The sequence below is a fragment of the Camellia sinensis genome, chromosome 9, assembly GCF_055761805.1.
Source record: "Camellia sinensis isolate YWXY chromosome 9, ASM5576180v1, whole genome shotgun sequence".
NCBI classification, from domain to species: domain Eukaryota; kingdom Viridiplantae; phylum Streptophyta; class Magnoliopsida; order Ericales; family Theaceae; genus Camellia; species Camellia sinensis.
Window position 1 is genome coordinate 72,798,856 of NC_138969.1, and position 72,089 is coordinate 72,870,944.

General features: G+C 33.0%; 2 protein-coding genes across 2 annotated transcripts; both read right to left on the reverse strand.

Annotated features, from left to right (window-relative positions):
* Nucleotides 1-14,361: 14,361 nt before the first annotated feature.
* LOC114320346 (uncharacterized) lies at nucleotides 14,362-18,684 on the reverse strand. Its single transcript, XM_082889124.1, has 3 exons — nucleotides 15,420-18,684; nucleotides 14,728-14,847; nucleotides 14,362-14,498 (listed from the first exon to the last, which is right to left on the reverse strand). Exons 1-3 carry the CDS (start codon nucleotides 18,682-18,684, stop codon nucleotides 14,362-14,364), a joined length of 3,522 nt encoding a protein of 1,173 aa, XP_082745250.1.
* A 3,512-nt stretch (nucleotides 18,685-22,196) lies between these two features.
* LOC145799535 (auxin-responsive protein SAUR50-like) lies at nucleotides 22,197-52,507 on the reverse strand. The gene is made up of 2 exons (XM_082889125.1): nucleotides 52,340-52,507; nucleotides 22,197-22,415 (listed from the first exon to the last, which is right to left on the reverse strand). Exons 1-2 carry the CDS (start codon nucleotides 52,505-52,507, stop codon nucleotides 22,197-22,199), a joined length of 387 nt encoding a protein of 128 aa, XP_082745251.1.
* Nucleotides 52,508-72,089: the final 19,582 nt, after the last annotated feature.

Consider the following 72,089-nt stretch of genomic DNA (forward strand, 5'->3'; position numbering starts at 1 on the left):
GGAGATCTTCTCCCTAATGGTTTCTACCTCAGGATCACCCATCTGCATTTCTAACACTCAGTTCACAGGTGTAGATTGTGCAACTATAGAAAACATGGCCGCAGATTCAACGAACTTGCCAAGATGCAAATCAAACTCCCTAAGAGTACCCAACATCTCCTATTCTCGGATGGCGATACAAGCTACATTATTGATTGATTTCCTACTCAAGGCGTCGGCCACAACATTGGCCTTTCTCGGATGATAATGTAATTCAAAATCGTAATCCTTTATGAATTCCATCCACTTTCTCTGCCTCAAATTCAAGTCCTTCTAAGTAAACAGATACTTCAGATTCTTATGATCAGAAAACACCTCAAATTTCTCACCATACAGATAATGCCTCCAAATTTTCAAGGAAAATATCACCATTGCTAATTCTAGATCATGAGTAAAGTAGTTCCTCTCGTATATTTTCAACTGCCGTGAGCCACACGCTGCCACATTTCCCTCTTGCATCAAAACACAACCCAAACCTTCTCATGAGGCATCACAATACACTGAATAACCCAAACCCCCCTCCGGAATAATCAAGACTGGAGCAGTGGTGAGTCTAACCATAAGTTCTTCGAACGATTTCTCACTTATCCTACACAAATTTGACTTCCTTCCTCGTCAGCCTAGTTAAGGGTGAAGCTAGTTTGGAGAAATCTTTTACAAATCTCCGATAATACATGGCCAACTCCAGAAAACTACGGATCTCGAAGGCATTTTTAAGTTGTGCCTAATCTTGCACTACCTCTATCTTGGATAAATCTACAGTCACCCATTCCCCGGATACCACATGGCCTAAGAATTTAACTTCCCTCAACCAGAATTCACATTTTCCAAATTTAACATACAACTTATAGGCTTTAAGCAATTCAAGCACCACTCGTAAGTGTTCCTCGTGTTTTTCCTCAGAATGTGAGTAAATCAAATGTCGTCCACAAAGACAACCACGAAACGATCTACGAACTCACGGAAGATCCGGTTCATCAAATCCATAAATACTTTCGATGCATTGGTTAGCCCAAAAGACATCACTAGGAATTCGTAATGGCCATACCGCGTACAAAATGCTGTCTTTGGGATATCCTCCTCTTTTTTCCTCAACTAATGGTAACCCGACATCAGGTCTATCTTAGAGAAACAACAAGACCCCTTCAACTGATCAAACAGATCATTTATTCAAGGCATTGGGTACTTGTTCTTAATAGTTACTCGGTTCAACTTCTAGTAATCTATACAAAGTCGTCACGCTCCATTTTTCTTCTTAGCAAAGAGAGTCGGCGCTTCCCAAGGTGAAGTACTAGGGTGAATAAAACTCTTATCTAACAATTTTTGGAGTTGAATCTTCAATTCTCTCAACTCAACAAGTGCAAACCGGTACGGTGCCATAGAAATCGGTGCCGTGCCAGACACTAAGTCAATAGAGAACTCAATCTCTCGGTGAGGTGGTAAACTAGTAAGGTCCTCGGGAAAGACATCGGGGTATTCACAAACCACCCTTGGCAACTCAACCTGGACTTCATCACATTCACTACTCTGAAAGCTAGCAAGAAGACAACTAAGTTCACTCCGCCCATGCAGATCATATACCGGTGATAAGACTCTATTGACCTGGTCCCCCAAGAAATAAACGTAGTCGCCGCTCGAGGTACATGCAGTAACCCTCTGCCAGTAGCAATCTATAATAGCCCGGTATAACGATAACCAGTCCATACCTAAAATGACATCAAAACTAAACATGTCAAGCAATACAAATGCAAAAGATAGTTGACGACTGGCAGCCTCGATGTCACAACCACGACACCCCTGTTTCAGATTATTTCACCGCCAATAGGTGACTCTACACAAATGGGAGATGTTAACTGTGCCAACTCTAACCCTAAAATTGATGCAAATGTAGACAAGATAAAAGAATGGGATGCACACGTATCAAACAACACATTAGCAACTGAATTGCAAAACAAAAAGGTACCTCTCACAATAGATGGAGTCGGTACAAAATCTAGCGCGATAACAACATACATACGCCCTGTTGGCCTCTGATTAACCTTCTCACCTCTCGAAGCATAAAGACTACTGCACGGATTGAGTCGAAGAGGCTCCCTAATTGGCTCTCGAGGCCTGTGCTGACTCGTGACTCTGTGTCTGTTTCGAACTAGACAAACCAGACGTGCCACCCAATTGTGGGCAAAACCTCTTCAGGTGCCCCGCCTAGTCACATTGATAACAAATGGGCGGTCCACACTGATAACAAGTGGGCGGTTGTCCTCTACCTTGACTCTGGCCTTGAGAACAAGCTGAAGACGAAGCTGCTCGTTGCCCTTCTCCTCTCTGCGGGCAAGTTGGAGACTTGTGGCCTAACTGACCACATTTAAAACAAGTCATATCCTCCTAACCACCTTTCCACCTTTCTTAGAACCCGAACTCGACACTGGAAAAGTGGACCTCGACTGAGCTCCCTGGGACGACTGGAGGTGAAAACGCCTTTGCCTCTTACTGCCCCCTTGACTATCCTGACTTTTCCTAGAGCCCCTCATCCTCTCCTCCTCGGCCTGCATGATAGTCTCAAGATAGGCTACAGCCTCCGCAAGGTGCTCATAGTTTCTAATCATGGACCCGTAACTCTAAACATGAGCTCGATCCTTAGCCTCTTCTTCAATTCCAAACAACGACGCTCCACAGTCGCCACCAACTCAGGTGCAAACCTAAAGAGGCTAGTGAATGTGGCTTCAAACTCAGCAACTGGCGTGTTCAACTGCTTAAGCTGAGAAAACTGATCTCTCAATCTCTCTCTAACCGTGGGAGGTAGAAACTTGTCCTGGAAGGCGTTGACAAAAGCCTCCTAAGTCCCTTCAATGCGTCCCTGCACATATTTCCACTACTGACCCGTATCGCCCTTCAGCTAGAAAGACACCAAGGTCATCCTCAACTGGTTGTCCTCGATGCCAAGCATCTTGAACGTTTTCACTATTTGTTCAAGCCACTCGTCTGCCTTCAGTGGCTCCTTTGGGTCACCCAAAAACTCATCCAGATTCGATCGAAAGAACTCTCTCTTCAAAAAGGATGGCCCTACTTCAGCTACTTGGGCTTGGACTTGATTCTCAGCCCTGAGAATGTCCACGGATTCCCACAAAGCTCCGGCCATTTCGCGGGCTAAGGCGTCCATAGCCTGTTGACCTACTAACTCGGCCTTGTTGGCCTTACCGACTCCCTTCTCTTGTGCTGGAATTTCATCCGATGTAGGCATCTCTTGCCTCCTAGGCCTACCACGCCTAGCACCATGACAACGTCCTAACATCCTAATGAAGGTAATGAAGGAGATTAGCACATTTACAAATATGCCGAAGATAACTCACTTGCGTCCTAATATAATGGACAATAGTAACTCACTCCACATAAGTACACAATCATGTAAACACATACGAATTTTGTTCCTAGATAATGAGCGTCCCACGGCGTTGCTAGAGTTCCAATTAGAAACAGTAGTGATCAAGTGCTCTTCTAATAGGACTTCCAGAAACCCGTAGACCCAATCAACATCTTAGGAACCAAATCCCATACGAAAGTAATCACATAAGCATGTTATCATACCAGCACATATCATTCGCACTTAAGTCTCTAGTAAGCAAGACAAACCCATTGTGGTACTAACCACTTCCCCCGTACCCAAAGTATTCAAACCCGGTACGCTCTGATACCAAGTTGTGACACCCCTAAAATTAATACAATAAATACAACCCAAACATTTGATAATAACTATATAAATCAGAGTAAATAGTCTTTTCATTATATGAAGTTAATGATACAAAAGTGTTTAACGTAAATAAATGCCCTCTTGGCTTGCACATTTCCAATCCTTGACTTGGTTACAACAAAATGAGCTTCACTCAATACATTTTAAGCCCTTGGCTTTACAAAAAAAAAAAAAAACAAAACAAAACAAAACAAAACAAAAATAGAGAAGCTCTTGCTTCCAAAGTCCCTCCAAGCTATTGCCTTGGCGGAGGCATGTCACCGATACCTGAAAAGTTATTTCCAAATAGGGTGAGCCACAGCCTAGTAGGAATCATCTAACATGGTATATGAAAATTAGCAAAGGTATAAGTACAAAGAGTGTATACAATGTCAATGATAAAACATCCACGATTTATATTCTCACAAGACATTAAATCTCAAATCATAATCCGGTTTTCCTCTAATTCATTCCAATTCATTTATTTGTCTCAATTCATGAGTCAATTTCATTATTTTTCATCAACCAAACTGAGACTACAACTCAATGGTTTTCCAATCATACAAATCATACATAAACACTTCAAATTGTCCTTTCATGGATATTTCGTCCGTAGGAAACCGTCAAACGGGACCCATATAAACGTAGATTATACAAGCACTACAATTGCCATTTTACGAAAATTTCATCCGCGGGATCGACACCAATGTATAATTTTGGGACTCTCACCCAAGACACTCCGGCTAACTTAATTATAATGGAGTTCATCCATTTTCTCCTCCCAAACAATCATTCATACATATGCAATGTATTTAAGCACATAGTCATACGTGGAGCACATCCCCTTTCCACTCCCAAATAATCATACATATACAATGTATATAAACGTAGTCATATTTAATAACAACCAACCATGGACTAGTTTTAGTTCACCTAATCCATATGCAATTTCTACAACAAGCAAAGTTATCTTCTACCGATAGCCCAATACAGATATTTCTAAACAGATATACTATCTCATGACAAATAATTTATTCAAAATTTCCAAATAATGAGATAATATATAACCAATCTCACTATTCATACCAATACCTTTCCAATCTCATATTTTCAATGTCAACTTCAACTTCAACTATTTATTTAAAATAATAGTTTGATCCAATTAGGGCAAACTTCTCCATTTTTCCAAATATTAACCAAGTGCCAAAATCATCAAATTAGACACAACACAACATCATTTTTAACCCCACAATCATTTATTTTACCTTCACCCAAAACCCCTCTTTCTATTTTATACCCAAACCTTAGGTTTTGCCTAAAACATCCCCAAATCACACCATTGTTACACAAATGACAAATAACTAAGCTAAAGGCCATATGAAAGTATAGAAGGATCCCTATATCAAGTTAGAAGACCAAGCAAAGCAAAGGTGAAACTCCAACAATGCCGAAACCAACTTCCAATCGGATGAAAATGAAGATCTTGAGGAGTTCAATCTTTTTATCAAATGAAGAAGGGTAGATAGATCACTAGATCTAGGTGGAAAAGTAGAGAGAATGTGAGTTTTAGAGAGAAAGGCTCTCAACTTTAGGGTTTATGATGAAAAGATATAAAAAAGTGATGTAAAAAGTTCTTTTCGCGATCTGATATACGCGTAGTCCGCTCGAGCGGAGAATTTTACGCTCGAGCATCAGATACAACAATTTGTTCCGCTCGAGCGCAAGAAGTGACTCGCTCGAGCGTTAAATACATAACTCTAGTATTTTTTTTGCAGACGACAAACCAATCGCTCGAGGTCAAGAAAGGACGCTCGAGCGCCTACGCGCTCGAGCGTAGGAAATGCCATTCGAGCGTGAAAGACACCCCTCTAGCACTTTTGCAGATGTGCAAAGTATTGAGAGTTTGCAAATCCCGCTCGAGCGTAAGGAAAAGCCACTCGAGCGGAGGACCAAAGTGTACATATCTCGCTCGAGTGGAAGAAAGGCCGCTCGAGCGGAGACGCAAAAATTTGGGCAACAAGGTTTGGGAAAAACAAGTAACCAACCTGTTCCAAACACAACCACAACAACCCAAAGGCCAAATTTCAAGAGATACAAGGGAGGAAAGAGGTAAACAACAATATGAAAGCATCAAACTCGAGTCCGGAATACCACAAGAGTCGGGTCAAAACCGAGATCGCTATAGTTTTTTACTTTTTTTATTTTTAAAGTAGTGTTTTACATTCTAGATAAATTAAAAAAAAAATTACTGTATTTCACATCATTCTAGAATCTTCTTTTAATTTTCCAAACCATTGAATCAATATCAATATGAGCATCCAATGGTTGAACTTTCCATATTCCAAAACTTTCATCTCTCTCTCTCTCTCTCTCTCATCTTGACAGTCTGACGATAAATCATAGCTTAACGATAAAGCATAGCTCCTTTTCATTTCAAAATCGATCTCAAATCAATCCTCTTTGAAACCCTCAAAACGATCCTCTTCCCCAACCCTCTATCATATCTGTCTATAACCCTAACCCTTCAATCGAAACCCTATGTTCTATCTTCAATCACTTTAAATCAATTGAAGATGAAGAATATGGAAACGAAGAAGATGGAAATTGGCTTTTTAATGAAGATGAAAACGAAGAAAATGAAGTTGCAATTGGGAGAATCCATCAACCATATTGAAATCTAGGTATTCATTGTTTAAATTTCAATTGAAATTGCTTAAGATTGCTATATAAATTTGTTTAAAATTGCTTGAGTGTTTGAAAATTCTCTATAAATTTATTTGCGATTTCTTAAAATTTTTTTTGAAATTCCTTGCTTGTTGTTTTTGTTGTTTGATTCATTTGTAAAATCTAATTTTTTAAAAAATAAAAAATAAAAAATTCAAGGGTTTGGCTATTTGGTGAATTCTTTTTTTTTTTTTAAATAATAATAAAATTGGTGAATTTTGTTTTTTTTAAAAAATTTGATATGTTTTTAGGAGTTTTTTTTGCAAAAAGATAAGAAAATGAGGGAAGGAGGGAAAACAATTGGCTTTGGGTAAGAGCATCTCCAATAGTTTCCTAAAAGAGCTGTCAAAGCCATAATATGGTAGGTTTGGCAAAAATGGGTCCTCCAATGGTATGCTATAGTAGTTGCCAAATTTGGCATTTGCCAAACCTTATGCCAAATTTGACACAAGTTTTAGCAGTTGCCAAATCTGTCAGCACACCCAAAACCACAAACTTTTTTTCCTTCCCTCCCTTCATTTCTCATTATTTCCTAGAAAAACCTCCCCAAAAATAGATCTATTGTTTTTTAAAACAAAATTCACCATTTTTTTAATATAAAAATTAGAAATCACCAAAAATTTTAAACGATTTGGTAATTGCCAATTTTTTTTCTAAACAGAATCAGTCAACAGCAACAACAATCAAGCAATTTCAATCAAATTTGAAACAATCTCAAACAAATTTCAAGCAATCTTAACAAATCTCAATAAATCTAAAGCAAATTTTAAACAATAATTACCTGGATTTCAAGATGCTTGATGGATTTCAGACGATTTTATCTTTGTGCGGAGTTTAACTTGGGGTTCTGGGTTCTTCTTCATCTTAAATTTAAGGTTTCAACCTCTCTCAATTTAGGGTTTATTTGGGGTTTCTATTTGGGAGGGTTTCAATTAGGGTTTTGAAGGGTTTCAGAGAGTGGATTGAGATGGAGATAGAGTTGGATCTTGGTTGTTACTCTATTTTCTTGTGCTTTTTGTGGAGAGAGATGGTGAGAATCGAGAGGGAAGTCATGAAGAGGACTGCCTCTTGCATAGAAAGACAAAGAGAAAGAAGAGATGGGTGGGTGAGTGAGAGATAGAGGGAAATAAGGTGTTGAGAATAAGAGATTAGACTCAGAGAGAGAGAGAGAGAGAAAGAGAGAGGGGGGTCAAAAAAAATAAGAACACCACTCATCTTCCAAGATAATAAGAAAAAATTTATATTTTCTATAAGAAAAAGAAAAGAAGGTAAAATTATATATATTGAAATATTGTAGTGATATATGAATGATGGAGTGAGTTATATATATGTATAATTATATATATATATGTGTGTGTGTGTGTGTTTGTGTGTAAAATTATATATAGGTAAAGTTTTGTTTTTTAATTTTGTAGTGGTATGTGAATGATGGAGTGAATTATATATATGTACAATTATATATATAGGTAAATTTTTGTTTTTGTAATTTTGTAGTGGTAAGTGAATGGTGGGGTGAATTATGTTTATATATATACATTTTAATTTTTTTTTTAAATTCGGGTAGAATGTAAATATTTAATTTTTTTTAGACATTTTTTTAAAAAGTCATAAAAGATAAAATAAAAAAATTCAAAAAAACCTATATCTAAATATCACCTACAAAATTGGAGAGAAAGTCAATTGAGATTTGCCAAAATAGTTTTACATCATTTGAGCACCATTGCTATAATTTGGCAAATTGCTACTCTAGCATGCCAAATTATAACTTTGGCAATGCTATTTTGGGAAATAACATTAGAGATGCTCTAAAGCTACCATATTGAACCATTGGTAAACTACTTTTCACCCAAAGTTGCTATATTATAGCTTTGGCAGCTCTAATGACAAACCATTAGAGATGCTCTAATATGGCTAGCTAAAGTCATGTTTTGATAATCAATAGTGTCATATTTTAGCAATGTTAATGGTTTAGAGTAACTCCAATGGTAGTTGCCATTATAACATTGCCAAAACTATAATTTGGCATGCTACAGCATGCTACAGTAGGAAAATGCCAAATTATAGAAATAACGCTCCAATGGTGACATGTCATTTTGGCACACCTTTAACCAACTTTCCCTATTTTTTTTTCAAGTAGTGTTTTAAATTCTAGATAAATAAAAAAAATTAAATTTAAAAAAAATTATTGTAATTCACATCATTCCAGAACCCTCTTTTAATTTTCTAAACCATTGGATCAATATCAATATGAGCATCCAATGGTTGAACTTTCTATATTCCATTCACATTGGTGGGATTTGGAGGTAGTGTTTAATGTGCTCAAATGCCAGTTGACATCTCCTATCCCATATGTTTCCTTTCTTCAAAAGCTTGAACAATGGTTCACAAGTTGATGTTAGTTTTGCAACAAATCGACTTATGAATTGCACTTTGCCCAAAAAGCTTCTCACCTTCTTTTCAGTCCTTGGTGGAATCATTTCTATGATAGCTTTGATTTTGGATGGGTCCACTTCTATTCCCATTTGTGTAATTAGAAATCCCAACATCTTTCCGGCTATCACCCCGAAGGTGCATTTTTGTGGATTCAACCTTAGCCTATATTCTCAAATCCTCTCAAAAAACTTTTCAAGTGTACTGTAATGGCCTTCCCTTTCTTTGGATTTGACGATCATATCGTCCACATATACCTCAACTTTTTTGTGGATCATGTTATGCAACAATGTAGTTGCGGCTCTCTGGTAATTTGTCCCAGTATTTTTAACCCAAAAGGCATTATTTTATAACAGTACGTCCTCCATGGTGTGGTGAAAGTTTCTTTTCCCTGTCCTCAGGCGCCATCAGGTCTGATTGTACTCTGAAAACCCATCCATGAATGATAAGAGTGTGTGTCCTGCTATGAAATTAACTCACTCATCAATGCGTGGTAGTGGAAAGTTATCCTTCAAACTAGCCTTATTCGAGTTCTGAAAGTCAACGCAAACTCTGATTCTACCATCTTTCTTGGGGACCAGAATTGTGTTTGCTAGCCATATTAGGTGTTCTGACACTAATAAAAAAAAACCCGCATTGATTTGCTTAGTGATTTCTTCTTTGATTTTAAATGCCCAATCGGAGCGTTCTTTACTCAATTTCTGATTTACGTGCTTAGCTTCAAGGTCTAAGGGGATTCTACGTTGCATAATCTCATGATCGATTCTAAGCATGTCTTCATAGGACCACGCAAAAACATCTTTAAATTCTTTCAAACCAAGCGCTCGCATTCCACTGAAGATAGCGTAGATCCAATTTGGACCATGCAAGGATTTTCTTCATTACCTAGGTTTATTGACATAATCTCATCCATTACGGGTTTATTCTTCTTTTCTCTTCTTATTCAATTCAATCTTTTAAGTTTTGAGGAATTATTTCCTCGAAATCATGTTCTTTTTCAAATTCATTTTCAAAATTAGTGGGGATCCATGCAATTAATAATTGGCACCACAAAGTACTCAGGATCACAAGCTATTTCATTGATTGAAGAAGTACTTACATAGAACTCTAACTCAAAATAGAATACTTCGACTCAACTTCTACTCTCAGATTTATAAGTTCTATCGTCACTAGATTTAACAAACGATGAGTCAGAATCCAACAGGCCAAATCTAGACTCACTTAACTCGTTACTACTAGACTCATTATCAGATGCATAGACAAGACATCTTTCCACAGTCCAGTTTTGAAATTGGCATTCCATTGCCTTTATTATTTTCTTGGCGATATCCTCTTCCAGTGCTCTTGTAGCTGGTTTTTTGTGCTCCTTTGAGGGGTTTAGTCTCCTTGGATACAATAGCCTTACAGTTCGGACTCCTGTGGTTTTGAATTTGGTTTCACAAGTGCAATGTGAAACAGGAAAAATACAAATGAGAGTTCAAATTTGGCAAATCTTAGAAAATCCATTAATCATTAGAGGTGCTAAAAATGGACTGCATTGCCAGATTTCAGAGTCGCCATCTAAATATTTTTGAAAAATTTAAGAAATCCGTGACTCGTGCCAAAGGCTACTTGTCCGCCATAACCAAAGTTGTTTTGGCTCAGGAACTTAGGTATGAGAGGGGAAGGTTATGAATTGAGCACCCAACTCACCCAATCAAAGATCAGCCTCTACTAATCATGATGTGATTTTTATGTACATTATATGCTCTTGTTCCGATTATTAATATACTAAACATTACTATGTGAAGCAAACAAGTATAAACTAAGTCACTTACTTTGAAATGCTTCGATTTCATGTTTGTTTGAAAAGCGTTTTGAATATGTGCAACTCAAAGGAAAAGTTAGCTCATATGTACAATAATCAAAATCATTCTAACTTAAGTGAAATAGCCTTCATCCACAGGCATTCAAACAGTTATTTCAAATAAGTATGTATCCTCATGGTAGTATGCTTGATGTGGTAACACAAACACATATGCAATATGCTAAAGCAAGAATACTCACCTAGTACTCAATCAAAGCAAGCCAAAGAAAAGAAAATAATTAGAAAAAAATGTATGCTCCTAATATACAAAGTGACTAATGTAACATATACAAAATGCAACTGTTAAGTTTGGCTTATTTTTCATGTCATATGGATCGACTCAAAGCATGCGGTGACGCACATATTCAACTAAGTAGGAAAATAACAATGATATTAGAATGATGAACCGAACCCAAATGCATGCAAAAATGGATACAACGCATGGTAATGATATGAAACAAAAATATGATACGGAAAGCATGTAAATAAAATGGAGAAAGAAATGGAATTGAAAGACATACAAATATTACAAATTTGCCCTCGTACAAGAGAGTCTGAATGAATGTCCTAATTAACTAATTATTACAACACAATTGAATGAATTAGCTAACTATTACAAATTCGAATGAAACCAAAGCAACTAATTAATTACAACATACGAATCTAAAAGCTACTAATCAATGGAATGCTAACAATGTAACTTAACATAATGAATGTGACGTGAAAAACAAACTCCAAACACTAACAATGAGAAGATTCATACTAAAAAACAATTAGGACATTATTCGAATCAATAATGTGAATTTTGGAATCTCAACTATATGACTCAACATAATCAGTGTGATGTGAAAAACAAACTCCAAACATTCACAATGAGAAGGTTTATACCTTAAACACGAATGTCAACAATGGAATCATGACAATGTGAATCAACGTAATTAATGTAATATGGAAAACAAACTCTAAACATTCTCAATGAGAAGATTCATACTTCAAACATAAACGTCAACAATGAAATATTGATAATGTGACCATTCACTCAACATAATCGATGTGGTGTAAAAAACATACTCCAAATACTAATAATAAGAAGATTCCTACTAAAAAACAATTAGGAGGTTTTTCAAATGAACAATGTGTATTTTGGAATATCAACTATATGAGTCAACATTTTCAATGTAACATGAAAATTAGACTCCAAACATTCACAATGAGAAGGTTTATACTTCAAACACGAATGTCAATAATGGAATCTTGGCAGTGTGACTCAACATAATCAATGTAACATGAAAACAAACTCCAAACATTCACGATGAGAACATTCATACTTGAAACACGAACGTCAACAATGGAATCTCGACAATGTGACCATTCAATCAACATAATTAATATGACGTGAAAAACAGACTCCAAACACTATCAATAAGAAAATTTCTACTAAAAAATAATTAGGACATTATTTGAATTAAAAATGTGAATATTGGAATATCAACTATATGACTGAATATTTTCTACGTAATATGAAAATTAGATTTCAAACATTCACAATGACAAGATTTCTACTTCAAACATGAATGTTAAGAACAAAATCTTGATAATGTGACTCAACATAATCAATGTAACATAGAAAACAAACTCCAAACATTCACAATGAGAAGATTCATACTTCAAACATGAATGTCAGCAATGTAATCTCGACAATGTGACAATTCAGTCAACATAATCAATGAAATGTCAAAACAAATTCCAAACACGAACAATGGTGTTTTGAGTCTATTGAAATCTCAACAATATGGCTCAACATACCAATTATTTACAATATAAAGATTCATACTTGAAACAGGGATGTTAACAATGGAATATTGATAATGTGACTTAATATAATCAATGTAACATGGAAAACAATTTCCAAACATGCACAATGAGAAAATTCATAATCGAAACACGAATGTCAACAATGGAATATCAACAATGCGACTTAACATAATCAATATAATATGGAAAACATAATTCAAACATTCACAATGCAAAAATTAATGCTTGAAACACGAATCAGAACATTCATAAAACCAGATTTTTGTAATTCACAAATTACAAACCTTAAATGTTGAGTCCCCAAACACTAAAGCTGCAACAATTGGAATGTAAATATTTGCCTTTACTTATACCAATGTGACATGAAAAACTAATGTGAGCATTCATGAAGCAAAAATTTCTAATTTGTAAATTTCAAAGGCTAAATGTCGAATCAATAAACATTAAATCTCAAACATTGAAATGTAAATATTCAAATTTATTGATTTTAATGAAAGAATATGAACTAGTGGATTTAATTTTAGAAAATAGTATGAAATTAAAGAAAACAATTTACTTTTGTTCACCATTGTAGATATTGATTGGAATGACGATCTTTGCTGCCTGAATGGACAGTTCTTGGCGATCTCTGTTGCTAGAATGAACAGTTCTTGGCGATTTTTGTTGCCAGAATGAATAGTACTTGCAGATCGTAGAGTTTTGATCGAAGAAGAAGGAATTCAATGTTAGGGTTTTGATTTTGGGGAAAAACGAAATGGTACGGTCTTGATTTTGGTGAAAAGCAAAATTGTAGTGGAATATTAGAATAAATTTTGGACTAATTGGAACATAAGTAATTAAAGTAGGATTTATGAAAAAGTTTCCTAAAAAGTATGAATTTTTTGACTTTGTTTTATAAAAATTTACTAAATACAAAGAAAATACAACAATTCAAATTTTTTTTTTGTGTTTATTTAAATTATTTTTTGATTTTTTATAAATATTTTACTTTTTAAGTATATTTAAATTAAGTAAATTAAAAAAATTAATTAAAATATTAAAAAAAACTTAACCAAATATATATATATATATATATATATATTCAAAATTAAAAAACAAACCGAGTTAATGGCATTTGCACCTATGTTATGAGGGTCGAGGAATCTCACATTACTTTACCATCTATTTTTAAAAAAAAAATAAAAAAAAAAATAAAAAGATTGGAATCTCACTCTATATTTAACTTGTAGCATTTGTCTCTTCTCAATTTCAACTACTCCCACCTATTGATTCGCAAAACTGGAGAAGTTGTTTGATTGTTCTAGAGCATGCTCCTTGATATTTTAAAAAGCTTTATTTTTTTTTTTGATCAGCAAAAGAAAAGATTTATAGATGAAAGAAGCAAATTACAAGCAAAGATACATCAATAAATCAGGGAAGTGCACAAGCATCATAGCTAACCTTCACAATCCCAACAAGGTTGGCACCATAAAGGAAGCACAAACAAATGCAAGCACATGACCCAAGATTGGCGAGAAGCCAATAGAAAGCGAAAATAAAAATAGGAGGTTGGAGACCAAAGTTTCTGCCGTAATCAACTCACATACCAACGCAGACCTTCACCCACCCCAACCCAGACCTTCAAGCAGCCTTTATTGGCCATTCAGCCACCCATCCCATTCAGCCACCCACACATCAGCCTCCTGCTGCCCTATGCACTTTATCAGATTCCAGCCCAAATATCCAAATTTACACTTATTGACAGATCCCATTAATCAACTGAAATGAACACCCAATAGCAACATCAAACACTATCATCAGCCCAAATTTTCATCAGCTCATGCGGCTTCTGTGGAGATATGACCCACACAACCAAACAAAGCATTGAGGAAGAAGCAGTTTGGTGTTTAACCATCCAAAGCTTATCATATCTGAATCCCTCTGCAGAACATAAGTATAACAAATTCAGCCTCAGTTCATAATGCACAAACTTTGCATACCCTAACAACTATAAACTCCACCCAGCTGGTATCAGCCCAGCATTAGAATTGTGTATGTCAACAACAAGAGGGAAAGAACACCTCTGCAGAAACATAAGCATGACAGCTTCAGCCTTCCCCAACCAGCAACTTGGAAGCTCCCCCTCTGCATATCAGATCAACAGATCAACTTGGAAGCTCCCCCAATCCCCACACAGATTCAGAGCAAAATGCAGCAACTTGACAGCAACAATCTATACCAATCCCCACACTGTTCTGAGAAATCTGGACAGCAACTTGACAGCAGCAATCTATGCATAGCAATCAACTGCAGACCCAGGACTAGCATCACACTGACTCACAGAGCAGGCCACAAAGATACAGAGCCCAAGTTGAAGAACTTCCAACCTGCAACCTACTCTCCAACCCCTCAGACCTCCTGATAACCCAAGGGTGGTCCCAGCAACTACCATACCTCAAATAAAGTGCCTCACTTCTTTTATGTTTGACACAATCTCATGAATGGAGAGGCAACACCTCACATTAACAGATTTTAGCCACATGGCCACTCGAATTTTAATAAGCTCACACAACACATCTGCATCAGGCTGCGTGTTATTGAATAAACAGTCATTTCTATATGTCCATAGGGACCAAATAGTAGAAATAAAAACAGCCCTCCACACTTTCTTTTCCTTTTTCCTGAGCTTCCATCCCAACCACCATTGCATTAAGCCTTCAAAAGACCCTGGTAACACCCATTGAATTCCCCACCAGGCCATGATACTTGACCAGACATGCCATACAAATGAGCAGAATAGGAAAATGTGATTGGAGGTTTCCTCCTCAGATTTACACAGCACACAAGATGAAGGCCTATTACCTCTCAATACTCCAATTCTGCTGAGAAATGCTGATGTTTTCAACCTTCCTTTCCAAGCGAGCCAAGTAATGAATTTCGCCTTAGGAGGTGCGAAGTTGTTCCATACCAAATCTGGGTAACTTAGGGTAGGTTGAACACTTTGTTTACACCAGCTATACACGGACCCAACTGTGAATTTACCTGACTGTTCAGCCTTCCACCTAATTGAATCCCTTTGACTATCCAAGAAGCATGGACCTCCTCCCAGCAGAGATTGCAGCCTGATCACCTCTTCCTCCTCCCATCCAAATAGAGGCCTTCTAAAATTAAGATACCAATTGTTGCTACTGTCTCTGCAATCACTTTGCATCTTCAATGTTATCTCCTTGTTTAAACTTAGCTGGTACAATCTTGGAAACTGTAGTTGAAGGCTTGATGTTCCCAGCCAATTGTCCTGCCAGAATTTGATCCTATTCCCATCACCTAACCGAAGCTCCACATTATCCAGAAAAAAATTATGCAGCCGAGGATTTAAAAATGACACATCAAGGACCTGTCTCCATGTAGACGAAACAGAAGCCGAGGCATGCACTGAAGGAAACCATTGGCCCCCCGATACACCATACTTGGCAGCAATTACAGACTTCCACAAAGCGTCATCTTCCAAGGCATATCGCCACCACCACTTAAGAAGCAAACAATCATTTGTTAATCTGATGTCTCTGATACCCAGGCCTCCTTGCTCCTTATACAACTGCACCTCTTTCCATTTTACCAAATGAATTTTCCTTTTAAGCTCGTCCCCTCCCCATAAAAACCTTGCTTGAATCCTATCTAGTTCCTTAGCCACACACACAGGTATCTTAAACAGAGACATATAATAAACAGGTAAGGAAGATAGAACAGATTTGATGAGGGTGACCCTGCCAGCATAGGATAGCATCCTTCGCTTCCACCCTGATAATTTCTTTTTATACCTATCCACTACTGGCTGCCATGTTTGCTTACGACATGGGTTGGCTCCGAGAGGCAACCCTAGATACTTTAAAGGTAATTTATGACTCTGGCAATTGAGTAATTCTGCAAACTCCTCAACTAGCCCATGATCAACTCCCACCCCACAGATCATACTTTTATGAAAATTTATCTTCAACCCTGAGACCATTTCAAAGCATCTTAAAATTCGTTTGATAGCCACAATTTCAGCCCGCTCAGCCTCGCAAAATATGATAGTGTCATCCGCGAACTGAAGATGAGACACATTAACCTCACTAGAACCCACTTCCACCCCTTTTATGATTCTCAATTCCTTAGCTCTTTTCAACAAGAGATTCAGCCCTTCAGCAACAACATTGAACAAGAAAGGGGAAAGGGGATCTCCCTGTCTTAACCCTTTTTGCGGACGAAATTCAGTTGTAGGTGAGCCATTTACTAAGATGGAAATTCTAGCAGATTCTACACATTCCTTTATCCATCTAATCCAACGAGAACCAAAACCAAATTTATCTAACATCTGTAGCAAACATAGCCAGCTAACAGTGTCATATGCTTTTTGAAAGTCCAGTTTGAGAATAATACCCTTCTTCTTTGATGTTTTCCACCAATCCACCACCTCATTGGCTATAAGCACCCCATCTACAATATTTCTTCCCCCTACAAAAGCAAATTGAGCCTTATCAATCACAGCGGGCAGGACTTGTTTCATTCGATTAGCCAAGACTTTGGACAACACTTTATATGGGGAATTTATTAGACTGATAGGTCTATAATCGAGAAAAGAGGTTGGATTCTCCTTTTTAGGGATAAGAGCAACAAAAGAACAGTTTACCCCATACCCTAATTTACAATTACTGAAAAACTCCTCCATAAACTTCATAATGACACCTTTCAAGAATTTCCACCCTTTCTGAAAAAATAACATATTAAACCCATCTGGGCCTGGGGCTTTGTTTCCGTCACACTCTTTTATTGCAGACCATACTTCTTCCTCTGTAAATTCTTTCTCCAGAATATTGCCTATTTGGTTAGCATCAATCTTCTTAAAAACACCTCCAATACTTGGCCTACTCCTCCAATGTTCGGAAAACAAATTTTGGAAGTGAGAGCAAGCTGCTTGTTTGACCTCTGAAGGTTCATCCACTTCAACCCCATTGACCACAACAGAGGCAATCAGGTTTCTGTTGTGTTTCTTAGTGGCCATAATATGAAAGAATCGAGTATTTCTATCTCCTTTCAACGCCCAGTCCATCCTCGATTTTTGCACCCACATCCATTCCTTTCTCTTGCTAAGTTTCCAAATCAAACCCCTTATCTCCTTTCTTTGGCCCTCTTCTACCTCAGTCAGCACCCTCAATTCAGATTGTAAATCCATAGAATGTAACTCATTTTCAGCTTCTTTCAACTTTGCCTCTACATCACCAAACACTTCCGCATTCCACTTTTTCAAAGCTACTTTTAGAGCCCTCAGCTTCTCCATAATTATAAAACTGGCCCAACCTTGTGCGTAAGTTGAATCCCATACTTTATTTGCTTCAAGAAGGAACTTAGGGTGTAAAATCCAAGCATTGATAAACTTGAAAGGCTTTGGGCCCCAGTTCCTATCATCTTCCATCAGCAAAATGGGGCTATGATCAGAAAAGAGCCTTGGTAACCCCCATACCTTATATCTGTACCATTCTAGCCACTCGGGGTTAACTAAGAATCTGTCAATTCTGCTCCAACTTTGAGAATTACCCCAAGTATATTGCCTGCCTAACATTGGGATATCCACCAGTTCAAGATTGCTAATGAAAGTACCAAATTCCTCCATGCCTCTATCCCTCCTTATACACCCTTTTCTTTCACATATATTTTTAACTTGATTGAAATCTCCCCCTAAACACCAAGGATCAGAGAAGACAGTTTTCAAATTGGATAGGATGCCCCATAACCTCCTCCTATTCATATCTTCATTAGGAGCGTATATATTACCAATTACACAGTTAATACAAGAATGCATGATACCTGCCAAAAGGATGAAATTTCTTGAGCAGCAACACTTCTGTAATGAGAAAGTCATGGGATTCCAGATGCACAGAATTCCTCCTGCACTTCCTTCCGCATCCACTTCCATGTACTCCACCGAGTCACTAGGCCACAGAGATCTTATCACATTATCATCGATGTTTGATTTTTTTGTTTCTTGCAGTAGAACCATATCCACATTTTTCTGCCTCAGAAATTCCTTTACTCTTCGCCTTCTATCATCCCTTCCCAAACCTCTAACGTTCCAGGATAAAATCTTCATAGAAAAATAAATACACACTAAAGCCTCCTACCAAGTGCTTATTAAGCATCTGGCGCCACCCCTTTTGCTTTCCTTCTCTCCATATCTTCAATTTCCATCTGTATTACTCGGTCCACAATTTCTGCTTCTTGCCCATTCATTTCCAGACCCAAAGCCTTTCCCAACTGTACCGTAGCTTCTGCTTCCTTTCTGATTCTGTTTTGCTTTCGTAAGGCATTCGTGATGGATAAAGATGATGAAGATGCCATTGTAGCTGCTCGAACAAGGGCTCCTCGTTGAAACCCATTCCTAAATGGTATACCTTTCTGCCCCTTTTTTCTCCAGAATTTTCCAAACCCCCTGCTTTCATTAAGCTGGGCCTCTGCTTTCCTATCCCAACCAGAAGCACCAGGTTGATGTATTTCTTCTTCTTCATCACTTGGGCTGGATTCATCTTCGATGTTATCAGAAGCCTCCCCTTCTTCTATTGGGTTAGCCTCCTTAACAGAACTGATCTTTGCCTTATTAGGCCCCAGACAATTCCCATCAAATTGGGCTTTACTCAATACTACTTCCAGAGCTATAGCAGGCCTATTGACATCTTCTGAACTTAAACTTCTTATAAGCCCATGAGGCCCATTAGGTGTGTCTAGTATCCCACCTCCTCGTCTTTCACCCCTGTCAACCTCCCTTTCTAATGGTGCCTGCAGACTGACATTGAGTGCTGGGTGGACAGCATCATGGTTGCGAATTCCTATCTCCACGCCTGTCTCGTTAACCACCGAAACAGAGTCTGAAGGGCACGTGTGCTTGTGTCCTGCTCCCACCACCGCCTCCTTAGACTTCTTACTATGTGCCATGTGGAGGCTTCTCTCCACGTCAGCCCCAAAGTTTCCTGCGTCGTCACCTTCACTCCTGCTTGCATGGTGAGTTGCAGAGCAATGGTCACCCCTATCCAGGGATGTTGTTAACAAATCCCTTTCTTCAACTACTCGAACAGGGTAGGCTCTACCATCTTTTTCTAGAATAACCAATTTGTCAATATGTTCCAGATGAGATGTACATATTCTGATTTTCCCACACTTCAGAGACTTCATACTTGATACATTATCATCAAGCTCCACAACTACACCACACGCTTCACCAATTTTTCTGAAGTTATTGACATTCCATAGATTGGGAGGCATTCCAAAGCAGCTTAGCCAAACCAGTCTTTCATTGTCTACCTTCACACCTTTGTTCCACTCAAAGATTGATTCACACCACCCCGATAACCAGCCTCCATAACTGGTCAGTAATTGCTTCATTTCTTCTTTAGAGTTAAAAGTGATAAACGCATTTCGGCCTCCTCCTTCTCTAAGTTGTATGTCCTTCAATCCTCTGTTATGGCATTCGATCTTGAATCCATCAAAGTTGCAATGAGGTCTAAGCTTGATTACTGCACTCAATAGTAGCCAACCAATGGCATATTCCTCCGCTTGAATTCTGATGTGATTATCACTACCCGACCTCCCTCCTTTTAAGACATCCGCATAAGAGTGTCTCCCTCCAATCCCAGCGCCAGACACTGTTGAGACTCCATCTGGTTTGTATGCTCTTGGTCTCGGATTAATCAGAGTCTTTTCTTTTCCGAAATCTGCTTTTTTCACCTTCAAAGCTTTATCGCCGCACCATACTCCATTGGCTTTCTGAATTGCAATCTCCGCTGCAACAGGACAGTCGTATCGTACGAATCCAAATCTGGTTTTCGTTGCTTTTCTTCGTTTGTCGGGGATGTAGACATCCTTGACCACTCCAAAGTTGGAAAATATGGTGTACAAACCTTTAGGATTCATCAAATGTGGGATCTCATCAACAAAGATCGTGTGCAGTTGTGCTGCCGCCCCATTTCTACCTTGTCGTCGACGGAATACTGGATTCCACCCACCTTGTTGTCGTTCCATTGTTGGTCAGTGAGATTGGCAGCAAAAATGCCTTAATTGAATACTTTGCCAGAACTTTAATAATTTTAGAGGATATATTACCCAAACAATCCCTACGATCTCACAGTAAGGTTAGTAGTAGAGAAAGGCAAACCGTCTATATTCATGAGGATATAGGGGTTCTGACTATGGCATTATTGATAGAGCTAGTTATTTTAAAAAGCTTTATAATTGGTAGAGGGAATTAAACTCACTACTTTGTGTTTACAAATGAGACAACATAAAGAAAGAAAAAAAAAATGATAATTAGTTAAGCGTAGGAACCAGTGGTCTGCTTTGGACACTTTAACACCAAAGAATTGGAGCAATTACACAATAATGTATGTCTAAAAAAATAATTACATATCAATTGTAATTTTATCAATATTAATAATTATAATTATAATTTTTTTTAACAAATTTATATATTTTTTTTAAAAAGACACTGAATTGTAATTTTTTCATAATTTTCTGCATTACTGTGCCTGTGATATAACATCCATCCTAGACAAGTTGAAGTGCATGAAAAAAAAAAAGAAAAAAAAAAGGACAAGTTGACATGCAATTTTACTTGCATTTAACTGTTTGATTTTTGGCTCGTTTTCATGTTCCTTATTATTGGTATATCAGTGATGCTAGGTAGTCTGAGTTTTTAGTGGCCCAACTTTGCTCAAATGATATGGTTTGGTGATGTCGCGGTGACGTGAAAATTTTCAGGATATTAAACTTAATTATTGTTGATAATATATGATTTTTTAAGATATTTTATCAACAATTTTTTTAGTAAAATTTAACTCTTTAGCAATACTAATATCTTGTAAATTTTTTAAAAAATTATAACGTTGTTGACAATTTACAATTAATATTAGTAATTGATTACGATCTAATATATATATATATTTTTTTTTTGTTTCTTTTTTTATTATACGTTTTTCCTCTTTGAGGGCTCACATCTCCAAGAATGGGATGTTTGCCAGTAATACGATTGATAAGGTGCATGTCTTACCTGCGTTTTGAGCCAATTAGGGTGTTGCTTTTTCGGACGATCAGGAATTATTTTTTTGGGATTACAAAAATATTTAATTTTGACTTAATTAGTTTTTGGAAGAACTTTTTTTATTTATCATAAATATGTATAGACTTTTTTTTGAACTTTTCGATTCTTTTATAAATTTGTTTGATATTTTTTCTGGGCTTTCAGCCATTTGGGTGCCCCCTAGGGCCCATTTACTTTTAAAGATAGAATGAAGGGGATTCGTAGTGAGGAAATTCATATGAAAGAATTGTTAGTGAGGAATTGTTAAATTATTTTTATATAAAATAATAAAATAAATAAAAAATATAAAAAATTAAACATTAATATTTAAAAAAGGGAAAATTAGTCTAGGGTCCCTCCCCCACTTTTCGTAATGGAAGAGATCCACAAAATTATTTTTTGATGTCTAAAGTCCCTAAACATATATCAGAGAAATTTGACTCTTCTCACTCTCTACTCTCTCTCTCTCCCTCCCCTACATCAAACAGTGCTTTGTCAATCTCTCTCTCTCTCCTCTCCTCCATCCAACCAGTGCTTCATCTTCGCCGAATAGCACTCACCACCTCTTGAAACGCTGCCACGCTATAAGGAACCACCAACCCATCTCTCTGCTCGAACCCAAACTCATCATAAGCTTTCTTTAACAGCATCTTGAACAAAGGATGAGAGAGAAACCCTGTCGACACCACGAACCGCCGCCTCTCCTCCCTCACGTAGATTGCAAAATGCCCAGTTGGTGTCCCCGGCGACGCCGTCTGCGGCGGCCGAACAGCGAAAATATTAGATGTAAATCGAGAACTCCGTCGGTCGAACAACTAAACATATATCGAGAACTCCATCGGCGATGTCTCCTGGCTCCTCCAGATAAAAGAATTTCGCTCTTGCCTGCTCTTACCAGATTTTTTCTTTGAAAGCCCCTGTCGATTTCTATGAAGCAAATCCCAGTTGGGTGGTTCTTAATCGGCAACGGTTAGACCCGCGTTTAATGGGTGTTGAAGATATTATTACTGTAATGGTGTGCACTCAAGGCACAAAGGTTTATCAGAGGCACAAACAAATTTAGAAGAAAGGAATGAACAAAGTCTCAGCAACTCATTTGATTATCCTTCTGTCATAGGTCAGGTACTTGGTGATGTCAATTCTCCACCCATCTCTTAATTTTCGTCACGGGCATTTCTATTATATTTTGTTTCATTTACAAATATTCTATTATTTTTATGTACACATGCAGTTGATGCAAGGTATGGAAGAGATAAACACTTTTAAAATAGAACAAATTCATAAGATGGGTTATCTGGAGCAGATAAAATTTCATCTGCAGGAACTGGTCAGACCTCTGCTTTTGAACTGAAATTTCTCTGGGTTGGCCCAGAGAAATTCTCTGGTTTGAACTGAAATTTCTCTGGGTTGGTCCAGAGAAATTATCTGATTTGGATTGAAATTTTCTCTGGATTGGTCCTTGGTATTAAGATTTTTCAGCATCAAGTTTGTCATTTATCTTATTTCCATCATCAACCTCTATGTCATGTTGCATCTCCAAACCACCCCCTGATGTTGAATCGCAAGCTTTGCCCTTCATGATCATTTCCTTCCCAGAATTGTCATCAATCTATTCTCAACATTTTCAACTCAGAGAATTTCTCTGGGCTAGAATTTCTTTGGACAGAATTTATTCTTGGTACTTACTTCTTCAGGAATTTGATCCAATTGTAGCCTTATGGTGTGTACTAACTTTAGTTTAACAATTGCTTGTGGATTTCATGTATGGTGTACCTAAAATCACCAGAAAATACTCTGATTTGCACCATTTTGGGAATTGGATGAGACATTTTCAAAACATAGAAAATTAAAAAAATTGAACAAACCAGAGAAATTTGAAATTTCTCTGGTTTGAAATTTCTCTGGATGGAAATTTCTCTGGGTTGAAATTTCTCTGGACAAAATTTCTCTGGACCAGAATTTCTCTGGATCAAATTGAGGGACCTTAGACATTATGAAAATATTAGATGTCCTTTATACTATAAAGTCTTAATACCAGGGACCCTAAAAAAAAAAACCCCTTTAAAAAAATTTCCAATATATAAAAAATATATTTTTTTTTAATCCCCTCACTATTTTTTTGATACCATCTCTATCTTCTCCTTACCAATTCCACTTCCAAGGGGACTACTAATACTAAGGGATTAATAGTCCCCTCTCTATCTCTCAAAACAAATACCCCATTAGTAATACCAAGGGATTGTAATCCCAATTCCCTCCCTATAACCCCAAATAAACGGGGCCTAGGAGTTTATTTGTAAGCATTTGGTGATTCAACTATGTTTGATAAAATTAAAAACTTAGGCTAAGTTTGGCAACTTTAGAAAAATTCAAAAAGTTAAAAAGTTATCACTATTCACCAAAAGTAAAAAATTGCGGTTGCACAACTCTCAATCCTAATTTTCTCCTACACACTAATTTATAAAAAAATTTAATACACATTTTTTCATAAAAAGTCAAAAAGCTAACCCAAACATCCATATTTTTTTCCTCAATTTTTTAGTCTAAAAAGATAAAAAGTGCACTTATTTAGGATATCCTAAACAACCCCTTAAGTATGAAAAGTTAAATGTAAATTTTTTAAGTTGAAAATTTATTTAATAAAAATTTAAGTATTGAGTTAAATTATATTTTTCAATTTTGTATGTGATAGTGAGTTGGTGGTAACTCCAATAACAAGTGGTTGAAATAGGGAGATATTAGTTGTGGTGATGGTAGAAAGGTAATGTAGTAAAGATAAAATGAGAGTGGCGGCAATGGTCTAATAATAGTGGTTATTTGACAATGGTGACAATGGTTGTGGAGATGAACGGTTGTAAAGTCGTTGTAGCGGTGATAATGACAATAATGACCAGTGGCAGAGCCACATGGCGACCAGGGGGGTCACGTGCCTCTTCTTGTTTTTTCTTTTGACATATGTTTATAAATAAAATTTTAAACAAAAATAATATTTAGAATAAAATGTCAAGGACATTTTTAAATTTATTGTTTTATTGAAAATGAAGTGATTACAATAAATTATATTTTTATGCATGAAAATTTTGTAAAAAAAATTTAATATAAATGTAATATCCATCATTATTGATTTGCAAATGTAATTAATTTCACTATATATGTAAAAATTAATAGAGTGTTAGTTATATTTACATATGGAGTTTACCCTTCATATGTTGTTTTACTATTTGTTAGTGATATCATATGTCAATAATAACGTGATATCACTACTATAAGAAATTTTTATTCAAATTTTGTAAAAATTTGATTTATCTTACCATTATATAATTTATTTTAAGACTTAAATATATGAATTTTTTTACATTGTCCATTATACACTAGTTACATGCAATACTTTCTTTTCGACTTACTCGAAGTTAATTGTAAAATTTTATGTAAAATACTTTTGTAATAATTTATTTAAGTTTTTGTACTTAATATTAATTAAAAAATTATTATTTTCTTATTGTTGGTTATAGAAAAAAAAATTAAAGTTGTAATCAATAAGTGTTTCTTCTGATTTAGTTTCTTAGCTCCGCCACTGGTGATGACTATGGTTGTGGTAGTGAAATGATGATGGTGCTTATAGTAACAATGACAATAGTAATGAAGATGGTGGTTACGGGTCATTTTGTACACCAAAAATAAATCGTTATTAAGACATTAATTATTGGGGTACTTACGTGTAGGTCTTAATAAATGGACTTATTGTCTAATAGGCCCTATGGAAAAAATTCGTCATAAAAAAGTCACTAATTGTAAGTTTTAGCGACAATTTATAAAAATCATGATAAAAAAAGTCATTAATTGTCAATTTTTAGCGACATATATAAAAAATTCTCACAAAAAATTATTTTTAGCGACAAATTTACCAAGACTTATTTTTAATAGAACTTGTTGAAAATTAAGTCCAACTATTAGGACCTATTGGTAGTTTACCCTTAATTTTCAATAGAATAGTGGTTTAATTTGGTTACCAATACACATGGACTAAAATGTTAAGTTATTTAAATATTAAAAAACCAATTCTTAATTAATTCGAATTAGATGAATATTTTGATTTTAATATAAAATTAACTAAAAAGAATTATTAAACCAAAGAAAGATCGGGGTGGAATTCAAGTAGAAAATAGTTTAGCGTTTCGAATCCACCTTTAATCTTATAATAAATAATTAATATATTGCATTCTAATAAATCAATGATTCAAATAATAGTGATATATCATAGTTACAAGTTCCGATATCATTGTCAAGAGGATGAGTATTATCGAATCACATGCATGAATCATCTTTGTTTGGTATGAATTGTCTACACTAAACTAGGGTTGTAGAACGACTTATTTCTCCTAAGCATGACTCGTCATACGGTTTGTCTATACAAACAACTAAAATTAACAATATAATTTCAATTACAAAAATCAAGTACATTCATTAGATGAAAACTTTACGTGAATAAATAACTTTTGAAAGTTATACAATGATTATCCAAACCAAATCAAAACTAAAATCACAATACATTAATATAAGTTACTTGATTAGAGTTTCATTTCAATCCCAAATAAGAAGATTAGCTCGCTCATAGTTGAGGCGGAAAGCCTCCTCCTCTTGCCTCTCTCTACTTTTCTATAGAATCCAAAATAACCCTAATGATCAATACGTTTCTATATCATCAAAGAAACACAATTTTATTTAAATCTTCTCACAAATAATTGTCACATTAATAATCTCATTCATCTTACCTCTAAAATAAATGGGCCCTTCATGATGAACAAGTAGTCTGGTGTTGGTTAATCAGTTCTTAGTGGATAAATTACAAATACACTCCATGAGTTTTAATTAAAATATAAATTATTTCCCGTGGTTTGAAATATAATAAATATCCTTTTGTCAGAATTATTTATTTAACAGAATTAATTGAAAAAAAAAATTTCTAATTGTTCTCCAATACAATTAACTAAAAAAATAAATTTCTAATTGCTCTCTTATAAATTTTTGACATCATTAAAATTATTAACTAACTTGATAATTTGACAATAAAAAAGCTATTTTTTATGAAATTAAAAATTTCAAGGGACGAAATGTAATTTTTAAAATTATAGGAGTAAATCATATTTTAAGCAAATTTCAAGAATATATTTATAATTTACCCGTTTTGGAAAGAAAACTGTATTATAATGAAGATATTATATTAGGAGATTTACGTGTAGGTCCTATTAAGTTGACTTATTATCTAATAGGTCATGTGATAATTAACAATATTTTTTCATCATACACAATTAAAAAAGGACAAATTACACAAATAGTCCCTATAGTTTGGGGCTTGTATCATTTTGGTTCATGACTTTTCAATTGTAACACATTTGACCATGAATTTTGATTTTTGTTCCAAATAAGGACAATTGAAGATATCATTAGATTTTTCAAGGGTAAAATCGTCAATTTGATAAAATATAAACTAATTTGACAAAAATAAATGTCAAACAAATATTTTTGAATTTTTAAAAATTATTTCTACCCACTAAAAATAAAATTATGTAAAATTGATAAATCTTTTAGACATTTATTTATTTTTTTAGCAAATTAATTTTTATTATGTGTTTGGATGATGATCATGTAAAATTAATTTTAAAAAATAAATCATGTAATTTTTATTAATTTTACATAATTTTATCATTGGTGGAAAAAAATAATTTTTAAAAAATTAAAATATTTTTTTGACATTTATTTTTGTCAAATTAGTTTATATTTTATCAAATTGACGATTTTACCCTTGAAAATTCTAATGATATCTTCAATTGTCCTTATTTGGAACAAAATTCAAAATTCAGGGTCAAATGTGTCACAATTGAAAAGTCAGGGACTAAAGTGGCACAAGTCCCAAACTATAGGGACTATTAGTGTAATTCACCTATTAAAAAACGTTACTAATTGTTAATTTTCAGTGACAGTGTGAAAATTGTCACAAAAAAGTCACTAATTATAAGTTTTAGTAACAGTTTAAAAAAAATCATCACAAAAAGTCACAAATTTTCAACTTTCAACGATAGTTTAAAAAATTTGTCAAAAAAAAAATGTCACTAATTATAAGTTTTTGCGACAATTTATAAAAACCGTAATAAAAAAAATCACTAATTGGTAATTTTTAGCGACATGTATAAAAAATCGTCACAAAAAATTATTTTTAGTAACAATTGTATTAGAATTTATTTTTAATAAGATTTGATAAGAATTAAATCTAACTATTAAAATTTATTAATAATTTATCTTATTATTATATTGGGCAAATTACCAACACCCCCCTCGAGGTTTGACTAAAACACGAATTCCCCCTAAGGTTTGAAAAATTACAAATTGTCTCTTGAAGTTTATATTTGCATAACAAATGAGGGGGCAATTTGTTATGCAAATATAAATTTCAGGAATAATTTGTTATTCAAATATAAATCTCAGGAGCGGAATGTAATTTCTCAAATCTCAAGAGAAATTTATATTTTAATCAAACTTCGAGGAGGTGTTGATAATTTACCCTATTATATTTTGATATTACTATCTAAGTATTATGTATCCTTTTTTACTCTTCACATACATGTGGCCAGGGACAGATTTAGGATTATGACTTTGGGGGGGTTAAAGTACGTTTAACCTCGAATCAACAAAATTTAAAGTTCAATACCAATTTCTACTAACATGAAATAAATCAATAATGTTACGATAAAATATTGAACTATATATTCCTTGTCAACATAGTTGAGTACAAAAAGATGATCATACAATTGAAAATATTTTTTTGCCTATATTCACTTACAAAAAGTAGTAACTATTTCTACATGCATTTATTTACTAAAATTAGGCATCTTCAATTAAGCTCGACACTCTTTTATAATATCAAAAACATGAATGATAGAGTCTACATCAAACCCTCTGAGTAATGTTTTTTTCAATGTAAGTAATCAAGTAATTAGCCAGAAAATCATCTCCTATCCTATTGCACAATTTAGACTTAACAAGTTTCATAACTAAAAATGTACGTTTCGATGTAGCAATTGAAACAGGTAAAGTCAACACAAGACGGATCAATCTATTAATAACAGAATAACTTGTTGACTTTTTTTATTTTTGCCAACATTTGACACAACTCAAAAATGGTTGACATCTTCTGATACTTGGGAAGTATGAAAATATCAAGCTTATAGTTTTCCAACTGATACTTCAAATGTGATTTTTCTTGTTCGGTGAAATTCATGGGATAAAATTTACTTGCAACATTGCAAATATCCTCAATTTTAAATGATTTATAACTATCACTAGGATCCAAAGTTGAGCTAAGAACAAGCAATTCCATTACATCTTCTTTAAACTTATTATTTAATTCTTGTAACTGAGAATCGATTGTAATGATAAAAGTATCAACTTGAAAATGATGTTCCACGGTGAGTTGATCTCTTTCAGAATGAGACCAACTTTGGCATTGTTTTTAAGGACAACTCATTCCAAATAGTTTAAAAAATTGGAGAAGTATTCTATGTACTTCTAAAATTATCTAAAAATAATTTAGAAGTTCAAATTCCTATAATTTTAAATTATTTTAAAATTTTTTATATAATATATAATATTTTTAAAAATTTTGAATTACGATCGCCTTCCAGGCCCCTAGATCCATGCTTGCATGTGTCAGGATAATCATACCTAAAAATAAGATTAATCTTGCGCATCATATAACTTCATTATAGATCGGTGATACACGTTATTGCTATCATTATTAAACTCAGTTATTGGGTTAGGATTTTGCAATAAAAAAATAAAAAAAACAACATTTAGAACTTAGCCAGTGGGCAGACTGGGGGGCTAGGATATTAGGGTTTAGCTTTTTTAAATTTTTATCAGAGTTGTGTGAGGACAAAAGGGTGGTATAGTACGCGAATCCGTCACAACAGCGTAAGAATAAAAACAGAGATAAAAAAAAGTTGAGAGACGTCACTCAACTGCCATGAAGATAAATAAACAGATAGATAGATAGAGGTGGAGATAAGACTAGGTCTAGTAGGGGGTATATATGAGCAAGCTTTTTTATTAGCTTTACGTCATGTCCATCACTAGTGGCTTTCCATATGGAAAGTTTTCAAAAACTATCAAATAGGGTAATAAATACTTTTCACCCTTCAAATTTAACACAAATTTTACTTTACTTTTTATAATTTTAATTTGATTTAATTTTTTATTATTTTCTTATATGTATATTTAAAAAAATTGACAATTTTTTTTAAATCGTTAATTTTAATATTCAATTTCAATAAAAGACTAAACTAAAACCAAATTTAAAATATAGAGACGAAATTATTTAATTTAAAACAATAATAACCAAAATAAAACTTGAATCAAACTACTGGCATTAAAAGTAAAATTAATCCCAAAAAAAAAAAAAAGGAAAGCTACAAATAGAGAGTTAAAAATTTTAGGATAACTTACATCATTGGTTCCTATAATTTAAGAAAATTTTCACTTTGATCTTTGTATTTTTAATTTGAACCATTTGAATCTTATATTTTCAATTTTATTACCGTGTGTTCCTTCTATCACTTACTGTTAATGTTTGGAATGAAAAAAAAAAAGTGCAAAAGTAGAGAACAAAGTGAAAAATAATTACCAGTGGTTCTTGTAGTTTATTCTTCATTTTAATTCCTTTAGTTTTGCACATTATTTATTTATTTATTTTTTTCATTCCAAACTTTAACAGTAAGTGATAAAAGGAACAGACTATAATGAAATTGAAAATATAAGATTTAAATTGTTCAAATTATTTAAATTAAAACTATAAAAATTAAAATAATACTTCATTTAAACTATAAGGACTAACAGTATAATTTATTCAAAACTTTTAAAACAATGTAAGAATCTTTATAATGTATGTCACGATCCAAACCCGCCTTTACATGTTTAACGTCATAACCGGCTAGTAATCCGAGATTACCAAAGACCTTCTTGTACAAATCAAAATAATCGGGACTAACGGAAGTGTAATATAATCATATACATGTCCGGGTCGTTACAATTTGAAGTTCAATCTTTAGTTTAATTTATAACTTATCTGTTTATAAAGTTTTTTTTTTTTCCTTATCAAAATTTTTTAACTGATGAGGAACAATGGGAAATAACAGCACAGTAATGTCAAAAAAAAAAGGAAAATATTATTTCAGTTGATATTTTAAAAAATAATTAGAAATTAGTGAAAAATATTATAAATATTAATATTTAAAATTTTAAACTTTTTAATAAATTTATTTTTTTTCTGCCTCTCACTGGGTATAATTCTCCGCTCCCCTCCAAAAAAAAATTATAAATTAGTATTACAATTTAGAATTTAATAATTAAAATATTATATTTTTTTCACTAATTTATATAAAAAAATTTCTCATTCCACTGACAAATAAGTTCCCCAACAACAATAGTACAAAGTGCATAGTGAAAATACAATAAAAGTAGCAAAGGTGAAGAATCGCATCATTACCAGAAAGGTAATCTTAATTATGTTGGCACCCCAAAACTAGTTAATCGTGTGCACAGCATAGCCCAACCAAGATGAGACAAAAACAAAATTGGCTAAAAAAATGCAAAAGTTTGTAAAAAGTAATTACTTTTGTTTTGTATGTATTTTCTATGTGGGTAGATGTATCGTTTTTTTTTTAAAGTTAAATAATAGTTATATCTTTTCAGATTTGAAAAAAATACAATAAATTTATAATTGTAACTTAATTGTATTAGATTATCTTAAAATTTTAATATAAATAACTCTTGACTTCTTTTTCATTAATAATTCATTAATTATATGAATGAAAAAAATTATTTTTATCTTTTTTATACTAAAATATATTTCTTTTATGTATCTTTATGTCTTTATATTTTTTTCATTAGTTTCAATCAGTTTAACTTTATTAAAAAAAATAACATAATTATGACAAATTTTAAAACTCTTTATATTTATCTTTTTAAATTTCAAAGAGATTAGTGTAATTGATTTTTTTAATGAGTGAAAACTTGAACCGACCTTTCTGTTTTACAATTTTACAATGAGAGATTATTGGTGGCATTGGCTTCATCTAGTGACGCGTGTCATTGTTTCTCAAAATACAACATAAAAAGGGTTTATTCTATTATTTAAACCAATAATAGTTAAATAATTAAGGATGCTACTTGTCCATATCGTATCTTTAAATCACTTAAGTTTGGTTAATATACTTGAGAGTTTGTTTCACTCATTATCAATTGATCTTGAATTGGATGATGTAAGATGATATCAAAATTGGGTCTTTGGTTGTCTCTGTTGGGTCAAGTCTCTGCCCGATGTCAAATCTCTCGTATTACATCTCTCTGTCACCTTCACATGCTATCTGAGTTACGTAGACTTGTATATATCGCCTCTATTAGCCATCTAAACTTGATTAATATAATTGAGAGACCTCTATTAGTTTTGAGTTTGATATTTTAACCAGGAATATTAGATATCCTTTTTTCAAGAGCACTATATAATTTTTTCAATCACATTGATACAATATTTTTTTGATAATATTAAACAATTTTTCAATATAGTGTGTGATTGTCGTATTATATGCGTATCTTATTTATTGGCTTATTAAAACTAGTCATTTTAATCCTACTAAACTTGCAAACCTTAACATTATATTTTTAACTTTCTTATTATCTACAGAATAAAGTAAAATAATACCTAGTGATAAGATTGTTTTTAGAATGATATAACAAATGGGTCAGTGAACTTGAATTTATTTATATTGGAACAGAAAAATATGCTACTGTAGCAGAGTATTGAAGGTCATGTTCAATTCAAATATAATTTCATATATTTGTTTTCTCATTCGATCATCCACCCCATTCGCGGAGTGTCATATTTTCTCATTTTATCAAATTCCAACAATTTATGTTCAGAAGAATTAGTAATACCTATGTAAAATGAAAGTATGGTACCTATAAGATTTGAGATTGGGTAATTAAAAATAAATGATGGATACCTCAACGCATTCATTATTTGATAATTATATAAGACAAAAATATTGAGATCCTTTGTCGGTGTGATTGGATTAAGAATTGGTCTAGACCATATACAACGAAGTATGAGTAAGGGGATTCTTCTTCATTTTATAGGTGGCCACTAAAATTAGCAGAACTTGAATATAAATTAGCTCATTATGAAAGGATTACTTTTGCAATAACACCTTAATGGGCAAGAAAGATAATTGTTTCAAGGTTACCCTATCAAACAGTATAAGATGGCAAATTTATCAAAAAGAGGATGTTACTCTTAGAAAATTATGTGATTGAGCAAGATTTAGATGAATTTGACACAATATTTGAAAAAAACGATGGTAACTATGATTTTATTGATGTCATGAGTGACAAAGTGATATAGAATGTAAACAATATCATGGATTGACAAAATTATGAGTTGATTCTCTAGATTGGTAAAACCATGAGTTGAAGCGACTACTTCACCATCACTTCTACTTTCATAGTAAAATATAGTTCAAGTCCACATTTTAAATTCGGATCCACTATTTAAATTATTGTATTATTATAAACGAAGCCAAAGATCGCAATTGAAGTCCAAACACTACAAGAAATCGCACTTTTGTCAACTAAAAATTTAGTCTGCAAAAGTTATCCGCGATTAATTTTTTTGGTCGCCACTTTCATCACCAATTGAGGGTCAGGAAAAGTAATTAGCAATTAAAATTTTTTTTAGTCAAGAAAAAGTTCTAATTTGGCGACGATCTTCTCAGATCTGGCAGAGGCACCAGCAGAGGAGAAGGAGGAGGATCATCGACAGCGGTGGGTGTTTAGGAGAGAGAGAGAGAGAGGGGCACCAGCAGAGGACAGAGGAGGATCATCGACGACAATGGCAATCTGTGGCGGTGGCCATAGCCGTGGCCATGGCGATCTATGCCGGTGGCGGTGGTCTGCGGAGAGGTGAGGTTTAGTGGTAAAGGAGAATCTGTGTGAGAGGTTTGAACAAATCTTAATATATAATAACTAAATTTTTTGGTGACTAAATTTGTGTGTGTAAAAAAATTTTTACACTCGTTGACGTGTGTAAAAAATTTCACTTTTAGTGACTAAATTTGTTTTTTGTCACAAAATCTTAATATGTAATAACTAAATTTTTTGGTAGCCAAATCTCAATCAACGGCGACTAAAATATTAGTTACCAAAAGGACTAATTTGGAGACAAATTTTTTTTTGGTTGGAAAAAATGAATATAGGATGACTAATATCTTTTTTAGTCGCTAAAACTTAACATTTTCCGACAAAATTGTTTGGTCGCCAACGAGTAATCATAAAAATATCACCATTATTTGGCGACTAAGTTTGGTCGGCCGTTGTCTGTCAGTACATTTAGATATCAAAACGACGCCGTTTTGATATCTACGACTAAATTATATTATTCGCTAAAAGATTATACTCTCCCGCCTAGTTTTTCACCCTCTTGCCTATATTTTTGGCGACTAAAATTTCAAATTGGTCACAAAAAATCAATTTTATGCAACAAAATTACTTTAGTTGATAATAATATGAATTTTTAGATATGATTTTTTTTTTTTTAGTCGACAGACAAAAGTAATGTTTTGAAAACCGAATCAGACTGATCGGTTGACCTATCAACTAATTTAGGTTTCGGTTCTGAGACCCTCAAATCTCGAACTAGCTGGAAAACTAATCTTTTTTAGTTAAATCGATCAAATCCGCAATTAAATCGGGATAGCGGAACAACCTAGTGTGGGTTGAAGAAACCCGGTAGTATCTCGATTGGGCTGAAGTGCTCTTTAATAAAAACAAGTACGAAATCTGTAGTGCCTACCCCTTTTTTGATTCAAAAATGATTTAGACCTCTAAAAAGAGAGCTCTAATAGAGCACTAATTTGTCTTTTTCCTCCCCATTTTTTGTCTTTTACTTCACTTTTTTTTTTTAGGTGGACAGCTCATTAGAGCTGCACTGTAGCAGCTCTAATTAGAGCTCTACAGCACTTCCGTTTCTGATTTATTTTTCGACTTGTTTTTCAAAAGTTTTGTTTGGAAAATAAGCCTGCGTTTGGTTGTATTTTGTAAATGTGATTTGAGAGTATGAGTTATATTTTGAGTTTGTGTTGTAAAATTATGATTTGAGTGTAGAAAATTTGTTTGGTAAAGAGTTTTGAAAATAGTTTTGGAAAAGAGGTTTGATTTGAGTGGGGAATTGTTGATGTGACATTTGATATGTGATACAAAAATTTACAACTCATAACTAAACATACAACTCAAAATTATTTTAAAGCATATAAAAAATTTAAAATTTTCAGAAAATATTTTTCCCGATTATATAAATCAATTGAAAAAAAAAAAAAATTCACTGCTTCGGACAGCCGGCCGGTCAACCGGCCGGACGACCGGCCGGACGTCCCGTTCGCCCAAACGCCCCCTCTGCAACAAACAGAATGCTTTGACATATAGACAGAGCTTCCGGCAGAGTTTTGGAAAATTAATTCCAAAACTCTTACCAAACATCATGCTCAAACTCAAGTGTTGAAAACTATTTTCAGAGCACAAACAAACAGAGAATAAAAAAGTCTATTTGAGTTGAACTTTGACTATTTTAACATGAGAATAAAAAAGTCTATTTGAGTTGAACTTTTTGATTTTTTTAAATTTTATAAAAAATAAAATAATTATGATTGAAATATAATATTTTATTTTACTAATTTTTTAAACTTATTTTTTTTTTAAATTAAATTAGCCCATAAATTAAAAAATAAAAAAAAAACCTCATACCAATCGAGGACAAAATATTTTGTAAAAGGCAAAAAGTAATTTATCCACGGATGTATCATGTATTAATCATTAAGGTCATGTTTGTTTGGGTAGACATGAGCTTGGGATTGGACTAATAGTTCAATAAAATTATTAATCCGATGTTTGGTTAAACAATTGAAGTAGGAATTAATTATTTTAAACTTGACTATTAGTTAAGATAGGATACATAATCCAACAAATTTATAGTCCTAGGACTATTAGTCATGGGAATGCTAATCCAGTCCGCCCAAACAAACATAGCCTAAATGCATTGCCATATCTTTCTCTCTGCACGCGTGCCTGGACCCACTGGTAGTGACAATCTCATCAAACTCCAGTCTCCTGATTGAGGCCTCATTTATTAATTATATATTTTAATTAAAAAAATTAAAAAATTATTATGAATTATTATATTATTTAAAAAAAAATTATATATATATTTTTATAAAAATTTAAAAGTTATTAAAAAAGTACATTCTCAAACCAGACCTAAGACTACAAAAAAAAAAAAAAAATGAAATCAAGGATTGTTTTGAAAAAAAAAATAAATTAAATTAATTAAATTGCACCAAACTAGTTTTATATATATATATATATATATATTAATAAGAAACGATTTGTGATATTTTTAAATTTGATTTTTTTTTTTTTGTTTTCAATTCAGTATGAGTTTAAGTATTTTGTGCACCGGACTAAATCAAAATCGACTGGTTTAACATATAAAATTATATTAATAAGTATAATAAATTATTAATATTAATTAATCAATTTTATCATCTCTATAACCTAGTCTCTAAACTCTTATTATTATATATAATTTTAACTTTAATTTTTTTGTTTATATTTTTGTTAATTTGTGAATTGAAAAGTATTTATCAAATGGACATATTGGATATGTTGAAGTGATGGACAAACAAATAATTTAATATTTTTATATAAATTAGTAATTATAAAAAATCAGTTCAAGTTTAAAAATTGCACTAAATTGGACCGTTTCAATTGGTTCGTTTGATGCAGTTTGATGAGAGAAGTGATCTGTATCGGTATTCAAAATAATAAAATTGACATTATCGGTTTAGTAAAATTTTTTATCTAAATACCGACTCTACCGAACCGATTATATCTCTAGACGAAGCAATTAAAAGTTGGGGAATAACTCATCAGTGGAGATTTATTTATTTTTATTTTTATTTTTTTACAAAAAAAAAATAAAATATTTGTGATTTTAATTATTAATATTTATAATATTTTCTATTTATTTGTAAATATTTTCTGCCGACACAATGTCAATATCATTTTCCCTTAAAAGTTTGGGTAAAAATACCTTTATCCCCCTCCAATTGTTGTTATCTTTATTACTTTACTGCCATCAACTACAAATTATAATAATTAGTCTTCCTCATTATTATTATTATTATTATTATTATTTAATTTAAACCTTTAAGACTAAAGAAAAATGCTTCGGACCCCGCTGGGGTCGACCCCCAGTGAGGTGGCGCTCCGTGATTGGGCCAAAAAAAAAAACTGTTCTTTTTTTTTTTTTTCTTCTAAGTTTCAGCCAGTGGGGGCTCGCCACCTCACTGGGGGTGCGACCCCCACTGGGGGTCTGTAGCAGAATTGAAGACTAAAATACCATTTCATCAATAGAATAAATTATACTTTATCCCTTGAACAATCAGTCAATATTATTTTATCACCTTGAACTATCACCTATTATCATTTTTAATTTGGACCTTTTTATTTTTCATTGGATCACTAAATTAATTTTTAATTTGTCAAAAAAAATTTAAAAATTTGAAAACCAAAACAAAGCGAAAATATTTATGAAAAAATCTAAAAAAAAGTTTACTAAAGACAAAAAATATAGAAATATACCAGTTTTGTGTTTTATTTTTGTCTTTAGTGTTTTTTTCAAAAATTTATTCACAAATATTTAACTTTTAAGTGTGTTTACAAATTCAAAATTTTTGACTAAAATATGAAAAAAATTACTAAAAACAAAAAAAGAAATTTAAATAAAATAAACTTGCAAATTTTATTTTAAATTAAAAATCAAATATATATATATATTTTTAGTTGAGGGGGTAGAGTCTATTGATGAGTGATAGTTTAAGAAAGTAAAGTGTAATTTACTCCTATAATAGGATATTTTCGTAACTAAGCCTTAATTTTTAAAAAATTAATAGATGGATATTAGAAAGTAATTTAGGGGGATAAATTGTAATTTTCCCTTAAAAGTTAAATCCATGCCGGCACCAAATTCATAGAATAAATGTCCCGTTTGTTTTGTGGTGTAATGGATGGAATGTGATTATGATGGATGTGGGGTTATTTGGAAGGGGGATTTGGATGGAGGAGGGGGAGGTGGTATCAGAAAAATAGTGAGGGCATTAAAATTTATTTTATTTATTTTATTTTTATATATTGGGAATTTTTTTGAATATTAATGTTTAATTTTTTATATTTTTATATATTTTTTTATTATTTTATATAAAAATAATTTAACAATTCTTACATTAACAACTATCATTAAAATAAATATAATTTTATCTAATCTTCTCAATATCAATTCCCACACTAATAATCCTCCCATTATAAATTTCCTCCGTTATACTTTTGAAAACAAACGGTCAAAGTGTAGTAGGCAACCACAACTACTTAATTCTCTCGAGTAATAAATTGTTTATAGAACTTGTCGAAAGCATATATCCTCTCCTCTTTTCTTCATTCATCATGCACTGCCCACCACTGACTCTGGGCCCAGATAATAATATGATTTTGGGTTGAAAACACAAATATACTTACTTTCCAGAAGAAGAAAAAAAACGCATACAATAATAGAAAAAGTTATTGATAAATCTAAGTTGATGGGTGTATTAGGCATTGAGTGAGGATCCTCTCTTTGCAGCTTCCGTGTTTGTGCCTGTCCTTGTAGGCCTTCGGGTCTACTTTTAGGCCCAATTTTGATAATCCGAACTGTTCATATTTTATGATTTATTCAGTATATCATACCTGTAAAAAATCAAGTTGATCGGATATCAGAAAGTATGTGTTCGGAAAACTGTTTATTAAATTCTTTAAAAAATAGTGTTTAGTTCAATTTTTCAAACACATACTTTCTGATATCCGATCAACTTGATTTTTTACAGGTATGATATATTGAATAAATCATAAAATATAAACGGTTCGGATTATCAAAATTAGACCTAAAAGTAGACCAGAAGGCCTGCAAGGACGGACGCAAGCACAAACTTGCAAGGAGAGGCTCTTGACTCGTTGAGGAATTAATCTTTTTTTTTTTTTTTTTATGAGAAAGACAGCGTTGAATAGTCATCGGAGTTGTCACCGGAAAATTGGCTGAAAAAAGTAGCTGGAAATTTGTCAACGACCTGCGGCTTGCTGCAGTAGCTGGTGGTAATGAGTTAAATATATAGACGAATAGCTATGTCATATGTGTACAAATAATTAAATATTTAAACATGTAATTTTATAGATAGGTGATATATAAATAATGAAATATTTAAACAAATAAACATATAAATAAGAATAAATAAGTATCTTTTTGGATAAATAATACCATTTTAATCAAAAAAAAATTAAAATTTGGACCTTTTCACTCAAGAGTTTCAAAATAAATTTATGGCCTAAATGCTGATAAAAATATTACACTTACTACTATTAGTTTTTAATAATGTTACAATAGGCTTATTGATACAGTTAATATGATTTATTTATAATTTTTCTTATTTGCAGATTTTGTACCAGATTATTTGCAAAATAGTAAAAAAATAGTTTAAATAAATTTTAAAAAATAATTATTTGAAAATTAGAGAATGAGGCCTTGTTTGGTTTAACTCTCAAAACACAATTTTTGAAAAAAAAAAATTTCAAAATTTTGTTTGGTTGGAAATTTTTTGAATTTTTTTTTTCAAAATCACTTTTTCTCTCCTACACATAAATCGAGTGGTTGTTTTTAGCTTTTCTTTTATATCTTTTAGATTATACAGTAAAGTGTGAGATGAGATGAGAAAAGAAATTATCGTGGTTTCTCACTTGAATAAGAAAGTAAATGAAATGGTTATAATTTCTCATCATTATGTTTGGATGAAAAAAAGAGATACGAATGTGGTTTCTCACATATCTTGTTTGGATTAAATAAACAAGAGAAAAGAAAGGAAAGTATTGTGTTTCATTTTATCAAAATAGACTTCTATATTAATAAGTTATATATTTTCATAAAGGTAATTTTGATATTTTAAAAAACTTTCATTAAACCCAATTCCTTTCTCACTAAATCTTATCACTTTTGGTGAGAAACAAAATATAAGTTTGGTGATAATCATTTTCTCACCATCTTTCTCACCATTTCTCATCTAGTTAACAATCGAAATAAGTGAAGGAGTTTTCTATTCTCACAATTTCTTTTCTTTTTTCACCAAATCCCTCCATCAAATCGGTGTGTAAAGCTTAAGTTCAAATTTGAACTTGAGAGAATTTGAAGGGCTCATGGAACCAATCACAAGTTCCGTTTCAATGATTCCAAACATTCATTTTTTAAGATTCATCGTATATATCATCCATGAAAAAAGTTAAATCGATCTGATAATTGTAAATTTTTCATTTTATTGTACTTGTCTCCAAAAAATTAGATGGTTTAATTCTAAAAACATATTTATCGTTCATATTTTTAGAGACAAATACTATAAAATAAAAATGTTATGATTATTAAATCGACCTAATTTTTTTCTATGGATGATATACACTGGGGCCCTAAAAAAATAAACAGTTTGAATTATCGAAATAAAACTCATGGTACTTAAGTTATCTTAAATTCAAATTTGAATATGAGAGAAGGCCAACCCTTATTTCTACTATCTTATCTTTTACTTTGATATGTTGACTTAGTAAGTGTTTGTTTGGATGAATTGAATATTGTTACTGTTGAGATAAATAGTTTTTGAATTATTTGGTTAAAAATGTGGTGTATTTGACTATTAGTCTGATCTTCACTTTTCTAACCAAATGATTGACTAATAAGTTTATTAGACATGAAATCCGATTACATGCCTCAATCTGATAAAACAAACGCTCTTTTAGTAATTAGCATTTTTATGAGTGGTAAGACTCATTACACTAATAGTATATTGATGGTTTTGGCTTTTATCTAGTTTAAATATGAACTTGAAGAATTTGTTAGCTCGTGAAGTCTATTATGAGTCTCATTTTGATGATTCAAACCATTTATTTCGTAAGGCTTTCTGTGTATATTATCTATGAAAAAATTAGGTCAATCCAATCGTCATAACCTTTTATTTTTATCGTGTTTGTCTAGGAGCAAATCCTTTTCATACTTTCCATATCCTTCAAGACTCTACTTCATGAGCCTCACGGGATTCATGATGGTGATTCAAACAATTCATCTTGTAGGCAACAAAGAGAAGAACATATATATATATATATATATATATATAATTAGCTTGATCAGATATCAATAGACATACTAACTTATTGTATTTTGTTTTATAAATTAGACGCTTTAGTTTAAAATCATATTTACTATTTATTTCATAAAACAAAACACGATTAATTAGTGTGTCTATCTATATTCGATCAAATTAATTTTTTGCATATGTATTCTTCTCTTTGAGGCTTACAAAATGAACGGTTCAGATCAATGTTATGGGTCCTGTGGGATTTACAAAGTAAAATCTTGAGAGATATAGAGAAGATGGAGTCTTGAGGGGAGTTGCTCCTGTTTGTCTAACCTTTTTATTTTATTGTGTTTATTTCCGAAAAAATAAATGACAAGTATGTTTTTTAAAATAGACCATCTATTTTTTTCGAAACCAATATGCTAAAATAAAAATGTTATAATTGTTATATCGACCTAATTTTTTTCCATGAATGATATATACGGAGAATTCTATAAAATGAATGTTAGGGTTGTGTTATATTAGTTATGACGTATTGTTGTATTAGTTATGACTCATTGTGTTGTTGGTCATGACATTGTTTTTGTTATGACGCAAAGGCTATTTGGTTATACCTTATAAGGTGTTAACTCATTTTTATTTTATTTTATTATGACTCCCATGAAATTAAGTTAGTATACCATAGCATTATCCAATACCTCCATAAATATTTTAGTGAGATTTACATAAAACAATTGAGTTAAATGAATATAAGTATGCCACATCAGCAAATAATTAAAATATTAATAAATTAATAAATAAAATATAATAATAAAAAAGAAAGATAAATTATAAATACTCTTTGAAATTTTTTTAAAATACGAATTATCTCATGTGATTTAAAAATTATAAATATCTCATTGTCAGAATTTTTGTTTAACAGAATTAACTGAAAAAATGAGATTCATATATATTTTTATACACAATAACAAAATTATTTGAATTATAAATTGAAATATATTTATGACATTATTAAAAATTGTTAATTGACTTGATAATTTATTAATAAAAGAAATCACTTGTTATGAATTCAAAAATTTTAAAAGACCAGATATAATTTTCAAAATTATAAAAAAAAAATTCAAATATTTTAAATAAATCTCAGAGTTTTGTCTTTGTTGACCACAAATATTTATAATCTAACCAAAAAATTTTACTAGAAAGTATAAGGGATGGTCAAAACTAAATCATGGGCACAACCATGCTCTTTGGACAAGGAAATGGACACCAAAGTTATTCAAAAATAAATTATCAATAGATCTTACTTTTAAAATTTATTATGTATTAAGTTTTATTAATAAATTTATTAAGTGATAAATTTATCAATCTCTTATTTTTATGGATAAATTTATAGTGATAAATTTATTAGTCAAGATCTATAGATAAATAAATCTAATTAATAGAACTAATTAGTAAGGCCTAGTTTGGGAAGACTAAATAAGTGCACTTTTTGACTTTTTATGAAATATGGGTTGAGTTTAAGTTGGGTTTGAAGTGATGTGTTAGAGAGGCGATATGACTTAAATAAGATGATATAACTTAAATAGGATAGTGACTTTTTAACTTTTTGTCTTTTTTCAATCATGCCAAACTTGACCTAAGTGTCTCGTTGTTCAATTGAGGCCCCAAAAAAATAAAAAAGAAGTTAAGTTTCAAATGGTAGGTCATGGCCGCACTTTTGTATGCGTTTGCCTATCGGGAAAATATTTAATGCTTTTGGAACATTGTTTCTTTTCATTTACGGGTTAAACGTATTATCAGTTGTCACTTACAACTCTAATATAAAAATAACGAGTTCTATAAATTAGACAAATAATTACTACTCTTCAAAGCACAAGTAAACCTTTGTTTTCTTATATTTTAAAGAAAATTACTAATTACTTGTTAACTTTAAAAAATTATTATAAATTTATTTATAAAATTCATCATTATTTTTGTAATTTTATACTAAACTGAAATTTTCTCTATATTGTATGGGTAAAATTTACAATAAATCCCTAAATTAATGTCCTTTGTGATTTGCTCCATAATGTTTAAAAATCGACACCTAAGCTCCTCATTTTGGAACACTAAACCAATAAAAAGCTCCTTACATCATTTTCCAACACAACCAGTATAAGTGTAATATTGCATAACCAAACAAGGTCTTATGTTCGTTCAAAAAAATAAAATAGAAAACAAGGTCTTATATGTAAGGATGGATCTAGGAGCGGTGGCACCCTCAAAAAATTTAAAAATTATGTATATATATATATATATATATATATAAAGATTTGCAATTGTTTACATTACAAAATTAAAAAAAATAGTTTTCAAATTGAGTTTTATCAAATATTGATTTGTTTCAATTGTTATTTGTGTTTTTTGTTATATTTCTGTATTGTTTAGAATTACTAATATTCTTATATTTATTATTATTTAATGTTATTCTTGTTTTTCATTCACATGCCATTTAGGATCAGTTTGGTTAGAATAAAAATGATAGAAAGTAAAAGAAATTGAATATATATATATATATATATATTTCTAAGTTTATTTAGCATGAAAATGGTAAAAGTTACAAGAAAATTAATTTTCTTGTACAACTCATAATAGTATGATGACTAAGCTTCCAGTTTTGAAAAAAATACAAGAAAATACAAGAAAGTTTAAATTTACTATAAAAGTAGTTACTTATAATTAGAATTCCTATGTTCTTAAAAAAATTTTGAAAAATCTAAAAAACCCAATATATTGATTTGTCATTATGTTTCAATTTTAAATAACGAATGCCAATCTCAATCAAACAATCAAAGACAAATCGACACAACAATTTAACGTGAAAAAATCAACAATTGGAGTGCCTCCAATTGTGATAAAAAAAATCATGGGCCAAAATCACAAAACAATCCACTAAGAAGACCAAAAAAAATTACACAAGTGTATTATCAATTACCTAGTGAATCTACGTTCGAATTGAACCGACGGCAGTGTGTCTCTTTCAACACCGTCTTCACCTTGGATTTGTTTTGTCCAACGTTGAATCCATAACACTGATGTCAAATCCACGACGATGAGTCACTTTAGAATCCACCAAAGCTTCAGGCTCAAGTTTTCCGGAATTCACCGAAAAACAACTCTCTCTTTTGTGAATAAAGGAAAACAAACAAACCCTTAATGATATAAATATGAAATTCACGGATCCATTGTTCACTCTTAAATCATCAAGGAAATACTCATAAAGCACTCTCCAATATACAACACTTTGTATTTTCTTCCTTTATGAAAATCTAGACGGCCCAAACCCTAGAAACAGCGAATAATGCACTTTATAGAAAATAGGATCGCGCAGACCGCTCGAGCGCACATTTCACTGCTTGAGCGGTGTGACTAAAGACGGTGCGAAACATATATGCTGACCGCTTGAGTACAACTTTCATCGCTCGAGCGATAAAACTTTCTTCTCAAAAGTTCAGGCGCTCTGCAAAAATACTAGATGATCTGTTTCTTCACTCAAGTGCACAAATGATCGCTTGAGCGGTCAAATAATTTCGACTACATTTTTGCTTTTTGCTTCGGGGGCGCTGCCCCTCAATCCCGTCACGGCGTTGCCCCGGACTTGCTGTGGCACTACCCCTTGGCTCCCCGTGAGCTGACCGAGGTTAGTGAAGTGGCAAGCATGAAAGGATTTAGATCACAAACTCCTCTGCATAGGCACAATTTGAGTTAGATTCACATCTAAATACTCATAACCTCACTGAAATAAAAGAACGAATAAAATTACAACCGAAAGGAGTTTTATCAAACAGAATTGCTAATTACAAAAACTTAACAATTTTCATCCTAATCAAATTCATAAGAGAAAATATATTTTATTTTATTTTATTTTTCTTTTCTTTCACTTTACTTTCTACCATTTTCACTTTCTATAATTTATTTATTTCTAATCAAATGGAGCTTTATTTATTTTTTCCTTCTATAAATCGCACTTTAATTTGCTTATGCATTTTATTTTGCATTCATTCCTATTTATTCATTCTCTAAAAATAAGAACATTGTCCGAAAATGAAAATATTGTTTACATTCAGTAAGTCATTCTTAAAATTGAGTTCGTAGAATTTAATATCATTTATTGAAACGAATTATTATTTTACTTCTAAAAACATACATTTTCAACTATAAAATTTTTTAAAACTAAATTGTGTAGGTAAAATAATTTTATAACAAGTTATTTGAACATATTTATTAAGAAAAAATATTAGTTAAGGTTTTGATATTGTGTCCATCGCAAATGTTTTTATATATTATAAGAAATTTAAATCAAAATTTAAAATTTTTATAATAATTTTTTTTTGATAAAAAATTACATGTATTTTTGCCTCCCAAATTTTGAAGGGGAGAATTTCAAAAAAGTAGAGAGTAAGATTTTTTTTTTTTTTTTTTTTTCACAACTATTGAAGATACAAGGTTCATTTATATAATTAAATGCATAGATTATTTGTGCTTTTATTATTTTGTAATTATTTTTTTAATTTTTACATTTTTTTGACCTTTTTCTATTTTGAATCATACCCCCCCCCCCCCCCCCCAAAGTTGGGTTAACACATGCCGACAACCAATTATCTCAATGCCATCATGACATTTAAAGTATCTATTTTTTGTACGTTAAAAAAAAAATAAAAAATCATGGAGTCGTCCTGCTTATATATGCTCTGTAATGTTTTTTTAGTTTCTAATAATGTCCCTTATAATCAATAGCTATCACATCTAATAATTGCTTCATTAATTCTTAAGGATTCGATTTAATCAAAAATTTTCATCGTTTATATCGCCCATTAATTATCAAAGTATTCAAAACATAACTATCAAATCACGGCCTTGTTTAGAAAAGGTTAAAATTTATAAAAAAATGGGCAAATTACATATACACCCCTCGAGGTTTGGCTAAATTACAGATACCCCTGAGGTTTCAGAAATTACATCCCGCCCCCAGAGGTTTGTATTTTCATAACAATTTGCCCCCTGAGGTTTATATTTCATAACAAATTACCCCTAATTTCTTATGCAAATATAGCATTTAGGGGGAATTCGTAATTTCTCAAACCTGAGGGGGGCATCTGTAATTTATCCAAACCTCGAGGGGTGTATATGTAATTTGCCCTAAAAAAATAAATAGACTAAAATAATTAATAAAATAAAATATCACATCAAATTCATAATTATTTTATTTTTTCTCTCACAATATCACACCAAACTACAAAAAAATCTAATCATCTTCTCAAATATAAAAATTTTAACCTACTAAAATAGTCAAAAACTAAAATAACCTACTAAATAACTAATTTCCCAAATAAGGCTAATATGTTTCTCCCCAAAAAAAAAAAAAAAAAAATTAAATTGTAAACACTTAGAATTAAATATGAATTTATTTACATAAAATTTAATTAGTGCAAATATGTGAGCATCATACTAAAAAAGTATAAGGTCTTCACCCAAAATGACAGGCTCCACTTTTCTCCAGCAATCCAAATGGGTCAGACTTATTGAATTTGCACCTTACTACTAATATGTTATAGGACAATTTATTTTACTATGTTGTGGTTTAGAGTGCTTTATTTTCTTATGGTTCAAATTTAAATAGAAAGTTCTTATGTAATTTTTGGTCAAAATGCTACCGTTAACACTATTAATTATAATGAAAATGCGGACCCCAGTAATTGCCAACTTCCAGTGACTCCCAGTCCACGTGGCTGTGGGTGATTGGAAGGAAAGAAAAAAAAAAGAAAAAGAAAACTGACGAATGGCGCTGCGCCATGTCACTGGGGATTGACCCCCAGTGGGGGTAGGAATCACGGTTGTAATTATAATTGTGAAATCACTGTAATGCCTTCAGCCGATATACTTTTTTTGTTAATTTTTTTTCTCTCCTCTCTGATACATATAATTTATAATTTCTATTGTTAATTACATTAAATCACAATTAATTATAAATTCTTACTTATTTATTGTAATTATTAACTTGTTCTAATTTTAATTTAACTATATTTTAGGTCAGAATTAATCCTAAATATTTAATTATTTGTTATAATTGTTAACTTTTTAATCTATTTTCAATTTAATTATATTTTAGATCACAATTAATCCTAAATATTTAATTTTTATTGTAATTCCTAACTTTTAAATCTAATTACAATTTAATTATATTTTAGATCACAATTAATCCTAAATTCTTAATTATTTATTGTACTTCCTATCATGTTAATCTAATTTTAATTTAATTATATTTTAGATTAATTCTTAATAATTATTTATTTTATATTTTTATTTAATTATATTTTAAATCAATTCTTAATTATATTATATTTTATTTTATTTTAATCAACATATTAATCTAATTTTAGATTTGGAGAAAATTGAGTAAAATTATCCTTTTGTTGTATTAATTTCACTTATTTTTTTTTAGAAAATCAAACCCTTGTGTGATACACTTTTCATGAGTTTAGATGAAAAAAACTAACGGTATCAATTTAATCTAAAATCACATCAGAACTTTCTAACTATATGAACCTGAAGAGTAAAGTATTCCAACCCCAAATCATAATGGGTAAAACAACTATGTTATAAGCATTTACGCCTTACCTTTTCCTCTATTCCTCACCAACATCTCTTTGCAAATCAAAACACATGCATTCAATCAGGACAATAGTTTTAGAAATCAAATTATGAGCCCATATTAAAATTCATATGTAAAACGTGAGATATATGTATTTAGGGATAAAGATATACTAGGATTTTAGAGATGTGACACAAAAGTGAGGAACGATGTGAATAGAGTGATTTTGAAGTATTTGGAATATTTGAATTGAAGGTTGAAAAAAATAGTAAAAATAGTATATTAGTGTTTGATTCGATGTTCGCAAATTAGTTTAGAAACACCCATATTCAATTGAAAACGGATTTATAATAAAAATTCCAATTTTCTGTTTTAGGAAATTTTGTTTTTAGTATTAATAATTTTGTTTAAGAATTTTCTTTACTAATGTTGCCTGTCTTTTTTTTTTACTTTTTTGTCAAAATATTAATGTTGCCTAATGTTTCTTTTATGTTTATAGTGTCAATATTTGGGCTTAACTCAATTTTTTCATTTTTAATAATTTTTTAATTTTCCTTTTTAATGTTGATGGGTACAGCCTAGAAGGGCCCAGCCCATGGCATGGCCCAGGAAGGCCCAATCCACCTTTGTCCTATACCCCCAGACAGTTGTGCGGGTTAAAGCCCAGCAGCCAGGAGAAGTCGATGCTGGCCCAGGTCCAATAGCGCTTGGACACCTGTTAGAGAAGGAGTCAGTCACGTAGTAGACAAAGATCCTACAAAGTTATTGGGTCCACACATGAGCCATTAAATGAGGCTGTCATAGGCTTTAATGCAACAGAACCTCTCACGTCGGAGTATGCAGAATTACCATAATCGATGGCAACTAGACTATAGATTTTCGGCTAATGAGACAGTTTAGAGTGGACAAGGAAATGATTAGTATGGGATATGAAGAAGCTTTCGATATACTTTTGGTGACAAGTAATACTCTCTTCCCTCTTTTTCTCTCTCTCAACTCTCCATATACCCACTTATTTCCGATTACCTCTTGTCTAACTTAATCATTGGAGAGTCCATGGGGAGAAACCACTCTAGTTTTGGTACCTCTCCACCGGACCTTTTGCAAGCGTGCGCCAAGAAGATGAAGACGAAGACGACTCGTGGAGTACGTGGATCGGTCCGACCCATCTCCCATTGACGACATCGTACCATCAGTTGGCGTTGTTTGTGGAAAAATCCCTAGTTGACAGTTGTGTTTATTGTCGCCGGAGGAAATTCCACCATCACCCATCCTCTACGTCAGAGTAGATGGTTACGACGAGATCCATGGCTTCACAATACAATGCTGGTATAGCGATCCCGGGTTTACCCTTGTTGTACAGTGATCCGGACATGTGTCCGTGGATGTTGGTAGTTGTTTATTATTTTGTTTACATCCTTTTTACTTCGTAATTGAGTTATAGGATGTGTTGGGCAGGTTTGTTACAGGTTGGTTGAGTTTAGAAACCAAAACTAGTTGCCCAGGTTTTGGCCTGTACGCTCGAGCGGGGGTTTTGGCGCTCGAGCGGAGATTACACCCATTCAGTATTTTCCTGTGCAGCGTTGTACGCTTGAGCGTGGGATTGGCCGCTCGAGCGGGGTTGTCTGAGTGCCGCTCGAGCGTAGAGTTGGAAGCTCGAGCGGAGGCCTGGTTCTGTATAAATGCTGGGAGAGTGCATCCGGCGCTCGAGCGGAAGTTTGGACGCTCGAGCGGGAGTCTGTGAGTGACGCTCGAGCGGGGTGTTTTACGCTCGAGCAGGAGACTGGGTTTAAGTCCCGAAATTGTGACTTTTCAAATCACTTTTTACTTTCTCTTCTCTCTCTTACTTTTCCAAAATCACCATTGTTGAGCCTCTCACTCTAGAACTCTACCTTCTCTCTAGGTTTTGATCTAGTAGGAGTGATTTACTCACCTTTGGCCTTTACAAAAAAGTTGTTGATCGTCGAGGGCTACTTTTTAATCTGAAAATCTCGGGTTTTGGAGCACGTTGGGTTTTGTCGTCTTCTCCTTTGGGACTCCGAATTTGAGGTAGGGATATCCTACTCCTCTCTATGGATTTTGTCTTTAAATTTTAGTATTTTGAGACGTTGGGGTTGGTTTGGTAATTTGTGAAAGTTTGGGGCTTTTGTGCAATTTTACAAAAGTTGGGGTTTTATTCATAATAAACCTAGATGCATGTTTGGCATAGAGAAATGGAATAAATGTTGAATCATTGATGAAAATGTGACTTAAGGGTTGAAATGGTAATTATGGATAACGACCTAATTACATTGTTTGATTAATTGAGATAATTAATTGTGAGAAATGAGGAAATGAAATGTTGATTGAATATCCATTGTGCATTTATTTTCTGTTTAGAAATAACTGCTTTAGGCTATCGGTGGAGGATAGTCGTGATTGTTGTAGACAATGCATGATGATTAGGCAAACAAAAACTAATCAATGGAATGTGTCATGGAATTTGACGGATGATTGGATACATTAGCTGTATGTATTGAATGATGGTATATAGAACCAATGTGTTTGTATACGTTATGTGTAGAGGAGGAGATGGGGGCACTACAACAAAATACACCTTTGGCGACTAAATTTTTAGTCGCCAAAGGTCCTTTTTTAGTCACCAAAGGTCGAATTTTTACTTTTCCCGACAAAAACTTTTAGTCGCCACTGTTGTCGCGAATCCATGGTCGGCAATGCCTTTGGCGACTAAAAACCTGTTAGTCGCCAATTCACAGGTCTTCAGCGACGAAACAAATTGTCGCCAAATGCAATTCCATTTTTTGAAATTATACATTTAGCGACTAAATTTTTAGTCGCCAATAGTGATTTTTTTATTTATTATTTAAACATTTCCCGACTAAGATTTTCGTCGCCAAAAGGTACACCTTTCGGCGACCAACGCCTTTAGTCGCCAATACCATATTTCAGAAAAAAAAAAAATTTGCCTCTGCTGGATGTCCCAAGGTTCGAACCTGTGTCCCAACACTTGCACCCACTACGCCTTTACCAACACTTGCTCCCCCACTACGCCACTCCCAATTCACATGAATATTATTGCAACAAATATTATTTATATACTATATTCATTGGTATTAATACAAAATTGTATATATGAAAATAATTTTTGTTATTTAATATATTTTATGTAAAAAATAAAATATTTACAAAACAAATAGGGTAAGCACTTTTGGCGACTAAATTTGAATTTTAGTCGCCAATACTCCATTTTTTGGCTACTAATTTCTTTTCTGTCGCTAAAACAGTTACAACCCGCCTAAGGCTAGCACATTTGGCGACTAAACTCAATTTTGGTCGCCAAAACCTATACTTTGGGCGACTAAAATGCATTTTAGTCGGCAATTCTTGACCTTTAGCTACTATTTTTTTTTGTAGCCAAAAAACGTCACTTTCAGCGACTAAATTGTTTTTAGTCGGCAAAACTGCTATAATCAGCGACTAAACCTATTTTTTGTCGCCAAAACCATAACTTTTAGTCGCTACTAAATTATTTTAGTCGCCAAAAACCGTGACTTTTGGCTACTAAACAAACTTTAGTCGCTAAAAACCCTATATTCGGCGACTAAACTTCCTTTTAGTCGCTAAAACCCTGCTTTTCGGCGACTAAACTCTTTTAGTCGCTAAAACCCTTATGTTCGACGACTAATTCCATTTTAGTCGCCATTTCATGCACTTTCAGCGACGATTTTTTTTTTTTGGTCGCCGTTTGTGTTTTTTTTTGTAGTGGGGATGCACTCCGCGGTTTAGGGGAAGATAGGGGATGCACCTCTAAACCGGATAGTGTTGGGAGAAGATAGGGGATGAACTCCGTAGATACAGCTCATATGCTTGTCTAGAGAAGTGAAGATAGAGCTCATATGCTTATCTTTGTGAAGTGTGGATATAGCTTATATGCTTATCTGTGGATATTGTTGTTATACATATCTGTTGTAGAATGTGGATATAGCTTATATGCTTATCTGTGGACATTGTTGTTATACATATCTGTTGTAGAATGTGGATATAGCTTATTTGCTTATCTGAGAATGTGGATATTGTTGTTATACATATCTGTTGAGCATGTGGGTAGTGCTTATATGCCTATCTGTTGAAAAAGGGAAAATGAGAAGTAACTTGGACTTATAAGTCGTATGACATAAATATGTGATTTATGTGAATGTATCAGTGTTGACCATCTATCAATTTCTAATCTTTTATTGATTGTTCATGGTTGGTTTAGTGTATTTCTACTGGACTGTGGCTCACCCTATATGGGAATATCATTTTCAGGTACAGGTAGCATGCCACCTCCAAGGACATAGCTTGGGAGGCTAGAAGCGGACATACTTTTGTCGTTTTACTTTCTTATGTATTACATGTAAATTCAAGCCAAGGGCTTAATGTGTAATGAGTTAGTACTCTTTTGTTGTAACCAAGTGTTAACTTGGAAAGCTGTAAGCCCATAGGGCAGTTGCTTTTGTTGTTAACATGTAATACTTATGTAATGGAATTCTGATAATTGAAAGAATGTGAAACGTTTACATATCAATGCATGTCTTACTTGATGGGTTTAATGTTATTTTTTTGTGGGCGTTACAGCTGGTAACCCTCAAGCCGAGTCCTCCAACCCAAACAACCCACTTCCGTATTTCACAAAACTCACCAACAGCATTAACCGACTAACCGAACAAAACCAAGCGTGACTTACCTATCCCTCCTCCTCCACCACTACCACAAAAAGTCCCATCAAACCCGGAACAAGCCCACAATCATCACCCTTTTCAACCACGAGTTTTCCAAGGGTTGTTCCCATCTTTCGCCCTATAAGCTCAACCATCGAATCTTGAAGGGCTGCATGCCTCTCATCCAGGCTCGCAGTTTCACTAGAAGCGACCTTCATTCTTCTACAATAAACCCTCGCAACACCGCACTGCTATTCATAAGGGAGGAGCTAGCAGTGTTCAACCTCTGCTCTAGACTAGAGGGGACAATGCTCCCGTTTGGGATGAAGAACTATAAGCCATAAAGCTTCAACTCCAAGGGGTCATGAAGAATATGCAGAACAAACCATTTTCCACCGTTAACTCTCCCTTCACCACTTCTATCAAGGACAAACCTCTACCCCCCAGATTCAAAATGTTGTTGATTGACACCTTTGAGGGTACGACTGATCCGGTCGACCATATGAAAGCATATAGGACACTCATGATGCTCTATACCTTTCTAGACGAAATCATGTGTCGTACTTTTCTTGTTACACTGAAGGGGTCGGCATGACTCTGGTTTAGCAACTCTAATCAGACTTTGTCACTTCCTTTCACCAGCTTAGCGAATGTTTCTTAAGCCATTTCATTGTCGCTCAACGGCAGCGGTATCTGGTGACTCAGTTGCTAAACATTCAACAAACGGAAGGGGAATTGCTGCGCAGCTTTGTTACTCGCTTAATACAGAGGCCCTACAAGTTAAAAAAAGGTTATTTTGACAACCTTCATGGTCGGTTTGTGCCCGTTAGATTTCCTCTTCTCCCTTTCAAAAATCCTCTGACCACCATGGTTGTCCTCCTTACTAAAGTCCAAAAATACATGAACGCTGAGGACTCTTTAGCGGCTCTCCAAGATTCTGCATGTAAACCTCCACAGTTCAAAGAAAAGTGTAAAAAACCCGAGCCTTGACATTCACAATACACTCACTGACCTTCTAAATATATGGACCAACCCTCATGACCTGATCGCCGGGCTCTTACTCGTCCGCCAGGTGGTTTTGAACAATACACCTCTCTTAACTCACTCATGGAACAAGTCATTAACCAAATTTAGCGTGACTATAACCTATAATAGCCCCAACCATAAACAATCCCTTTTGGCTGACGAGATAAATCCAAGTATTGTTGTTTCCATCATGACTATGGCCATAATACTAAAGAATGCGTCAATCTTAAGGACCAGGTTGAGGAACTGATCCGACAGGGGCGTTTAAACCAATTCACTATAACCCGTTCCTACCAAAGATCCAGGATCGATCCCCCGAGGTGGAATGATAGACATACTCTGCTAAGGCAAGCCAATCAGCTGCGTCGGAATGACAACAGAGCCCAACAACAACGCCAATCCCCCAACGGACTCGCTCCTCCAGTGGGAGAAATTAGGGTCATCGCGGGCGGCCTAGTGTACGGCAAACCATCACGGTCAGCATAATGAGCCGAGCTCCGCAGGATCAGGCAGGGTTCAGACAAAGAAGTAACAATGGTCGACCGACCATTGAAGCAACCCAAACCGATCATTTTCGCAGATGTAGATTGTGTGGGAATTCGGTATCCCCACGACGACCCTTTGGTTATCTCCTCTCTCATTTCCAACTACAAAGTTAGACTTGTGCTCGTCGACAATGGCAGCTCATCAGACATCATCTCTTCTCAACATGTTCAAGCAGCTCAAAATCGGCGAGGAAAAGTTATCACCTCTCCAAACCCCCTTAGTCGGTCTCACAGGAGATCGTAACCTTCATAGGATCCGTCGATCTCCCAATCATTATCGGAGAATTCCCAAGGCAAACCACGAAGATCTTCACTTTTTTGGTCGTCAACTACCTCTCTGCTTACAATGTTATACTTGGACGTACAACCCTTAATGCTTTCCAAGCTATGACATCCACCTACTATCTGGTCGTAAAATTTCCAACCGATCTTGGGGTCGGCACCATAAGGGGCGAGCACACTGTAGTTATAGAATGTTACGTCGCTTCGCTAAAAGAGGTGAAGATGAATGAGGCTATAATCATTGAAGGCCTCGATGTTAGAGACAAAGAGGAACTAATCTAGGGGGAGCCAACGAAAGAGTTAGTGGAAGTACCCATTAATTCTACTGACCCGATGAAGATGGCTAAGCTTGGTAGCTAACTGTCCCCTCAGGCCAAGGCCGACCTTACAGCTCTCCTAACTGAGCATAACGATGTCTTTGCTTGGACTTATTCAGATATGCCAAGTGTCGATCCTTCTTTTATTACTCATCGTCTCAGCATTAAGCCTCAATTCTGACCATTCTGTCAAAAGCAACGCATTTTCCCCCTAGAGCGCAATAATCTCATCACTATAGAGGTAGACAAGTTGTTGCAGGCCCAACTCATAAAAAATGTAGACTATCCTAAGTGGTTATCCAACGTGGTCTTGGTTCGTAAAAGTAACGGCAAATGGAGATTTTGCGTCGACTACTCCGACCTCAATCGAGCTTCCTCCAAAGATAACTATCCATTATCCAGGATAGATCTATTGGTCGATGTAACAGCAGGCCATCAGATACTTAGTTTCATGGATGCATTTTTCAGGCTATAACTAGATCTTAATGTATGCAGCTGATTAGGAGCACACATCTTTTATTACCGATAGGGGGACTTATCATTACCGTGGGATGCCATTCAGCTTGAAGAATACAGAGGCCATTTATCAACGACTGGTTAATGTCGTTTCCAAAAACCAGATAGGTAGGAATATAGAGGTCTACGTTGATGACATGATCGTCAAAAGCAAACTCTCCTCAAATCAATTGACGAACCTGCGGGAGACCTTCCAGGCCTTGCGCAAGTACAAAATGAAGCTAAATTCAGAGAAGTGTGCCTTTGGCGTCGGGTCTGGCAAGTTCTTGGGGTTCATGGTCAGCCACAGGGGCATTGAGGCCAATCTAGAAAAGATCAAGGCCTTAATAGAAATGCAGTCTTCCAGAACCGTAAAGGAGGTTCAACGACTCACTAGTAGAGTGGCCCCCTTCAATCGCCTCATTTCACGGGCAACCGATAAGTGTCTTCCATTCTTCAAGGTGCTTAGGAAAGCTTTCGACTGAAACACCGAGTCCGAGGAGGCATTCTAACAACCGAAACAGTGTATGGCCTACTATCCTCTTCTCTCTCAAGCAATTCCAGGGGAGACCCTCTTCCTCTACCTAGCTGTTTCCAATACTACGATAAGTGCTTTCCTAATTAGAGAGGAAGACTTTGTCCAATGCCTGGTTTACTATATTAGCCGCGCATTTTGGGGGGCAGAACAACACTATCCCTTGTTGGAAAAGATGGCTCTAGCTCTGGTCATCGCCTTTAGACACCTTTGACCCTATTTTCAAGCCCACTCTATCATGGTCTTCACTGACAAACCTTTAAAAAAAGTTATGCAACAACCAGAGTCGTCAGGCAGGCTTATGTAGTGGTCTGTTGAACACTTCAAATTATAAACACTTCAAATTAAATATGAATTTATTTGTATAAAATTTAATTAGTCCAAATATGTGAACATGATACTAAAAAAAGTATAAGGGTTTCACCCAAAATGATAGACTCCACTATTTTTCACCAATCGAAATGTGTCAGGCTTATCGAAGTTGCACCTTACTACTAATATGTTATAGGACAATTTATTTTGGGAAGAGAGGTTTGGAGCTTTTTTTGGTTAAAATAGTCACAAAAAACAAAATAAGTTTTTTAGCCCAGTAAGACAAAACATCACATTCAACCCATAATCATTACATTCCTTCTCTCACAAAAAAGTCAAAAAAGCCAAAAGTCCTTCCCAAACTAGGCTTTTTAGCCCCATGCTAAAATAGTCAAAAAAGTCAAAAAATCAAAAAGCTTGCCCACTTCCCAAACGAAGCCTTAGTATCTTGTGGTTTGAGATTAGAGTACTTTATCTCTTTATGGTTCAAATTTAAACAAAAAGTCTTCATGTGATTTTGGACAAAAGTGCTACCGTTAACACCGTTAACTATAGATGTGAAATGATTGTAATACCTTCAAACTATATACTTTTGTTGTTAATTTTTTTCTATCTTCTATCTCATACACATAATTTATAATGTTAATTAAATTAAATCACAATTAATTATAAATTCTTAATTATTTATTGTAATTATTAACTTATTCTAATTTTAATTTAATTATATTTTAGATCACAATTAATCCTAAATATTTAATTATTTATTGTAATTCCTAACTTTTAAATCTAATTTCAATTTAATTATATTTTAGATCACAATTAATCCTAAATTCTTAATTATTTATTGTACTTCCTAGCATGTTAATCTAATTTTAGTTTAATTATATTTTAGATTAATTCTTAATTATTATTTATTATTTATTTTATATTTTTATTTAATTATATTTTAAATCAATTCTTAATTATATTATTTTTATTTTATTTTAATCAACATATTAATTTAATTTTAGATTTGAAGAAAATTGGGTAAAATTATCTTTTTATTATATTAATTTCACTTTATTTTTTTTAGAAAATCAAACCCTTGTGTGATACACCTTTCATAAGTTTACATGAAAAAACTAACGGTATCAATTTAGTCCAAAATCACCTCGGAACTTTCTAACTATATGAACCTAGACAACAAAGTATTCCTACTCCAAATCATAATGGGGTAAAATAACCCTATGTTATAAGCATTTACGTCTTATCTTTCCCTCTATTCCTCACCAACATCTCTTTGCAAATCAAAACACATGCATTCAAACAGGATAATAGTTTTAGAAATCAAATTATGAGCCTATATTAAACGTGAGATGTATGTATTTAGGGATAAAGATACATTGGGATTTAGAGATGTGAGACAAAAGTGAGGAATGATGTGAATAGAGTGATTTTGAAGTATTTGGAATATTTGAATTGAAGAATGAAAAAAATAGTAAAAATAGTATATTAGTGTTTGATTGGATGTTCGCAAATTAGTTTTGAAACACCCATATTCAATTAAAAATGGATTTATAATAAAAATTTCAATTTTCTGTTTTAGGAAATTTTGTTTTTAGTAGTAATAATTTTGTTTAAGAATTTTCATTACTAATGTTGCCTGTCTTTTTTTTTTTTTTTTTGGTTCAAAATATTAATGTTGCCTAACGTTAACTCAATTTTTTCATTTTTGATAATTTTTTGATTTTCTTTATTAATGTGTCTTGCATTCACTAACAAATTAAAATTTTAGAGACAAAATATCCTAGTTGTCAAAAATGGTATTATTGTATCTTCAGCGATGAAACTAAACATTTAATAATAAATTACTATCCTTTTGGACCCAAATTTTCGTCTACAAAGTAAACATTTTGGGACAAAATTGTTGTCCCTAAAAGTGTATTATGTGCAATATTTTCAAAATTTTACTGCTAAAAGTTTTTTTTTTTAATTTTAAAAAAACTAAAATTGGTCTATTAATATATTTTTTTTTGTAACAAAATTATCACTTTTAAAGACTAAAAGGTTTAATCCATAAAATTCTTATATATTGTAATGATTGAAAGTTGTTCTGGTTGTATTAGGAGTCCTGTTTAATTATAAATAGATGTGTAAAGCATTTGGGCAGACTCTATTGTTTTTTGTGATTAATAATGCTTCTTAGAGATGGGGTGAGGTCTCTTCAATGTGTTTGATTTTGTGTTTTAACAACCTGCCTTCCGTAGAAGAAGAAGACATATTGATGATGGGCACTGTTGTGCACTTGGTGATGCACACTCTCAGACTTATTTCGATAATTTGAATCATTTAAAGTTTAGAGTATACCGTGTAGAATATATTTTTAAAAATTTAAATCGATCGGATATCGGTAACCTAACAAGTGCACAATAGTGCCCCTTGTGCTTCAGCAGGCACCCCAATTCTGGGTTTACATGCCTAGCTAGGGGTGAAAGGAAAATTCATTGCATATTAAGGGTGTTTTTGCTATTTTAAAAAGAAAAACTTATCTCTATCTTTTTTTTATTACCATCCAATAGGATGTAGGAGATTAATAAGTTAAATTATAACGAAAGAATCGCAGTTACTCCATCGACTTGAATCCTGAATATCTAACATTTTCAGAGTCTTAATGGACAATTACATAGACCACTAGGTTAACTAACTTATCTCTCTTCTTTGAAAGTCTCTAAATGCATCCTAAAAAATTTAATATCTTGTTTTTTGTGGTAATTAAATTTAGAAATATATGATATTTATTTTTTTAACAAATATTGAGTGCTCAATAAAGAAAATTTAAAGTGCATTTTGAGGCTTCCTTTACTTCTGTCCATAAACATTAAGCAAGTTAAGTGTGAATTTCAAACATTAATAATAAGTGACAAATGAAGACAGTAATTGAGGGGAGTTTATTATAGCTTACCTGAGTTTTAGTGATTAATCTTCGTTTACAATGACGAAGGCAGGAATTCAGTATAAGGGGTCACTACAAGAAATGTCACTTTTGGTTACCAAAATATTGGTAGCCAAAAGTCACTTATTTAGTCGCCGAAACGATTTAGCGACCAAAATTTTTTGTCGCTAAACTCGTCGCCTTTACCCTGTCGGCGATAGTATTGGCAACTAAAATTTGTTTAGTCGCTGAAAGTGTACACATTTGGCTACTAATCTTAGTTTAGTCGGCAAAAGGTATGTTTCCGCCACTAAAGTATTAGTCGCTGAAAGTACACATTTGGCTACTAACTTGTTATGGTCGGGGAAGGTATCACTTTTAGCTACTAAATAATTAGTCGCCGAAAGTACACATTTAGCTACTAACTTGTTTTGGTCGGGGAAGGTATCACTTTTAGCTACTAAATAATTGGTCGCTGAAAGTACACATTTGGCTACTAATCTTAGTTTAGTCGGCAAAAGGTATGTTTTGGCCACTAAAGTATTGGTCACCAATAGTTTCTTTCTCTCATTCTCAAATCTTTTAGCTACTAATTATTTGGTGGCAAAAACGTTTTGGGTTATGTTTTTGCTACTAAATTATTAGTAGCCAAAACTTTTGATTACCTATTTGGCTACCAAAACATTTGGTAGCCAAATAATTTTTTTTTTGTTTTTTTTTTTAAAAAAAAAAAATTTGTAAACAACCTGTATTCATTTATATTACAACTTTCATTTGTTTGTCTAACGTACAATGTGAGAGATCAAACAAGTTCCTTGAACATTCAAATCTACAAGTTTCATTCAATCTCAGGTAGATATAGCTATGCAAATTGGGAGCTCAAATCTCACATTTGCCAGAAGAAAAAAAATTACACATTAAGCACAATTTCTAAGTTATAACTCAAAAATTAAAGTAAAATCCAATATAATGGCCAAAGGGACCATTTAAAGTGACAAAAATTGGACCATCCACTTAAATAGCAACGTGTCTAAGTAATACAAGGCATGCTACACAGCCGTTACTAGCACACATTTGTTAACAGTTAACTACAAAACCAAAAGAAAGAATTGTGCTCATTTTGAGAATTGTGCTCTGTTCCCAGCAAAAGGAAAGGTGGAAATGGCATGAAAGATAGATTCCATTGGGCATTTTGTTAAAGACCATATAATGTCAAAAGGGTTAGAATTTCAATACACAATTCATATATTTCTATACACTTTCTACATATTCGAATCTACTTTTTACACATATATCCCATTAGATGGGGTGGTTAGCATTTCCTTTTTTGGGAATTACTTTTCCTAAAAGAAGATACCCTCAACAGCTCGACGAAATGCCATTGCTTCTGCCTTCTGCACTGGATCTCCAAAAATTGCATCATTTACAGGAGCAGTACCTATTGACTCCTTATATATCTTATCAAAAACACAAAACAAAAGTGAAGAGCAACCAAGGTCAGTTCCCTCACACAAACATATATTTTCCTATTGAGATTCATAAAAATTAAAAAAAGAAAAAAAAAGAAAAGAAAGGAAAAGAAACAGGAAGGAGTGACAGAGAGAATTGGCACATATTAAAAAAAAAATAGCAATAATGTTGAACAATCTTATCCATGCAAAAGAATTAAATAAATTTATATTACCACGTTATATATATAATAGTTTTTATATAAAGATGTGGTTACAATATCTAAAAGCCACCGACCATAAATTATTTAAAACCCATTACATTCATTCTTGACATTAGAAAAATGGACATGACAACCCTAAATAGGGTAATATAATAAATAAATAAATGAAAATCTGTCAGAAAGTTCCTAGAACACATGCATTTTACACAAATCTGTCAGACAGTTCATAAAGCACAGGTGCATCTTACATAAAGATGCATTTCAGTTCCTTGAGCCCTTTACCTAAGATGAGTTTTTTAACTGATTACATATGCCCCTTCATGTTTCTCTCCTCTCATTCCTTCTGTCCACTGAGAACAGGCACAAACTGTTAAAAAAATATAGACGGATAGAAAGACAAGGATTCCAAAAATAGCCCACTTAAAGCCCATCATTAGCCAATAAAGAAGCTCTTGCATAGAAAGTCATGTTTGTTAGGAATTTTAATTTTTAGGAGTTTCTACTTTGGTTATAATTTCCCTAAATTTTAAGTAAAGCTAGGAGTCCTTTCCAGGGCTACTGTCTAGCCTGTTATTAGTTTATAAAATTTATATTGCAAGAAATGCTATTGGTTAAATGTATAAGAGAGAGTTTGATAAAAGTAGGATATGTCTATACTTTTGACAATCATGTTAAACCAATCAATCAATTTCAATCTCCCCTTCAACTATATGCAAGACTTTGTAATGAATGAGATAAAAATCAATAAAAAGGGACTACCACCTCCAGCAATCCTTGGTCTTCTCCTCCAGTTCATAATGAATGAGACTTTTGACAATCATGTTAAACCAATCAATCCTTGGTCTTCTCGTCCACCACGTCCAGCAATCCTTAGCCATTGAAGTGTTTGCTATCTTCCCAGAGGTCCACAACCAACCACCACATATACCTAATACCTACACTGATGTATTAAGCAAAATATATATAGTTAATAGTCAACCTGTTCCTAATTGTGCTTGTTCAACATATTGAGGAGTTTAGAAAGCAACAGGAACAAAAATACAACCTGTTTTGGATAAATTAAGACATGCACACTACATGCTTTTAATATAAGTTAGTATTATACAAACACTGAAATTATACTTTCAGGCCCACAAACAAGGTCTATAATATAACTCACCACTCCCATTTCCCAACCACCTTTACAAAGTACCTCATTTGAAGTTAAAACAATAACACATGTTCACAACTCATTGTAAACTCATATCTCAACACAGTCTGTATGTTCCCCAAATCAATTTGCCAGTAATAAACTTTAGGTAGAAGCAACAAGGCTATAAACAAATAAATAAATAAATAAGTTAATTAAGTTGGAGTTCAATTAGATTTTAATTAGGAACATGTAATTGGTTGTTAATGATCATCAAAAAATTGAGATTTTCGAGGCCATGATTTCAGCAATTCGAACATGTTCTCGTCGAAGATGAATTGGTGAATTACAAATTTGAGACCTAGAAGGGACAAAACAAAAACTTTTCACATCTCTCAATTTCCCACATACCAAAAACTAAAATTAGTAAGTAAATTTTGACAAACATTGGAGAGAGTAAACAAACCTGAGTTAGAGAAAGTGTGTCCTTGGTACCTCGGATCACTTCTTGTATCTGCAAAACACCGAACACCATCACACATTTCTCAGGAAACAAACACAACCAAATGAGGGGGAAAAAAAGAGTAGATGACAATGAAAATGGATGAAAACTTAATGGATGAAAATGAAAACTTACCATCATATACAGATACACATCGGTTATGATAATTTCAGAGTAAAACCAAATGTTAATGACTGAGGAACAACCAACAAGGATCAGAACACATTAATAATTAAGAGGAAGCCACAAGGGCATATGCGCTTCTGTGTTTTGTTGAACTTACCTATGATTAATAAACCTTGCAACATTTCCATAATGTGTTGCATCTAAACAAAGAGCCTCTTCATCCTTTAAGACTCCTTCTGAACCCCAATCATCTCTAATTTTTTCTCAAATCCCCTCCAAAATCCTATATCTATATACATCAAAAAATAAAATAAAATAAAAACATATATACTCAATAGATATATGTATGATGACTAGCGTATGCCCGTGCCTAAAGGCACGGTGTTTTTTTAGTATAATTCTAAATTCTAAAATTATAGAGAAAAATTAGAAACTTAACAAAAAAATTTTAATTCTAATTTTTATAGATAGGGAAAGGCAAAGTTGACCCAAATAAATGAATTTCAATAAAACAAATATACAAAAACCTGCCCATTATTAAAATTAAAAAAATATATATATATTTGTTGTTTTAAAAAAAATTAATGACCAAAAATAGTATGTTTTTTTCATTTATTTCATTGAATTTCGCAAGTTTCAAACACTATAATGAAATATACAAATTGAACAAAACAAATATACTTAAAAAAAATCAATATCACACTCGTAATCATCATTTTCATTGATCTTGTTAAAATTCCACAAAATATAATAATTGAACCAAAATAACCATTTGCCCGAAAAAGCCCTTTCCATGAAGTTCTAAATGATTGGTATAGTCTCAACAACCAAGGAAGAACACAGATCTACCCAATTGACTACCCACTTCCTATTTCTTCCTTCTTTTTGTCCTTTCTGCGTAGGTATTCACCCACTCTTTATATCCTTTCACTTCTCGTCAACCAAACTTAGTTAAAGCCGTAAGTTATATTCAGAATTCTGGTCCAACAGATTAATTAAAGCTCACCAAGTCCGCCTCCGCCTAGAGTAACATATAAAGCTAAGTTGCCATTTTGAACTGGGAAAAAGTTGTACCTTCCAAGTTACTACAAGAATCAAATGCTAATAAATATAGACATAGCAAACTATACCTGTTGAAAGGAAATCATCAGGAAGCTTAAGAAGTTTAGCAAGCCAATCCAGGACAATCATTTCAAGTTCTGTTGCTGCAGGAGAAGTTATCCAACTAAAACCCACCATGTTAATACCAGCACTGAGCATTTCTCCTAAAAATCCAGTGATACTACTATTAGAGGGAAAATATGCAAAATAATCCGGGCTTTGCCAATGGGTTACCCCTGGTAAGATCTTTGACTGGACATCTGCACCCACAATTAAAATAGCGAAGAAAGGATTCATGTTCCCAACCCCATTTGAGTGGGACACATTACTTAGTTTGGTTGGTTGGTATATACATTGATATGGTGTATGCAACTAAACATTTTTCTGTTTAATTTTTAGGCCTCTTGATGAAATAGTTTAAAAGTATGCACAGGATTAAGAAACTTCACCACTAAGAACATCTTGCAATGATTCTGGTTGATTTGGTGCGGAATCCGGAAGAAGTTTACTCAGATACCTGGGCTGCAGAAAAGTTCAATTTTTTTTTTTGTATCCATGAATGAAATGGGACTGATAGCACAAACATCATAACTAAAGCACACGTGATAACTATTAAATTCTTTCCTCTTTCATACCCAAAAATCAAAGAATAATAATATCAATAAATTCCCAAATTACGAATTGGACCATTACTTTAAAAAAACACATACACGAATCATCTACAATCCCCAAATTTACAGTTTTGATATAAAGAGCAAGAATCATCTTTTTTTATACAATATGCTTCATTTCTTAACTACCATTAAGTAAAACCACTGAAAGATTAACATGAAATCTACTTGCACAAAACAAAAACAAAAAATTCTAGACTAATTAACATTGTTAAAATCCTGAAAATTGAACCACACATAATCATCTCAGATGATTATAAAAAACTGTTAAAAAAACATTTGTCAAACATAACCCAAGTTGGAGGTATCATTCACAAAACCTCCAAAACCGTGAATAGAGAGAGAAGAGGAATAGAGATAGAAACATTACCTTGCCCAGATAGAAGCCTCAGGTTTGGTGTAGCTCTGAAGTAGCTCTACCGGAGAGCTCCAATCGGGGTTCGGTCGAAGAGGTCTCTGATCTCGGCTGGCGCTTCGGCTACTGTCGGCTGGCCCTCGTCTGCCGCCGCTCGCCATCTCTCTCTCTCTCTCTCGAGAGGGGGGAAGAAGAGATAGGGATTTTTTGGGTTTGAGATTTAGGGATTTCTTTTTTTTGGAGAGGGGGTGTGGAAGCGGGAATGGGAAAAAAATAAAGGGGGGAGCGGGAATGGAAATTAATTTAGGGGCGGGGATGAAAAAAAAAAAAAAAAAAAAATTAAATAAAATTATTTTTTGTTAAAATATATATATTTTTTTGTAGTTAATGAATTTTTTTAAATTTTTTTTTTTTTAGTTATTAAGATTGAAAATTTATTTGTTTCATTTTTATTTTAATGAAAAAAAATATTATTATTTTTTATTTTGTAGAAGTAGGGGTAATATATATTTTAATGAAAAATATTTTTCAATAAAATAAAAGTTAATTTTCTGTAGTCAATAAAAAATATTTTTCTGCGGCCTTTTTTTTTTATTACTAAATATCATGAACTAATTTTTTGTGGTAGAGGAAAATGAGCGGCAGCAGTAGTGAAGGTGGTGGATAAGAGATGATGGTGGTGGTGGTGGTGATGGTGATGGTGATGGCGAAAGAGATTAGTGGTGAAGCTGTGGTAGTGGTAGTGTAAATAGAGTGGCAGGGGTGAAAGAGAGGTAATGGTAGTAGTAGTAGCAGTAGCAGTAGTGGTGGTAGTGGAGTGGTGGCGATAGTAGTAGTAATGGTAGTCGTAGAGGTGAAGTGGCGACAGTAGAAGCAATAGTGGTGGTGGAATGGTGTTTGCAGTAGTGGTGAAGGTGGTAGAGGAGATGGGTGGTGAGAGAGAGTGATAGACAGAAAAGAAACATAGAGAGAAGATAGCTGGACGAGAGAGACAGAGAGAGATAGAGAGAAGAGAGATGAGCAAGAGAGACATAAAGAGAAGAGAGATGAACGAGAGAGACAGAGAGAAAGATAGAGAGAAGAGAGATGAGCGAGAGAGATAAAGAGAAGAGAGATGAGCGAAATAGACAGAGAGAGAAAAGAGATGAAAGAAGAGATAGATGAGTGAGAGACACAGAGAGACATAGAGATGAGGGAGAGAGTGAGCAATGTGAACACAATGGGGGAGAGAGATAAACAGATAGATAGACACATAGAAAGAGAGAGAGAGAGAGAGAGAGAGAAGAGTGAGAGACAGACAAACAGACACAGAGAGAGAAAGAAAGAGAGAAGAGTGATAAGTGAGAGAGAGATAAAGAGATAAAGAGATTTAGAGAGAGAAAGAGAGACAGAGAGACAGAGAGAGAAAGAGATAGGGAGAGACATATAGAAAAATAGAGAGAAACAAGAGATGAGAGATATATATAGAAAGAGAGCGAAAAGAGATGAACGAGAGAGAGAATAGAAAAATAGAGAGATAGAGAGAACATAGATGAGTGAGAGAGACAGAGAGAGAGAAAAGAGAGATGACCGAGAGAGACAGAGATAGAAAAGAGATGAGCGAGATAGAGAGAAGAGAGATGAGCGAGAGAGACATAGAAAGAAGACAAATGAGAGAGATAGAGAGAAGAAAGATGAACGAAAGACACACAGACAGATAGACAAACAGACAGAGAAAGAAGAGTGATGAGCAAAAGAGAGAAAGAGAAGAGTGGTGGTAGTTGAATGGCATTTGCAGTAGTGGTAAATGTGGTAGAGAAGATGGGTAGTGAGAGAGAGAGATGAGTGAGAGACGAATAGAGAAAAGAGATAGAGAGACAGAGAAAGAGACAGAGTGATGAGCGACAAAGTGTGCCGTCGCAAATAGTTCCGTCTCATATACCCACTTTTCTTGTAGTGAGGAATGAGAAGGAGTTGTGTGTGAGAGTAAGATGAGAAACAGAGAAGGATTAGGGCAAAATTTTGGGGGGAATCCCCAATTTGAGAGGGAATTTCAAATTAAGATAAAATTTTGTGAAAATATTTGCTGCTAATTTTTTTAGAGATGTGAAAAATAGATCAGGCTTGTTAAATTAATATTTTTTAATTTTATTTATTGTTTATACTTTTTACTTTATTGGAGTTTTATGACTCAGTTTGTGAAAAAAAAATTACAAAATTTAGAAATATTTAGAAAGTATAAATTTAAAAATAAGTCTTACAAATCAGATTTATTTACTCATAAGTCATGAGTGAATTTTTTTTACACACTTAGCCTTCGTTTTGATAATGAAATTTTTTTAAAACTTTTTAAATATATGTTTTGTGTCTGTAAAATGATTATTTCATTAGTACTGGTAATAATATTGAAAAATTTATTAAAATGATAAATAATTGGGATATTTTGTCTTTTATTTGTGAATTTTAATTTATTCTTAATTTATTAGTGTTATTGAAATATGATGATGTAAAAAGTATAAATAGTTTAATTGTACTTTTTAAAAATAATAAATTTATTATTAAAAATTAAATTCATCAGACTGACCTGTAACTATGCCTTTAAATTTTTGCAATGTAAAACTATCGACAAACAGCCAATAACAAGTTGCCCATTTTAGCATACCTTTCGCGTGAGGGCCCAATTATTAAAAGATGTGTTCAACCCATCAAATGAAAGCCGACAACTTCTTCCATCTAAAAATAATAGTCTATTTTCAGAATTTAATTTCTTTTTATAATACAATTATTACATTTTAAAAATATTAAATTTTCAAAATTACCTTTTGATAGTATATTTTTTTAGAAATATCAATTGTCATAATTGTACTTTTTGTATTATTAATGGATTTAAAAAAAAGGACAAAATAAGAAATTCATATTATTTTAATAATTAATTTTTTTAAAAAATTAATATTTTGAGATAATAAAAAATAAAATAAGATATTAATAATTTTGGATGGTGGGTGTACAACCTAAAAATAAAAATAAAAATAACTATTTTGTTTAGTCAAATTTTCAAGTGGAGACTAATGGTATTGTTATTAATAAAATAAAATAACTATTTTGTTAATTTTTTTATTTTTATTCGGCTACCAAAAAATGTAGTAGCCAAAAGTAGGTCTTTGGCGACTAAAAGGAATTTTGTCGCCGAAAGTTAACATTTGGAGACCAAAATTTTGGTCGGCAAAGATTAAAAATTAATTTTTTTATTTTCATTCGGCTACCAAATAATTTAGTAGCCAAAAGTGGGTCTTTGGCGACTAAAAGGAATTTTGTCGCCGAAAGTTAACATTTGGCGACCAAAATTTTGGTCGGCAAAGATTAAAAATTATTTTTTTTATTTTCATTCGGCTACCAAATAATTTAGTAGCTAAAGGTAGGTCTTTGGCGACTAAAAGGAATTTTGTCGCCGAAAGTTAACATTTGGCGACCAAAATTTTGGTCGGCAAAGATTAAAAATTAATTTTTTTATTTTCATTCGGCTGCCAAATAATTTAGTAGCTAAAGGTATGTCTTTGGCGACTAAAAGGAATTTTGTCGCCGAAAGTTAACATTTGGCGACCAAAATTTTGGGCGGCAAAGATTAAAAATTAATTTTTTTATTTTCATTCGGCTACCAAATAATTTAGTAGCTAAAGGTACCTCTACGGCTACTAAATTTTCTTTTAGTCGCCAATTGTGATATGTTTAGCTACTAAAAAGTTTTTTAGTTGCCAATTGTAATATTTTTAGCTACTAAATTTTTTTTAGTCGCCAATAATCAACATTCCCCTACTAAAAAAAATTAGTAGCTAAAAAGTTGACTTTTGCCGACTAATATTATTTTTGGTAGCCAATTCCGTGACTTTTGGCGACTAAATTGTTTTTGGTAGCCAAAAATGGTCGGCAAAAATGCATTTTCTTGTAGTGGGTATAAATTAATGATAACGAATGATTTTTTCCCCCCTTTATAATAAACAATAATAAAATATTACAGGCCTTGTTTGGAATACTCTAAAAAAGTCAAAAAGTCACTATCCTATTTAAATCACATCATCTTACTTAAATCACATCACCTCTCTATCACATTACTTCAAACTCAACCCATATTTCACAAAAAGTCAAAAAGTGCACTTATTTAGATTATCCCAAACCACTCCTAAATTTCAATATTATAAGTCCATTTAGATAAATATGAATTTCAAATTAAGAGATTTAAGTTTGAATTTTATAAAAATATTGGAGAGTAACTATCATAAGTAGATTGAAAAATTATAAAAGAAAATTAGTTGAGATAGATATGATGTATTTTAGTAGGAAAATTCTATAAAACACATTGCAAAAAGGTGTGTATTATATGTCGTAGTTATAATCTCTGTAGTTTTTGGTTATAACACATTATAATATTATTTATGATTATTCATTATGGTTCTTTTAGTTATAACTGGAAATAATTTTATCATAATACTTTGTAATATCAATACCATGAAACATCATAATTTATATATGGTACATCATTTTAGAAAATATATAGTAGTAAAAGGACCCCTTTGTAATTAAAAAGAAAATTCTTAATAGAGGGGCACTATTACAATTTTAAAGAAGAAAACTTTTATAATTTTACAAAGGATATATAACATATTGTTGGTGAAAATACCAAAAAAAAAAAAATATTTTATTGATAAATAATGCAAAGAAAATGAGATACAAATAGATCAGGCTGAGACACGGATATCTCATTTTCTTTAAGGATATCAAGCCCACTGCGGTAGAAAGAATTCAAATACCGATACGGTAGTCACAAAACTATGACTTGTTCCCTCTAGGATACAATAGCCTGACCACTTGTCTTATGGTTCAGACCAACTCTGCACAAGATGGTGAACCCAAAGCTCCACAAAAAAAAACACTCTTCTTTGCTAGTAATCTCTCAAGTATAGAAAATAGTTGGTGTAGAAAAGAGTAGATGAGAGGAACTATTTATAGGCCACTAGGACTTTACAAAGGATAAAGCTTGAGAGCTCGAAAATTTGCCCCTCCTAATCCCCCTAATGCCCAAAACGACGTCGTTTTGGGCATTAGGTTTTTTTTTTTTTTTTTTTTGCCATTTTCCACCATTTTCGAGCTCAAAACGCAGGTGGAAGAGGGAGAGGGAGAGGGAGAGAGAGAGAGGGAGAACGGAGAGGAGAAGAGCGGAGAAGAGAGAGGGAAAGAGAGGGAGAGAAGAGAGAAGAGGGAATGGAGACACACACACACAAATGGCCCCTGCATTCCGGCCGAGCGTCCGATCGTCGCAGCTCCGCCGATCGTCGGTCCGCCGTCTGCCTCCGCCGCTGCCATCTGCCTCTGCTTCTGCTTCTTCCCTTTTTCTTTTTCTTCCCGTCTGCTTCTTCTTTCTGATTGAACTAAAAAAAAAAAAAAAAAATTCAAAAACGCCGAAACGGCGTCGTTTTGGTTTCGGGGGATTAGGGGGGTCTTGGTTTCGAGCTACATAGCACGGTTGCTTTACAAAATACACCAAAAAATAAGAATGACCATGAACCTAGAGAAAATGGAGAGTGTATCAAAATATTAACTCACCACCAAGTTCATGAATTCTAATTAATTTCCATTTATGAGCAAGACAAAATGTCACCAAAATAATGAATCTCTATTCATGAACAAGACGAGATTCATGAACAAGACAAAAGAAGATTCATGAATAAAATATATATATAAATAAATAAAAGATAACCCCCAAGGGTTGGCCTAGTGGTGTAGGTTTAGGACTTAGGAGTTTGCTCATTTCTAGCTCTCAAGTTCAAAACCTCTTAGGTGCTATCAATCCTTGTGTTGGGCCAGTCCATACAGAGCTTTGCTTTGGCTTTAAATGGGCCCCCCGCTAGTGGGCGGTGGGATTGGTCTCCCAAGGATTAGTTGCTCTCAAGGATTAGTCGAAGTGCGTCCAAGCTGATCTGAACACCCTGAATTATCCAAAAAAAAATAAATAAATAAAAAATATTAAAATGATCAAACACATATAATTTATATATTAGGATACCAGTAGAATTATTAAAATTCCAGGGGCACGTGATGCGGTCCTTCACTAAATCCGTCCCTATTCATTTACGAATTAGTTGGATCATACCACCTTTAAGGTCTCCAAACTTTGGTTGTGAAATAATTGGCGTGTCTCAAATAATTTTTTTGAAGTTTGAAATAAAAAGAAGAGAAAAATCAAACAAACATCATTTTCTAGTGCATCTTTATCCCTTACACACAATTGGAGTGAAATCCGTACATCATTATTGTGTAAATCCCACTCCTATGGTAAATAAGCTTCCAAAAATGTAAAAAAAAAAAATTTGGTGTACAATGCATTTCGTATATAACTCTATTACAAAACTAAGTAAATTTATTTAAATTTGTGTTTAATTTACGTATTTTTATGAGATTACTTATATAAATTCATGAAAACTTGCGTAATTTTATGATATAATTGCATATGATATGTATTACACACTGAAATATTTTCCAAAAATGTAATAGAATATGATGTATCCATAATCAAACTTAAAAACAAAATAAAAATAAAAAAAGTTGCTTTTTCATAAGCTTGGCATAGCTTCTAAGTAATGACAAGAGTAGCTCTTGTATTTTGTTTCCACAATGACATGATTCATTGATACTCTAATTGAGATCTAATAGATTTCCCTAAGATATAAAGTGGGAAAATATTTGGGAGCTCCAATAGATTTCGGTAAGGTATAAAGTGAGAAAATATTTGGGAGCTCAAGAGGAAAAACTTTAGATAGAGTTCTAATGGTAGGCTCTATTTTTAATTTATGTTTTTTTATTTTTTATTTTTTTATTTTGTCATATCATTGGATGTTATATTGACACTTTATTTTTAAAACCTTGTATCATTGCTCGTATAAAGTGGGCTAAGATTTATGGGTAGGACATGAGGGGACCCTTCATGGACCCAACTCCAACCCTACATAGAGTTTAAAAATCTTTCGGATGGTTACACTAATTTTGTGATCTTTGGGCCCACAATATTCTGCTTTTTCCTTGTCTATTCCATGCCACTCTTAATGGATATAAACTGTTTAGTTAGATTAGTATGCAAGTGGTAGAAAATATAAGATCTAGTAAAATACAAGGAAAATACATTTTAAGAGAAAAAATTGAAATTTTTTTTTGGGACTTTGTTTAGCATGAGTGGTAAAAAGTACATATAAATATTCAGTGTGTTTGATTTTCATTTTTAAATTCAGTTTTTTGAAAATTGAGTTTTTTATTTTTCGTGTTTTTTTTAATTTTTAGTGAATATTTTTAATTTTTTTTAATTTTTTAGATGTATCTTACTTGGATGTATCTAAATAGTAAAATGTTTGTAAAAAATATTTTTAAAAATTAATAAATACATAAAAATATGAAAAATATATTGAATTTTCATATTTTTGGAATTTAGTGAATTTTTTAAAGATTTTTTTTTTCACAAATATTATACTTTTTAAGTGTATTTATGTTAGGTGTGTTTAAAAATTAAAGAGAAATTGTTTAAAATATTAAAAAAATTCATTGAAAAAAAAAACCTCAAATAAAAAAAATAAAATTTTCTAAAAAGTATTTTTTAAAAATCAAAACCAAACAAACTGATTAATTTTTTTTTTTTCCGTATAACACATCATTGTTCATCTTGATAACTTATATATATATATATATATATAATTAATTTAGAGGGATGATTGATAGACCTCGCCCAGTGTCCCCCTCCTCCCCCGCTGCCTTTCGAACCGCGGGAGTATAGAATGACGACTTCTGAGCATGAGTGCCCGA

Coding starts and splice junctions, on each gene's coding strand:
- LOC114320346 (XM_082889124.1), bottom strand. CDS start 18,684: ATGAAGATTTTATCCTGGAACGTTAGAGGTTTGGGAAGGGATGATAGA. Junction 14,848..15,419: donor CAGAATTGGAGTATTGAGAG/GTAATAGGCCTT, acceptor TGCTATGCATAG/ATTGCTGCTGTCAAGTTGCT. Junction 14,499..14,727: donor GGGATTGGGGGAGCTTCCAA/GTTGATCTGTTG, acceptor TATGTTCTGCAG/AGGGATTCAGATATGATAAG.
- LOC145799535 (XM_082889125.1), bottom strand. CDS start 52,507: ATGAAGGTCGCTTCTAGTGAAACTGCGAGCCTGGATGAGAGGCATGCA. Junction 22,416..52,339: donor GTTTGATGGGACTTTTTGTG/GTAGTGGTGGAG, acceptor CGGCCGCCGCAG/ACGGCGTCGCCGGGGACACC.